This window comes from Salmo trutta, chromosome 13 (assembly GCF_901001165.1).
Source record: "Salmo trutta chromosome 13, fSalTru1.1, whole genome shotgun sequence".
NCBI classification, from domain to species: domain Eukaryota; kingdom Metazoa; phylum Chordata; class Actinopteri; order Salmoniformes; family Salmonidae; genus Salmo; species Salmo trutta.
This window is the reverse complement of record NC_042969.1, coordinates 4974489-5026117: the sequence shown is the minus strand read 5'-3', so window position 1 is coordinate 5026117 and position 51629 is coordinate 4974489. Positions and strand designations below refer to the sequence as shown.

The 51629-nt window shown below is 40.1% G+C and overlaps 1 protein-coding gene across 1 annotated transcript; it reads left to right on the top strand.

The window, feature by feature from the left end:
• The first annotated feature begins 15386 nt into the window (after positions 1–15386).
• Positions 15387–25448, top strand: LOC115205098 (dihydropteridine reductase). Its single transcript, XM_029770729.1, has 7 exons — positions 15387–15594; positions 15917–16009; positions 16398–16494; positions 16692–16832; positions 20344–20452; positions 21316–21399; positions 25107–25448. Exons 1-7 carry the CDS (start codon positions 15511–15513, stop codon positions 25207–25209), a joined length of 711 nt encoding a protein of 236 aa, XP_029626589.1. The 5' UTR covers positions 15387–15510; the 3' UTR covers positions 25210–25448.
• The last annotated feature ends 26181 nt before the right edge of the window (positions 25449–51629 follow it).

Below are 51629 nucleotides of genomic sequence, written 5' to 3'. Positions count from 1 at the left end.
ACACGTCAGCTACTACAGTGAGTAAAATCAGTCAGTTTCAGAATGAGTGGCAAGAAATAAGTTAAAACTGAAAGCATTGTATTTGGAAAGAATCCTTCACCAAACCCTAAACCTCAACTAAATCTTGTAATGAATAATGTGGAAATTGAGCAAGTTGAGGAGACTAAATTGCTTGGAGTAACCCTGGATAGTAAGGGTAAGACTGTCATAGTCAAAACATGTTGATGCAATAGTAGCTAAGATGGGGAGAAGTCTGTCCATAATAAAGCTCTGCTCTGTCTTCTTAACAACACTATCAACAAGGCAGGTCCTACAGGCCATAGTTTAGTCGCACCTGGACTATTGTCCAGTTGTGAGGTCAGGTGCCACAAAGAGGGACTTTACAATTGACTCAGAACAGGGCAGCACAGCTGGCCCTTAAATGTACATAGAGAGCTAACATGAATCATATGCATTTCAATCTCTCATGGCTAAAAGTAGAGGAGAGATTGACTTCATCAGTACTTGTTTTTGTAAGAAGTATTGACAGGCTGAATGCACAGAGCTGTCTGTTTAAATGACTAGCACACAGCTCTGACATCCATGCATACCCCACAAGACATGCCACTAGAGGTCTCTTCACAATCCCAAAGTCCAAAACAGACTATGGGAGGTGCACAGTACTACTATGGCTACATGGAACTCTATTCCTCATCAGGTAACTGATGCAAGCAGTACAATCAGATTTAAACAACAGATAAAAATACATCAGTGGGGACTGAAGAGACACAAACATAGGCACAGACACATGCTTACACATACACATGATAAGACACACACTCTACACACATGTATACATGGATTTTGTATTGCAGATAAAGTATGTGGTAGTAGAGTAGTGGCCTGAGGGCACACACTTAATGTTGTGAAATGTGTTATGAAATGTCATGATTTGAATTGTATATAACTGCCTTAATGTTGCTGAACCCCTGTAAGAATAGCTGCTGACTTGGAAGCAGCTAATGGGGGTCCTTAATAAATACAAATCATGGTTGGTGTCTTGAAGATTTGTCCAAAATTGTGTGACATAAAACATTACTTTTCTGTCCTTGCAGTTATGGCAGTGTAAGTTGTATTCATATCATAGATTAAGCATTAATCAGTTAAATTAGACATTGAACTTGAACCCTCGAAGAATCCTGGATCTAGCTGTCAGACAGTTTTTGTATAGTGATCTCAGAAATGCAGTGTAACCACTTAACATTTTGTGCCTCCTTATGTTGGTGAAAACAGTTTTCATGGGCACACAAATCTATAATAATAAATGAGATTGAACAATCAAATGTTTGTAACCAAAAGAGTCCCCTTACATTGATACTTAAAACCTAAATCGAATACTGTCATTAACGTGATAGTTGAATTATTATGCATAATACTTGTTGGATGCGCATTTGGTGTCGAGCTGTTTAATTATGCCATGATATTTTCACACATCATCATCTGATCCAGGAATGAATTAGCGCATGCAATCCAACAACAGCCCAAGTGCTGGAAAAAAAGGTGTTGCAAGGAATGTCCAGAATATGTTGGTGTCTCATTCGTTACGATGGTGAAGACTTAGATTGTGCCTGGATCCACGTTGGGTCTAATAGCTCTAGCGAATTGAGGTTGATCATCTGTTAATGTCTGCTTAATTTACAGAAGGGTCTCATTAGATTTAACAGAGAAAGCATCAAGGTAATGAGTTCATGTTTTCATATGTTTTTGTGCCTTGGACACTTGCGCTCAATTGTGAAGGATATATTATTGCGCAACACCCAACGCTCTTCCTGTTAATTATTCTTGATAAAATGACAACAAATCACATGGCCTAGTGGGTTTATTCACCTATGATCTGGTAATAAAATAAGAAATACATTTTGAGTTTATTTTATTTTTATGTTTGAGTTTATTTTATTTTTACAGGGACAGTGCACATTAATCAACGTTTCAGTAAAAGTGGCGGTTTTAGCCAGCCGGCTAATTTTCAACCGCAGTCCCTGTTACACCTGCCAAATACAATACAAAGTGGCCATATAGGCTACAGAAGAATCGGCATCCATGCATCCAATCTATTTAGTCAAGCAATGTCCACATTATTCTCACATATTTCAGAATTTAACAATAATTGTCATATCAAAGCCTAAAAAAAATTATGATTCTTAAAGTGGTAATGGCCTACTTTTTCTTCTACACTTTTTGCATGCTTTTTTTGGGGTGGGGGGGGTGTTTGGGCCTATATGTACAATTACTTAAATTCTACATTTGTATAACATTGGTCCTTGAAAAGTACAGTAAAGTTATTGAAAAAGTCCCTAAAGTCTTTGAATTTGACTTGCCAGTCAGTATGAATCCTGCTTAAAGGATGTACAGCCCTAGGGCTATGTTGTTGTATAGGTGGTGCTATGAGCCAATTTGCATATGTTATTTTCATTTTCATTTAAACCATTTTGAAATGTTGATCCCAATGTCACACATTGGCCCCATTATTTTTAGAATGACCCTTGTTTATATGACCTTTGACTGTTGTAAACACGGTAGTAAATCTACTCAAGACAAATGCTAACGTTGACACCTAGTGGTGACATTACAAAGGGCATGTTACTGCATTTCAATGCTTATTTGTGAACAGTGCCGTTTCAGATTTACTTTGAGACAAAGTTTAATTCATTCAGCCAGCCACCCCTTGTGGTGGTTTAGCACAAACACTTTTGCATACTTCTTATCCACTGGCATAGATAGACACATCTTTAGACAACGTGTCAACGTTAGCACTCATGCTGCCAAACATACCCTCGTAAAACTGACTATCCTAACGATCCTCGAATTCGGCAATGTCATTTACAAAATAACTTCCAACACTCTACTCAGCAAATTGGATGTAGTCTATCACTACGCCATCCGTTTTGTCACCAAATCCCCATATACTACCCACCACTTCGACCTGTATGCTCTCGTTGGCTGGCCCTCGCTTTCGTCGCCTAACCCACTGGTTACAGGTCATCTATTAGTCTTTGCTCGGTAAAGCCCCGCCTTATCTCAGCTCACTGGCCACCATAGCAGCACCCACCCGTAGCACACGCTCCAGCAGGTATATTTCACTGGTCATCCCCAAAGCCAACTCCTCTTTTGGCCGCCTTTCGTTCCAGTACTCTGCTGCCAATGACTGGAACGAATTGCAAAAATCACTGAAGCTGGAGTCTTATATCTCCCTCACTAACTCTATGCATCAGCTGTCAGAACAGCTTACCAATCATTGCACCTGTACAGTACACAGCCCATCTGTAAATAGCCCACCCAACTACCTCATCCCCATATTGTTATTTATTTTTTTGCACCTTTGCACCCCAGTATCTCTACTTGCACATTCATTTTCTGCACATCTATAACTCCAGTGTTAATGCTAAATTATAATTATTTTGCCACTATGGCCTATTTATTGCCTTACCTCCCTAATCTTACTACATTTGCACACACTGTATATAGATTTTTTTATAGTGTTATTGACTGTACGTTTGTTTATCCCATGTGTAACTGTGTTTGTGTCGTACTGCTTTGCTTTATCTTGGCCAGGTCGCAGTTGTTAATGAGAACTTGTTCTCAACTGGCCTACCTGGTTAAATCAAGGTGAAATATATATATATATTAAGTTGTACCTAACGAGGTAAGTTCTATTGTCATATTTATTGAGGATAAAGTTTATTTTTGGTGGATATCCTGTACACCACAAATAAAATGTTCTTAAATAATGTCAGTTTTAAGATTTTTTAAAGAAATCACAATTTAGAATATATGTTAATCCTTTGGAGCTGAATTTGTGGAGATTTTTTTTTTTTTTAAATGTATATCGGCAGATATAGGTAATCGGTGACTTTTGCCTCGCTAAAATTGGTATTGGTATCAGACCCAAAAATCCCATATTGGTGTGACTCTAGTTTTATAGGGCTGGCTGAAAATAAAAACTAGCTAGCTAGTTAGCATAAGCTAACCCAGGGTTTGACAGACAAAGTTTAATCTCCAGTTTTTAGCTCCCTATATGTGTACTAACTTTCCAGTTTTATGTACAGCATGCAATATATAGTGTTGTGTTTGTATTTGCATGCTGACGTCACAGAATGAATTTCCATGGCGTATGATCTCTGCTTATTGACTAACTAGTTACCTTGTCATTGGCATAAAGAGTGAACAAATGAATCAGATGTGTGTGTGGCAATAGCTAACTATCTATCACATTAGTGTGCCACTAGATAAGCTGGCGAAGCTAGCTACCTGCAGTGTCAACCATGCTAGATCAACCGGTCTGCTGAGCGCACTATCCTCCCACTCCATTGCTCTCTCTCACTGTGTGTTGGTGTGTGTGTGCGCATGTGTAAATTTAATTATGTTTTTATGACAAGGCCTAAAAGCACATTATTCACACATTGCATCATCTAAGTGAGCTTTTTGTGCCATATACTAGAAATCAAAAAAAAATTTAAGCTCCAATCTGGAAAGGAGAGGTTCGGAAGAGAAGGAGGATGGAGGGTACATCCTACATTGGCAGGAAAAAAAATATTTAGTTGACTATGGCAATTGATATCGGCACTGTTTGATTATGTATTACTTACATGCTGTGGCGACTCATCGTTTTGGGCAGAGCCCCACCTGTTTAGCTAAAATATATACATAGTACCAGTCAAAAGTTTGGACACTGTAACGGTTGTCGTCGGGGATAGAGGACCAAAACATAGCAGGAATGTGGATGCTCATCTTGTATTTTATTTTAAATCAAGAAAACACCAAAATAACAAAATGAAGACCGAACAACAAAACAGTCTTGTCATGCTCACACAGGCAAAACAAGAAACAATATCCCACAAACACTAAACCAAACACATACCCATATATAGGACTCTCAATCAGAGGCAACAAGAAAACACCTGCCTCCAATTGAGAGTCCAACCCCAATAAACTAGACATAGAAATACAAAAGACTAGAGACCACATAGAAATACAAACATAGAACATTACCAAAAAACCCGGAAATAATAAATCAAACGCCCTACTAAATAAACCACCACCCCGAACCACATAAAACAAATACCCTCTGCCACGTCCTGACCAAACTACAATAACAAATCACCCTTATACTGGTCAGGACGTGACAGACACGCCTACTCATTCCAGGGTTTTTGTTTATTTTTACTATTTTCTACATTGTAGAATAATAGTGAAGACAACAAAGCTATGAAATAACACATATGGAATCATGTAGTAACCAAAAAAGAGTATATTTTATATTTGAGATTCTTCAAAGTAGCTACCCGTTGACTTGATGGCAGCTTTGCAGACTCTTGACATTCTCTCAACCAGCTTTATGAGGTAGTCACCTGGAATGCATTTCAATTAACAGGTGTGCCTTGTTAAAAGTGAACTTGTGGAATTTCTTTCCTTCTTATTGTGTTTGAGCCAATCAGTTGTGTTGTGACAAGGTAGGGTTGTATACAGAAGATAGCCCTATTTGGTAAAAGACCAAGCCCATATTATGGCAAGAATAGCTCAAATAAGCAAAGAGAAATGACAGTCCATCATTACTTTAAGACATGGAGGTCAGTCAATACGGAATATTTCAAGAACTTAGAGATGTTTCTTCAAGTGCAGTCGCAAAAACCATCAAGCGCTATGATGAAACTGGCTCTCATGAGGACTGCCACAGGAAAGGAAGACCCAGAGTTACCTCTGCTGCAGAGAATAAGTTAATTAGCATTACCAGCCTCAGAAATTGCAGCCCAAATAAATGCTTCACAGAGTTAAAATAACAGAAACATCTCAACATCAACTGTTTAGAGGAGACTGCGTGAATCAGGCCTTCATGGTCAAATTGCTGCAAAGAAACCACTATTAAAGGACACCAACAAGAAGAAGAGACTTGCTTGGGCCAAGGAACACAAGCAATGGACATAAGACCATTTGAGATTTTTGGTTCCAACCGCCATGTCTTTGTGAGACACAGAGTAGGTGAATGGATGATGTCCACATGTGTGGTTCCCACCGTGAAGCATGGAAGAGGAGGTGTGATGGTGTGGGGAGCTTTGCTTGTGACACTGTCAATGATTTATTTAGAATCCAATGCACACTTAACCAGCATGGCTACAACAGCATTCTGCAGCGATACGCCATCCCATCTGGTTTGCACTTAATGGGACTATCATTTGTTTTTCAACAGGACAATGACCCAACACACCTCCAGGCTGTGTAAGGGCTATTTGATCAAGAAGGAAAACCCTCGCTTCATACTTATCGCCAAACCCACTGGCTACAGGTCATCTACAAGTCTTTGCTAGGTAAAGCCCCGCCTTATCTCAGCTCACTAGTCACCATAGTAGCACCCACCCGTAGCATGCGCTCCAGCAGGTATATTTCACTGGTCACCCCCAATGCCAATTCCTCCTTTGGCCGCCTTTCCTTCCAGTTTTCTGCTGCCAATGACTGGAACGAACTGCAATAATCACTGAAGCTCGAGACTCATATCTCCCTCACTAACTTTAAGCACCAGCTGTCAGAGCAGCTCACAGATCACTGCACCTGTACATAGCCCATCTGTAAATAGCCCATCCAACTACCTCATCCCCATATTGTATTTATTTATTTATTTTGCTCCTTTGCACCCCATTATCTCTACTTGCACATTCATCTTCTGCGCATCTATCACTCCAGTGTTCAATTGCTATATTGTTATTACTTCGCCACTATGGCCTGATTATTGCCTTACCTCCCTTATCCTACCTCATTTCAACACACTGTATATAGACTTTTTCTACTGTATTATTGACTGTATGTTTGTTTATTCCATGTGTAACTAACTCTGTGTTGTTGTATGTGTCGAACTGCTTTGCTTTATCTTGGCCAGATCGCAGTTGTAAATGAGAATTTGTTCTCAACTAGCCTACTTGGTTAAATAAAGGTGAAATAAAATAAAAATAAAACATTATGCAACACACGGTTTGAAAAACCTTATGATCAAACGAAGATTAGGACATGATAATGTTACATTGAAACGAGCATCGGTACATTAAGTCGGATCAGTAGTGCTTTGAAAAAAGCATTGGAGAACTCTTGCCTGATAAAGAACCTTTAAAGTTAGGTGGGGGGTTAATTATCATATTCCCCAGCATGCTCTATTGCAGGTTGATTGTTTGTTTCAATATTTATGTTTTTGCATTAATTAATCTCATGCCACTCAACTATAAATAACATGATTTTTTCAAAACTATTCTAATCTGTAACTTGGACTTACTGCACACGTTGCTGAAATGGTTTTTCCAATTTAGATGCTTTAGTTCGTCTCATATCATTGTCTTCCTGGTTGTCATTCTGAATTTTGGATATCTCCACTTTGGCTGGATTCCAATAGGAATTACTCATCACTTTGCAAACCAGCATAATGTGACTTGCATGCCTGATGTGGCCTGTAAACTATGATTTTCAGGGCTGTGTGTTAGGGCAGGGGTTCCCAAACTTTTTCACTTGGGGCCCCATTCCAGCATTACGGAACACTGTTCAGCACTGTTCATGACACAAACTGATCACACCCATCTTGTTGGTGGACAGAATTTTGCATGTTTAAAGCTTATTTCCTGCAATTCTACACATTTTGTCATGGGGTGGAAAGAAAATGATGCAGTTTTAAAGACAATTTTCTTGCAATTCTATACATTTTGCCATGTCTAATTTGTATTCATGTGATATTTAAGTGACAAAAAAATGACAACATAATCTATGGGCTAAAAAAACGAAATAAAAAAAACGTTAGCTGACGTGGGCTAGTTGATCTGGGCATTTCTGACAAGTCATAAATAGCTCTCTAAGGTCTGCAATGACTAACATGTTGTGCATTCTACTATTACAACTTTCAAGAGTATGTTTAAAGCCGGACTTAGTTCCTTAAAAAAATATATATTTTCGTTTTTTGGGGAAATATTGAAAATAATGTATTATTTAATTCATGTCAGCTGGTTATTGTTTCAACATCCTGTTTGTTATTTTTGTTGTATATACCTTACACAGTCGCCGCTGTCTCGTCAGCTCATTCCCCTCCTTAGCTGTTCATCGTGGGGATTTGCACCGGCTTTCCTTGTCTGCCTCCTTACTGCGATGGCCTACCTCACAATATGAAAGGTCAATTCACCTGTGGGCCATTGGGCTGTAGGCCTAACTAGCTTGACAGATTTCTATATATTAGTAAGTCATCTCTATAAAACTGGTAGGGCCTAATGCTTGGTAAATATATTAGTATGCCAGCATAAGACAAAAGCTCCTTTGATCCCTGAGGCCATTTTTTTTTATCTCTTCTTAACTTGAGAGTTAACACTTTTTTTTGCCTTTGTTGATCATGAAATCCATATCGTGCTTACATTCTGAATAATTGTATCAATGTCTTTTAATGACATCTAGTGGTCAAACTGAAGAAGTGGCGGGTCTTCATAATACACAATTTCATATCTAATTATTGTCCATTTAATTTACCCTTTAACGGTGTGTCCAGACTTAAGCCTACTGACAACCAAATAATGCTATTTAACTTGGATTAATGATAGCCTGGGTGGAAGTCTGTTTGTGATGACGCAGGACTTGGCTAAAGCAGAAATAGATTGGAATATTAAGAAGAATAAGAATAAGAAGAGAGAATAAGAAGAGAAGAATAAGAAGAGAGAATATTTCCACAGCTCCACGAGCTCTCTTCACGATTGGCGAAAGCGTCATATTTGAAGTAAGTTTTAAGGTTAAGCATCGGGTTTAGGTTTCCTGAACAACTTTTACGAAAGTTGAGTCGCTGTGGAAGTTAACGTCGGACCTTTGGCTCCGTTAACAGACAGTTTAATGAGATAACAGAGATCGGTTCCCAATTTAGCACAACATTATGTTTAAATCTGTGCTAGTAATATACGCATATACAGTGCAGTGTCATAATATACATGTACTATATAATATACAGTGTTAATAATATACAATGTTTAGCTAATGTGGGGGTAACTATTAGGCTACCGCTCTCACTGTTCAGAAAGTTAACCTTCATCAATTAGAAATCCATTAACTCAAGTTAGATTTTCGTACTTGGGACTCAAAACGAACAATTGTTAATATCAATCTGTTAACGTTACTCAAAAGATTAGCACAATTTTCAGATAGCCTGTTTGCTATCGTAAAGGTGTAAGAAAGTATAGCTAGCTAACTTACTGCAGAGTAGGGCTAGCCATGATCTAACTAGTCATTGAGGTTGGTAGTTGTTTTTAAAGGTACAGTTATGATAATGGAGATTTGTAATTAAGATTGAGATTGGACTAAAATGTGGGTAATTGGATGCTTAGATGTAACCATAGACTGTCTTATTTTTGCATAGGGTCAATTAAACATGAAAAGAAAGGGTGAGATATCAGACGTATTTTTAAAGAAGCACAAACAGGCAGATCAGGTGCAAACAGACCCCAGCCCTTGCATCACCACCGGACCCAGAGCAGCTCCCTACCTGAGGCTAGTTAGAGTCAGTGTGGTCAGACTTCACAAGGACCCAGTCTACCACCACCAGGTCAGTTCAGAATTTAAATTAAGCTTCAGCTTGTTATAGATGATTTTGTCAAATTAAGCCTCACTTTAAAATGTTGGTTGTTGATTCATGTGTGTTCTTGTTTTGATGGCTGTGGCATTTGTATTGTGATTATACACTAATGGTCTTTGTGGTTTGTTAATGTAATAGATGTATCAAGGGACGACACAGAGACCTCTGGCTCTGAGCAAGACAGTGAGCCAGAGCTGCCAGGAGATGTCATCCAGCCCCTCCCAACCGCATCAAGCATCATATATGCTGTTCCAAAAGGACCCAATGGTAGGCCAGGCCATATACTTTAAACTACACATTTTAGTTACAGTAGTAGCCGTTAGTATCTAATCTTGTGGATCCCTTAATTCTACATGTCCATAGAGATGTGACACGTTATTTAACGTGTATTTCAGACATTTCAAGATCCAGAGAAGAGGGTCCTGTACAGCCGTGTTTGAAAACATTTCCCAGAACTCAGCATGGTACTAGGAAAAGGGCTTTCAAACAGAAGTACTTACATTAAAACAATTGCAGATGTGCTCCTATTAACTGCCACTCAAAATATAGCGCAGAGAGGTCATCGAGAGTTTGATGACTCTCACAACAAGGGTCATTTTTTGACAATCCTAGAAGAAATAGCAAAGCATGACGCTCTCGTAGAGAAAAGGATGAATGCATGTGGCAATGCTATGTACACAAGCCACCAAATCCATAACGAAGTTCTTGAGGGCTGAGCTGAGATGGTACAGAGTGAAATAATAAGAGAAGTAAAAGAAAGTGACGTTTTTAGTGTAATTGCAGATGAAACTAAAGATTTAAAGAAAAAAGAACAAATGTCTTTAGTTGTGAGGTACTGTTACAACGAGGCCACCCACAAAAGCTTGTTACACTTTCAGTCAGCTGAAAGCTTTGTTGCTGCAGGTCTCACTAAAATGATAATTGATTGCCTTGAAAAACATGGTCTGGACTACAGAAATAATCTTGTGGTGCAAGGCTATGACGGTGCAGCCGTCATGAGCGGAAAGCATTCTGGTGTGTCTGCACGGATTAAAATGTGCACTGTGTGCACTGTAATGCTCATTGTTTGAATTTGGTTCTTGTCGATGCTATAAAATCAGTGCCTGAGGCAGTTAACTTTTTTGCTCTCCTGCTGAAGCTTTATAACTTTGTATCTGGCTCGTATGTTCATCTCAAGTGGCTTGCAGTTCAGAAAGAGCTGTATCCACACCAGCAGCTCAGGGAACTACAGAGACTTACGGATGTAAGGTGGGCATGTAGATACATGGCATGCCGTAATCTGAGGGACAGGCTTCCAGCAGTTCTGAGAGTGCTACAGGATATCACACTTGAAAGTAGTGGTGATGGATCAGTGGAGGCAAGGGGCCTTGGTGATGCCAAATGCTTGGTGATGCCAAATGTCTTTCTGACATGCTCCAATCAACCTCTCTTGGCCTAGCAAGGATTGTGGATCTAGTAGGTGCTTTTACAGACACATTACAGGACTACAGAAGTGAGGGTTACTTTGGAGAACTATGGAAAGAGGTTGAAGAGATTGCGGAGCACTGCAAAATACATTTACATTTTTACAGACACTCTTATCCAGAGTGACTTACAGTAGTGAATGCATACATTTCATACATTTTTTATTTTTTTTTCTGTGCTGGCCCCCCGTGGGAATCGAACCCACAACCCTGGTGTTGCAAACACCATGCTCTACCAACTGAGCTACAGGGAAGGCTGTATCAATAAGTGTACAAACAGTGTGTAAAAGACAGCCTAAAACAAGCTTAAGATTTCACGACTCATTGATGATGAGCAATGTAGGACAAAAACATAGTGACCCAAGTCATGGTGAGAGCTTCCAAAGAGCTATCTTTTATCAGGTGCTTGACAGTCACACAGCTGAGCTGCAGAGGCGTTTTTCAAAGAAGAATTGCGAGATAATGCAAGGGGTCCAGTCTCTCAACCCAAAGAGTACAACATTCTTGAATGAGGAGCCTCTGTTTGCCTTCGCTCAGACCTTTGAGTCAGATTTAGAGGACCTTAAACACGAGGTTCATCAAACCAAGCAGCTTCTTGATAGGAGAGAGAAAAGTGGAAGGAACAGACCGTCTACTCTCCTTGACTTTGTTGTGTTTCTAGAACCTCATAAAGAGGTCTTCCATGTGCTATTTCGACTTTGTAAGATTTCTGTTGTTACACCAGTCACCCGTGCTTCTTGCGAGAGTGTTGCAGTGCTTCAGAGCACTGCTTCAGCTTTAAAACGGATTTAAAACCCACCTTAGGACAACAATGGCTGATGACAGGTTAAGTCACCTCAGGAATTCTCAGTGTTGAGTCAAGGAGGGCACGCTCCCTCAACATGGGTGAGTTTGTGAAACATTTTGCCAGTTCTCACCAGAACCACAGAATTCTGCTGTTTTAAATCTACCAGGGATAATTTGACACTTAGGCGGTCCCTCTGGTCATGATTAAAACCTGCACTGTGTACTAGCTAGTACACTGACATTCTAAAATGATCAATCCAAAGGGTATCATGTCACACAGATTTAATTTGGTCTTGATTAGGCCAATTCCAAAACTTTTCTTTGCTATCAGCTAACATAATATATATGAGCATAAATATGATACAAGTTTGTAATATTGATGGACACCAAAATGTATTTTTATTTTTCAAGTCCATTTCTGCTTGATACCTGATATGTCAAATTGCAGTGTGTTTTTGTGTAAATGTACTTTTTTGTAAATAAACTATGAAATTTATGTAACACACAAATGCTATGTTATCTCTTTGGTGCTTGAGCTTTATTTTCTGAACATATTTTGGATGTTCAACACTTATAGACCGAGATTATATATTCATGAAAACAGAGTGACCCAAGTCTTTCCAGTATGTGTGTACAGTGTGTGTGTGTGTATGTGTATGTGTATGTGTGTGTGTGTGTGTGTGTGTGTGTGTGTGTGTGTGTGTGTGTGTGTGTGTGTGTGTGTGTGTGTGTGTGTGTGTGAGAGAGAGAGAGAGTGAGATCGAGAGACAAAGAAATTTAGCTGCAGTTTCGAGGTAGAGACACTGACTATTCATAGTATGTTAAAGAATTCTAGTGAAGTAACCCTTTTGGACCACACTATCTGCCACATTGAAGAACTCCGGATTAAGTGAATTATCACTTCTACCTCTAATCAGCAATCATAGGATTCATTCATGCTCCTTAGATGCCAGGTCAGGGTTGCACACTAATTTTCTGTCATGGTCTATGGACCCCCTGAAGTAGCCTTGACCCACCATGTATAACATTCTAGTTCCGCCACTGCTCCTAACAACAGCTGAAGTCAAGAAGTGCAACTACAATGATCAACTCCCTTTGAGCAGTGTGTTCAACATCATAATCATCACTTTACGTAATAGTGCATCCTACAAAAACCACATGCTATTTAATAACTGCACAAATCATAGAAAAATACATGGGAAAATGCTTTCATACCACCATTGGATGTGTCGTAACAGACATTACCTGGTCAAAGCGGCGTGAGATCAAGTATTAGTCTATGCGAATAAACATTTGGAATTTTGCGGTCTCATTTTCTGGTGTTGATTCAAATGTGTATTCCTTGGATGTGCAATTTACTGCAGAAGCTAGGCCATACGCCATCAGCGTGCAATGATACATCTAGTATGTTTGACTGTGAGTGAAATCCCAGAGCATGAAAATCCTTTGATGACATTACGATGAGCTGTGTCGCAGTGACAGATTCCGACACGCTGTACTCGGGATGACAAGGACGTGTTCCCACACAGGCCAGGCTGGTGTCATAAGATGTTGCCGTCTCACTGTTACTGTGTCCAAATAATGTATGTTGATTTTGATCTGAATACATAAGTACACACATAATCGTGTGTGTATGTGTGTGTGCAGGGGCGGAAATCCCGGGGGGAACGGGGGGGACACGACCCACCCATCCTTGGAAAAATATGATTTGTCCCCCCCAATATATCACTGAAACATAACTATGTAATTTAAATAATATTAATAATACGCAATGAAAGCAATTGTGCTGATTATAGACACTTAATAGCGCGTTTTTAAGTTTCAAAAGATTGCGACCCCCCCCACCCTTTGCCTCACAATGTTTTGATCCACTGCCAGTTCCTTAGTTGGCAAGGTAACAGAGGGGTCGTATCTACTGTCTGAAAGGCACTCAATGAACGTAACTGACGTGAGGTTAATCCAGTCAATCGCGCACACACACTAGCTGAATATGCAGAGCTAGCGCGCAAATATTAACTATTAAGCTAGCTTGTACCTATTCCATTTATGTGGCCTTGTCAAAGATGGAATCTTTGCTATCGTCAATTTATTCCAAGATCAGCATGCAGATGATGTAAATTAGTGCTTCAAAGTCCCTGCGATAAGGTTAGCGATAAACTGAAGTCCAAACTGAACAGAACTACACTCTCTTCTACCATTGTCTTAAATATATTTAATGGTCTCGTTGCAAAAGCTAAATTGTCGCAAGGGAACTTTTATTTATTTATTTTATTTCACCTTTATTTAACCCGGGTAGTAAAGATTATAGCAAACACCACTGAAACGGAATTGGTGCTCGCTAGCTTTGCAAATTCAGCTATTGTTGGAAGCCAGCGAATATGAAACAAACTATTAAAATTACAAAAGGTTGCAGCATATGTTGTGTAAATGGTGAACTCATACAGCTGTCAACTCTTGTCATTTTAATCCGTTTCACATTTGCTAGCTACCTTTTAGATCGAAGCCCAAATAGAATGATAAAAGATAAGATGATAGAAGCCCATCTCCTACTGTAAATAACTTACACACTGTGTGTGTGTGTGTAGCCAGCCAGCCAGCCAGGTAGAAAAATGGCAGAAAAATAAAAGACAGACATCAGAGTATTTTTCAGTACACCAAAACGCAAAGTAAGAACCCTAGTAGCCTAATATCTCAAAGACTAGTTAATAAAATGTTCATAAGAAAGAAATGAAATTCTAATGGGAATGTTTCACAATGATGTCATTAGGCAGAGCAGGCAACAGATGGCACACAGACAGCAGAGTTGGGGACAGATATGCAGGGACAGACTGGCAGAGACAGGGAGTCTCAGGTAAGTTTGTTGAGTCTTTGTTTGGCAACATTATGAAAGGTTCTCCATTTTTTTTAACTTGTAAAATAGGAACATAATTGGAAAATGCCATGGATACCCCCACTCTCAACTTAAACTGGTGACTGAACTACGATTTGTTAAAGGCAATGGTATTGCTGTTGTGATTAATTGTGTAGTTTTGGGTACCGGTAGTTAGGAGTACGGCAAACACCTTATTTCTTTGGTTCCTCAATATACATTTACCATATTACAATGTAAGCTATGTGTTACAGCACCACTTTTGGTGTCCCCCTCAGGAATTGCTCTTGAGAAAATTTTATGTAATTATCCCCTCCAAAGTTGATATCAGATTTTCGCCCCTGTGTGTGTGTGTTTACCACTGGATTAAATGCATGATCAATTTCACAGTTTGTCACGGTGTGGTGGCTTTCTTTGTGCATGTTGGAGCCTGGTATCAATTAACCCATACTCATGATTAGTATTGATTACATTAAATCATGTTAATCATGTATAATTGTAAAGGCGCTTATTAGTGTCAACCCCTCCACTGAGTTTCATTATGGTGTAACCTATGCACTCAGAATTGTCTGACAATGTAGAACACTTCTGAACTAGAGGATCCGCCTCTTGATGTGCTGAGTGTGTCTCTTTAAATCTTGTGGGTGGGTGTAACTCTTTCTTTCCTTCCTTCTCTCTCCCTATATATATATATATACTGTATATATATCTTTCTGTCGGCGGTAGCTATCGCGTTTTGTGAAATAATCATCATTGCTAAAGCTTATAGTAAAGAACGCATGGCTGCCAATCGGGTACTCGTTTACGGAGGAAGAGGCGCACTAGGTAGCAAAATTGTTCAGCACTTCAAATCTAAAGGATGGGTGAGTAGCGTGCTATAGTTTATTTGTTTAAAAAAATAAAGAATACATATAGTATACAAATACGAAATAGTGTGCGCTGTTGCTTGCCACGGTGTCTATTTGCAGTAACCACATGTTAAGTAGACGCTATGGTAAGAAGCAAGGAAAAGGAAATGAATCCATATGAAAGTGTCATCATCGAGACGTTTAAACGTTGAACGATGCCAGCCCAGAACTTTCAGAAAACATATCATCACTTGCATTTTGAGTAAATATCCTACTTTGCAGGATAGCTCGACACCATCATCCTATTTTCAATTGCTTCTTTCTTTTCCAACAATAGTGGGTCGCCAGCATCGATATCGTCGCCAATGAGGAGGCAAACGCGAACGTGCTGGTGAAGTTATCCGAGTCATTTACCGAGCAAGCTGGGCAGGTAGGAGGAGCGCGCTTTCACCTGCTCCCTCTCTGATGTTGACAGTTTTGGCGTAGTGAATGATCCGGTGTCAAGGGAAACGAGCATTGACTTTCCATTTGCAAAACGCTGGATAATTACCGTCATTTCTATGCCACGGTCGAAAACTCTTACTCAATGGTTATGGCCTATAAGGGTCTATTCTATTCATTGCCATATTGAATGTGTCTTTTTTTAAATGCAAGATTAAATTGATTTATTCGTTCTGGCAGCTAGATGTCAACAAATTGTAAACACAGGACGTGGTGACATTCCAAATGATAAAATATGTATTCAAATAAAATGTTATATTAGCAAAACAGACAGAGTCTTGCCCTTTCTAGTAACAGACTGTTTTCTCTTGCTGCAGGTGACAGCAGATGTGGCACAGTTGCTAGGGGACCAGAAAGTAGATGCCATCTTGTGCGTGGCAGGCGGATGGGCAGGAGGAAATTGCAGCTCAAAAGGTCAGAGTTCAACAGCATTTTCCTGAGATATCATCAGTTCAGTTTGAACACACACTGATATGAATGCTTTAAAACCAATTTCCCCTTAGGCTCTTTGTTCGTTCCATTGTATAATGTTCTATTTTAGTTATGTGTTCATTCATTATTACTATGTTGCTCCTCAAACAAAATGTTCTCTTTCTGTATGTATGTTTTAGACTTGTACAAAAACACAGATATGATGTGGAAGCAGAGTGTGTGGACCTCTACCATCTCTAGCCATCTGGCAGCTGTGCACCTGAAGCAAGGGGGACTGCTGACTCTGGCTGGGGCTAAAGCATCACTGGGTGGCACTAGTGGTAAGACCTCTACTCTCTACTGGTGTTCTATTTTTCTGGTGTTCTAAAATATTCTACTGGCATTGTAATTTATTCTATTATGCATTCTATTTTCTCATGTAATGTTGTCATGCTGACCCTGTTAGATTCGTGCCTCTGTTCTGACCACCCTTTCATTCCGACTTTGATGTTCGAGGGACTTTGGCATACTGTCTACTGTCGTCGCGATTTAAGCAGCCAAAACAAATGGCAGCTTATGTCATCAAACAGTTTGTAAAACATGTAACCCATGGGTACAAATAAGCCTATGACATAGGAACTAAAATATGAGTAACATGTTTAATATGATATACATAGTGATATTTCATAATGTCGGACAATTATGAGGAGAGAAATTGTTCCTATTATGTTTTTTCACAGAATGCTGTCTGATATTTTAGACCCTGTATGCATGTGAAGGTGCCTATAGGACCAAGCACCCATGCCATTCCCTGTGTGGTGTGTTACCCATATGATGGCCCTGACAACAATACAACTCCTGACACCAGGGCACCTAAAATCCCTGATAAGCAGTCGCTACAAAGCTCCCGCTCTCATTGGCTGTCTGATTGGGGAGGAGAATGAGTCAGCAGAATTTGGGTCCTGCACATGTGGACATGGTTAGAGTGTGCTGTGCTGTTCTCCTATTGCAATGTAGCTTACTGTAGCATCTAGTGCTAATCTAGACAAAGGCCAGGAAATTGCAGAGATTTCCCTGAGGGGGGTTGGTTTATTTTGACAGTGGTATGTCTAATATTATTTGGGGATGTTTCCTATAGTTTAACTCATCTGTAAGCCAATATTTATTTTTCTTAAAAAGGTTCTACAGTATTTCCCCTCAGGTAATGCTCAGAGCTGCCTTTAGGTGAAGTGTGTGAGTTTTAGAAATACATCTTTAAAACTACTTTGCATTTTATAATGTAGGTAAAGCATTTCCCCCATGCCTTATCAAACATTGACTGCCTTAGGCCTATTCAAAATACAAATGCTCTGTACTATTGACAAAAAAACAAGACAGTGGAAGACAATAGTAGTGCTTAAAGATTGTATGTGTTTAGGGGTTATCTGTGCTTTATTCTAGCTTTAATACTTTACCAGCTACTTGTGCGTCTGATTTACTGAGTTCTCAATATTGATATACTGCCTTTGGGCAGTTTGGGTTCCAGTGGTGTCTTAGTCTTACAAAGCCAGACGCCGACGAAGAGTAAGCTACATTGTAAACATTCCATTGTGGACTAAAAGCTTATGGGTTGATTTGGGGTTAAAGACTGACGTTAGTTAACCATGTGAGCACCCTATGACCCTTATCCTTCACCCTAGATTTAAAAGAGAGGTTGAACTGTCAAATAACATTGATTTAACTTTGGGTGATTCAGCACGCAAGTCTGTTAATCCTCTTTGGGGAAATAGATTCTAAGCACACTTCCTATGAACCATCCTAACGCCAATTGGTAGCACATCTACGCAATCAAATACGACAGTCTCTCCCCAACGAAAGACTATGTGTTCCATTTCATTTCAAATATGTTCCAGTTCAGTTTAGTAGTACAGTATCTTGGAGAGAGAACAACAATTTAAGGAAGAGCTAACTCTCCACCCCTTTCTCTCATTGGTCCATTCTTCAAATGTAGCTGTGGCATGCCTCCGCTGTTTTATATGAGGGTGGGGAGAGCATATTACATTCTTCAAAGAAGTGTTTCTACGTGGAAAATGCTGCGTATTGTTTCCAGATGCTACAAACACAAATATTGAAGGGAAATCAAAAGCATGCTTGTGGAACAAGTAGTCATCTCTCAATAGAACTGTAATGGGCAAATTCTGTGATCCAAAAGCACCTGGAATATTTGTCCATAGTATATGAAGAGGAAATGTGTTGTGAATGTATGTTACATCATAGTTTCCTCAGCTGGTGACTTCAAAATATACTATGTTTGTAATATCACAGATAGTACCAGTTAAAAGTTTGGACACACCTACTCATTCCAGGGTTTTTCTTTATTTTTATTTTTTTTTACATGGTAGAATAATAGTGAAGACATCAAAACTATGAAATAAAACACATGGAATAATGTACTAACCTAAAAAGTGTTAAACAAATCAAAATATATTTTCGATTTTAGATTCTTCAAATTAGCCGCATTCATGACAGCTTTGCACACTTGGCATTCTCTCAACCAGCTTCACCAGGAATGCTTTTCCAAGGAGTTCCCACATCCTGAGCACTTGCTGGCTGCTTTCCCTTCACTCTGCGGTCTAACTCATCCTAAACCATCTCAACTGGGTTGAGGTCGGGTGATTGTGGAGGCCAGGTCATCTAATGCAGCATTCCATCACTCTCTTTCTTGGTCAAATAGCCCTTATACAGCTTGTAGGTGTGTTGGGTTATTGTCCTGTTGAAAAACAAATGATAGTTCCACTAAGCGCAAACCAGATGGGATGGCGTTTCGCTGCAGAATGCTGTTGTAGCCATGCTGGTTAAGAGTGCCTTGGATTTTAAATAAATCACTGACTGTGTCACCAGCAAAGCACCATCACACCACCTCCTCCATTCTTCACGGTGGGAACCACACAGGCAGAGGTCATCCGTTCACCTATACTGCGTCTCACAAATACACAGCGGTTAGAACTAAAAATCTCCAATTTGGACTCATCAGACCAAAGGACAGATTTCCACCGGTCTAATGTCCATTGCTCGTGTTTCTTGGCCCAAGTAAGTCTCTTCTGTTATTTGTCCTTTAGTAGTGGTTTCTTTGCATTTGACCACAAAGGCCTGGTTCACCCAGTCTCCTCTGAACAGTTGATGTTGAGATGTGTCTGTTACTTGAACTCTGTGAAGCATTTATTTGGGCTGCAAATTCTGAGGCTGGTAACTCTAATGAACTTATCCTCTGCAGCAGAGGTAACTCTGGGTCTTTCTTTCCTGTGGAGGTTCTCATGAGAGCCAGTTTCAAAATAGTGCTTAATGGTTTTTGCGACTGCACTTGAAGAAAGTTCTTGACATTTTCCGGATTGACTTACATTCATGTCTTAAAGTAATGATAGAATGTTGTTTCTCTTTGCTTATTTGAGCTGTTCTTGTCATAATATGGACTTGGTCTTTTACCAAATAGGGCTATCTTCTGTATATGTATGTCACAACACAACTGATTGTCTCAAGATTTGTTTACACTTTTTTGCTTGCTACATGATTCTATATGTGTTATTTCATAGTTCTGATGTCTTCACTATTATTCTACACTGTAGAAAATAGTAAAAATAAAGAAAAACCCTGTAATGAGTAGGTGTGTCCAAACGTTTGACTGGTACTGTGTATTACTTTTTAACACTTATTGTGTATATTTCATGTCCCTTGTTATAAGGATGAGATTTATTGGTGTTTTTCTCTCTGCTTATCTGATTTGGCTGTTTGTATAAATGACAACTCACCTATCCAACCATCTCTTCTAGATCACCCTCCCTCTCTTCATCCCTCTGTCTTTCTCTCTCTCCTCAGGCATGGTGGGCTATGGCATGGCCAAGGCAGCAGTCCACCAGCTCTGTCAGAGTCTAGCCGGAGAAGACAGTGGGATGCCCCCTGGAGGTGTGGCCGTAGCCATACTACCGTGAGTCTTCTGATCGCCTGCCAAGTTTATTTCCTAATTAGGAATAGGAAAACCCTGCACTCATTAGAAAGTTGTTGGGAGTTAAATTTTTTGGCAGAAACAGGGGTCAAAGGGTAAATAATGAAAAGAAGGAAATTGTTTATTTTGTGAGGGATGTCACAGTTGTGGGTGTAGTTGACCTCAAATGTCTGGGAGGATCGAAAAGGGTTGCCTGTGCTAAAGGAAGAAGACTCCCTCAGTCGCTCTCGTATTCACCTCATGAGCAGCGATCTGTTTACACTGTTTCATTGATTAACTGATGCATGTAAAGCACTTTTTTGCAATGTCACTATGAGAAGCCTGTATCTGAGTTTTATTGTCAATATTCTCAGGGCTCTGTTATAGTACATTCCAATTACATGAGGTTGGGCTGAGGCCACCTGCCAGGCTACTAATAGCTGTCACATATGGTTAGCATTACCCCCATGACTTGCAGTTCTTCTGCACTACCAATACGTATAGGATGAGGGGTGCTTTGTTCACTGCAACTGTGCACATTGAATAGACTGCAGACTGCAACTGTGCACATTCAACTAATACAACAGATATCTAAAATCATATTTCAATATATGTACGTGTTTATGTAGCAATTATCTTGCTCATCTCAAAATATAACTGTGAAATCAAAGAGGTTGTCGGATGCTCGCTGGCAGAAAATAAGACAATAGAGATATCATCTCTACGCTTCAGCTTTGCTTTTGTGTTTTAATATGTAGACAAGGGGCTTCGCATGGGGCTGTTACAATCAGTCCAGAGCCAGATCCTCAGGCTTCAGGTCAGTTCCTACGACTGCCAGATCACTATCATGTGACTTGATTACACAGGGTAACCTTGGATACGCCGATGAACAGGAAGTTCATGCCTGATGCAGACTTTGGTTCCTGGACACCGCTGGAGTACATTTCAGAGTGAGTGTGATATGGTGGATGATGGGTTGTTTGCATTACTGTTTGTTTTATCTGATATTTAGTTGATCTCAATCTTAAAAATGAAATGTACAGTATATTTATGCTTTAAGACCATCATTAGGTGTATTCCGGGGTTAAGAACATGCATCTCTTGATCAATGTATGACTATAATTATAGACAATCTTTTTATTTGTAAGAGAATTGCTGTATACCAATATTTCGCCAGAAGATGGCAATGCTGGAAAATAGCCTACTCAATTGTATTGTTAAAATCAACACCTTGTCAAAAGATATGTAGAGCCAAATGTCTGGTTTGAATAATACTGTAATGTGATAAAAATATGAATTTGATGGACATATCAATCAACTAATTATCTCCAATCTTAAATTACTTGGATACTCTTGGCTTTTATTACTTACAAATCCTCTTTTCAGGATTTGCCCAAATGTGTTGTAAATGCAATGTTAACTATATAAATATAATTAACATACACTAACATAAATGAGCTATAAATTTTTTTTGTGGGTCTATTCTAAGCTGGCGTATGGAGCCCCTAAAGTTTGTGTTCCTCTATTCATGTCATCTTAGACACAGACCGCTGAGTCTCCAGTCTCTCCTCTGTACCATCGTAGAGATTAGATGGGATTTTATCCAGTTTTATAATCCCAGAATAGTTGGATGTCATTAACCCTGCAGATTAACAGTAGAAACAGATGAGGGTCAGGAAGTATAAATAGAACCAATGGGAGAGGGCAATTCAATTAACACTTTGATACAGTCTCTGCTGCTTCTCAAATGTCCGCTTGATGGACTGGAGTATGAATGTTGACTGACGTGCGAGCAGGCCAGTGTTGTAGTACTCGAGTTCAGGACTCAGGCTTGACTCGGACTCAAGTCACGATTTTTGTGACTCATGACTCGACTCTGACTCAACCAGTGATGACTCGGACTGTACTCCCTGTTCACTCATGACTGCATGGCCAGGCACGACTTGGACTCAGACTTGACTATTGGTGACTTTGTTGTCAGAAATAGCTGGTACTCGCTGTTTATTATCTATACATAGTCACTTTACCCCTACCTACATGGACATATTACCTCAATTACCTCGACTAACCTGTATCCCTGCACATTGACTCGGTACCGGTACCCCCTGTATACAGTACCTTCGGAAAGTATTCAGACCCCTTGACTTTTTCCACATTTTGTTACATTACAGCCTTATTCGAAAATGGATTCAAAAATATATATTCTCAGTAATCTGCACACAATAGCCCATAACAACAACGCGAAAACTGTTTTTTTTTTTTAAATGTTTGCAAATGTATAAAAAAAACACCTTATTTACATAAGTATTCAGACCCTTTGCTATGACACTCGAAATTGAGCTCAGGTGCATCCTGTTTCCATTGATCATCCTGGAGATGTTTCGACAACTTGATTGGAGTCCAGCTGTGGTCAGTTCAATTGATTGGACATGATTTGGAAAGGCACACACCTGTCCTATATGATGTCCCACAGTTGACAGTTCATGTCAGAGCAAAAACCAAGCCATGAGGTCGACGGAATTGTCCGGTATTGTGTGTTGATTGATGAGGTGGGAAAAAACGATTTAATCAATTTCAGAATACGGTTGTAACGTAACAAAATGTGGAAAAAGTCAAGGGGTCTGAATACTTTCCGAATGCACTGTATAGCCTCGTTATTGTTATTTTATTGTATAACTTTTTTTCATACTTTAATTTATAAAAAGTTGTATTAAAAATATATATATATATATTTTAAGGGTTTGTAAGTAAGCATTTCACCTGTTGTATTCAGGGCATGTGACAAATGAAATGTCATTTTATTTGAAAGTCTCTCTCCACTGCATAATTCAACATGCTAGCTACAACAGCACATGTCAGATAGCTACTGTGGCTCCTAGCCTTACCAATGTGCAAGACAGTAGGTCTCGCTTTTAGCACTAACAAGGGACTCGTGACTCGAGTATAAAGACTCTGACTAGGACTCTTCCTCGAACACAAGGGACTTGGGACTCAACTCAGACTCAAGGTTTAGTGACTTGACTACGTCACTGGAATAGGCTAGCTCATGAAAATTTGTTGTTGAAATAGGTAATTGGCTAACAAGATAACTCAAATCACACTAAGAGGCGCAGAGATACTGTATCTACAGTACCAGTCAAAAGTTTGGACACACCTACTCATTCAAGGGTTTTTCTTTATTTTTACTATTTTCCACATTGTAGAATAATAGTGAAGACATCAAAACTATGAAATTACACATATGGAATCCTGTAGTAACCAAAAAAGTGTTAAACAAATCAAAAAATATTTTATATTTGCGATTCTTCAAATTAGCCACTCTTTGCCTTCATGACAGCTTTGCACACTCTTGGCATTCTCTCAACCAGCTTCACCTGGAATGCTTTTCCAACAGTCTTGAAGAAGTTCCCACATATGCTGAGCACTTGTTGGCTGCTTTTCCATCACTCTGCGGTCCAACTCATCCCAAACTATCTCAATTGGGTTAAGGTTGGGTGATTGTGGAGGCCAGGTCATCTGATACAGCACTTCATTACTCTCCTTCTTGGTCAAATAGCCCTTACACAGCCTGTAGGTGTGTTGGGTCATTGTCCTGTTGAAAAACAAATGATTGTCCCATTAACCGCAAACCAGATGGGATGGTGTATTGCTGCAAAATGCTGTGGTAGCCATGCTGGTTAAGTGTGCTTTGAATTCTAAATAAATCACTGATTAGTGTCACCAGCAAAGCACCATCACACCTCCTCCTCCATGCTTCACGGTGGGAACCACACATGCAGAGATCATCCGTTCACCTACTCTGCGTCTCACAAAGACACGGCGGTTGGAATGAAAAATCTCAAATTTGGACTCATCAGACCAAATTACAGATATCCACAAGTCTAATGTCCATTGCTCGTGTTTCTTGCCCAAGCAAGTCTCTTCTAATTATTGGTGTCCTTTAGTAGTGATTTCTTTGCAGCAATTTGACCACGAAGGCCTGATTCATGCAGTCTCCTCTCAACAGTTGATGGTGAGCTGTGTCTGTTACTTGAACTCGGTAAAGCATTTATTTGGGCTGCAATTTCTGAGGCTGGTAACTCTAATGAACTTATCCTCTGCAGCAGAGGTAACTCTGGGTCTTCCTTTTCTGTGGAGGTCCTCATGACAGCCAGTTTCATCAAAGCACATTGTTTTTTGCGGCTGCACTTGAAGTAACTTTCAAAGTTCTTGAAATGGTCCTCATTGACTGACCATGTCTTAAAAGTAATGATGGACTGTCATTTCACTTTGCTTATTTGAGCTATTCTTTCCATAATATGGACTTGGTCTTTTACCAAATCTTCTGTATACCAACCCTACCTTATCACAACACGACTAATTGGCTCAAATGCATTAAGAAGGATAGAAATTCGACAAATTAACTTTTAACAAGGCACACCTGTTAATTGAAATGCATTCTAGGTGACTACCTCATGAAGCTGGTTGAGAGAACGCCAAGCGTGTGCAAAGCTGTCATCAAGGCAAAGGGTGGCCACTTTAAAGAATCTCAAGTATAAAATAGATTTTGTTTTGTTTAACACTTTTTTTTATAGTTAAACATTAGACAACGCTATCGCCATAGTCTCATCCTCTTATTTTTCTTATTTTCTCAAAGTCTTATTTTTCTGTCTTCCAGAACTTTCTTCAATTGGGCCACTGGTGCAGATCGTCCAGCATCAGGCAGTCTGATGCAGCTCACCACCGTGGGAGGCAAGACACAGACCCTACCCACGCAATAGAGGAGAGGGAGGTGGAGAGGGAGGGAGGGAGCGGGATGGTTGGGAGAGACGGTGATAGGGTGGGTCGGGAGGGTTAAAATGAGTCAAAGGGAGAAAGAGGGGATGAACGCTTGGTTGAAGATGTTCCCTCTAAGAACTATTATCAGTATCTCATAACAAATTGTTTGTATTTTTGTGTCTTTTGATGTGGTTTTAATACCTCTGTCTCAATTTGAATAAAACTCCCACATGAATCGTAATCTGATTTAATAATATGTGAGAGACAATCAAAATACTACAACATCACCATAAGCTTGGTACTTTAAACAGTGGAAAATGTAATACACATCTGCTGAAAACAATCATTGAAAAGCAACACATTTTGAGGATTATGGATTTGTAGCAGTTTCACCACCGCCATTGAATTTAACTGGTTATAATTAGACTTATTCGCCTTCCATTAAATATATACCATTTTGAATGGGGTTGGAGACCAGTTACAGTAAATTCTTTATCTGCCTTGTTTGATTTGTTCTAGTGCATGGTCATTTCCAGTGAAATGCTGTAGCCTTCACCACCAGGTGGTGCCCCTGGATAACAACTCACCTCACCAGTCAAATGATCCATTGTGTGCCTAAGGGAATATGAGTGCGTTTAGACAGGCAGCCCAATTCTGATCTTTTTCCCAATTATGCGCAAAAGAGCTGATCTGATTGGTCAAAATACCAAGTAATAGAAAAAGATCAGAAGTGGGCTGCCTGTGTAAATGTGTTGGTCACAAAACTAACTATAAAGTAATGTTAACACATACAACATATGAGTGGATTTGGCCAAAAACAACAGTCAATAAAGAAAAGGCAACATACAATAAATGGGCTCCACTGAAAATCTGAGATTTATTGATTGATTTTATATGCCAGTTGAAAGAAATACATAGTAGAAAAATGTGACCGGAAAATCACAGTCAGACTTATATCTATTATTGTTCCTTAAAAAAGAAAAAATGTTGATTATAGATTAAAGTTTATTGGATTCATTTTATATTATAACCCCAGGCTGCTGATAAAACGACTGATCAGTGAATATCCTTCTTAAGAACAACTGCGTGTACAAAACATTAGGAACACCTTCCCAATATTGAGTTGCACCCACTTTTGCCCTCAGAACAGCCTCAATTCATCAGGGCATGGATTCTACAAGGTGTCGAAAGAGTTCCACAGGGATGCTAGCCAATGTTGACTCCAATGCTTCCCACAGTTGTGTCAAGTTGGCTGGATGTCCTTTTAGGTGGTGAACCATTATTGATACACACAGGAACCTGTTGCGCGTGAAAAACCCAGCAGCGTTGCAGTTCTTGACACACTCAAACCGTTGCGCCGTGCACCTACTACCATACCCCGTTCAAATGACTTTTGTCTTGCCCATTCGCCCTCTGAATGGCCCACATACACATTCCATGTCTCAAGGCTTAAAATCCTTCTTTAACCTGTCTCCTCTCCATCTCCTCCTTCACACAGATTGAAGTGGATTAAACAAGAGACATCAATAATGGATCATATCTTTCACCTGGATTCACCTGGTCAATCTATGGAAAGAGCAGGTGTTTCTAATGTTTTGTACACAACGGCTGATCCCCGTAGGCCTACCACATATTACACAGAACAACAGCATCGGTAGCATTATGAGAAGATAGCTCCTTGAAAATGAGAGCAACACGGACTATCACCGGCAGGTATCTTCGATCAGCTGAAATGCTTTCTGTGATAAACAATGGCTATATGTATTACCATGGGCAATCGCTCTATAGCACTACAACATCATGGGAGCTAATGTATGCAGGCGGGACGTGTTGAATGTGCCTGGGGCCCTCACACAATACACCTAGATGAATTGCCCCGCCACCCTGCGTAAGTCCATATCAGAGGGACTGAACACCACCTCCTTGTTCTCTTCAGCGTTGTGATTTATTATAGTGTGTGTCATCACCGGGGCCCAAGCCTTATAACTGTTGCTCCTGCAGCTCACTGTGAGAAACAGCAGCGTTTTAGCCTAAGGCCTAGTAAATGTCCTAGGGTAAATTTGAATTCGCACATATCCGCTAAACCAATAGGGCGATTTATAGGTTGACGGAATAAGAGTAATATATATGGGTTATTGTTTGGTTTATTTATTTCGAGTGGAAGGGCTAGAAAAGTCCACCTATCATAATAGAATGGTTGAAATTGATGGTTTCCCGTTTGTCGTTGCGGGAACGGGAAATTTGCATTTGCCTCGATGAAACTCCTGGGTGTTTTCTTCATGACTTTTGTGAGACCTTAGTTTTGTTTTCGCGAGGAAGCTGGAGATCGAGGTTAAGGTGTCGCTCGCAAGACTAAAGTGGACTTAAAGACAAGTTGTGTGACCACTCAGTTTAAAAACTTGGCATTGTGAATAAATTATTATGGCCAGTTTAGCTAATATCATATGTGACACATTATTGCAGTTTTGACCACCTTGTTGTTTTATGGCCTCTCCACAAGATAGACATGGAGAATATGAAGATACACCATTTTAGCACGGCTCTCCAACCATGTCCTGGAGAGCTACCCTCCTGTAGGTTTTCACTTCAACCCCAGTTGTAACTAACTAGATTCATCTTATAAACCAGCTATTTATTTGAATGATGTGTGCTAGATTAGGGTTGGAATGAACAACTACAGGATGGTAGCTCTCCAGGAACAGGGTTGGAGAGCCCTGGTAGTGACACCAGCCATAGAACAGAATTTGAAAATTCCCCTTGGGCGATTCACTACTGTCTCATCTGAGGCTCTTCCACCAGCACAGGCCTGAAACAAACCCCTGGAAATAAATGTCCTGATTAAACTGACCCCCTTTCCACCTTCCAGCCCCCATTTTCCCATCCCCTTCTAAATGTTGCTGTTATTGGGGGGTGGGGACAGGGTTAGAGAGGGGAGGGTATGTCTGAAATGGCAAGGCGCCGTGTGGAAGCCATTGAGCCCTGAGAGAGCGCGGTGGGGTGTGCATGTGTGTAATGTGAGGACAGATGGTAGTGGTTAGCCTGCTACACAGTTATATGACCTGCATGGGACTAGACCCCTCCACTACCTCTGAGAACCTAAAACCTAAGCACACATGTGTCACGTGTGAGGGGGGGGGGGGGGGGGGGGCTGATGCCTCTGATGTTCACGTCTGCCTACTCCCAGGCACTTAGAGGGAGTGCTATTTTTTTCTACAGGGTACTACGAAAACAAGATCTTGGGTAAAATAAACAAATTGAAGACTATATATGTTTAACCTGAAATTACGCATAACAATTATCCTTGTACATGAATATTTGTAATGTTGATAATAGGATCAAATAATCGCTGAAGCTTGAACATAGAGAATTACTATATCCTTACTCCTGCAAAAGCAATTCTGAATGGTCACTCACTTTTAAATCAGATTACCCCAGTGTTCTAATGTTTAAGAGCAGGGGTGTCAAACTCATTTTGCTCCAGGGGCCGCATTTGGTCTTCAACGAGGTCCGGAGGGCTGCACTGAAAATGGGTTATATTTCCCTGCTTTCAAAATTAGCATAAAAATAGTCCTATCCATCGTTTTGGGATTTTTTTACGCTCCCTTTCTCTCTAGTGATTGATTATTAGCAAGCTGGACAGTCCAGACTGTGCACAGTTCATCAAGAAACTATGAATATATGTCCATCACATCTCTACACAGTTTCGATGTGGCTTTAGTCATTTTAAAGTATATTGAGTTAGTTTCCCTAAATATGAGATGTATGCCTTCATTGTTTATATCCCCGTAGTCCAACGCTAGATGGTGCTACGTCCTAGCTGGACTGTTTAAGGTAAGGTAACGTAATTAAAATGTGCATGATAAGTATTTCCCTGTAATTAAATGGACCTTATGTCAATAAATAATGGCACAGGGTGAGAATTGATCGACTTTATTTTCTTGAATACCTTGAATACTTCCTCCAGTTTCTTATAATTACACTCAGTACATAAGCAGCATATATTCCCTTATAGAAAGGTTTTGCAGAGTTGAATCAAAATAGGATTTCTGTCTGATTAAAATTCACAATTTTGCTAATATTTGGTTGTCTTCTATTTGGTTAGTTGTGATATGTTTGCAAGGAGAATACCATCTCAAAACCAATTGTACCAATGTTGTATTCACCTCTTATCCTTAGGATGCAACCATAGAATATACGCTATACCCATTGAAGAAAGAAGTACACAGCGCTGATACCCAAGGCAAATATTTGATGTATGAGTACCACTTGTATGTACACACAGTCTATGACATATAGCACATAAATGGAATGACATGACAGCTAACAACACGATCACAATGACAGTATTGTTTCATGCTTGGTGTGCACTCCTCGTCGTGTTGGCTTATTTGTCAAAGATACATTTATTACCTGTCTTATCAACAGATTGCACTTCACTTAGGGTTGAAAGGATTTATCATAAGCTGTTACATATATCCCACACGTCATGTTACCAGATGTTGTCATATTTAGGTCAAATGTAAGGTCTGCTTTTATTACAATAACAGAGCGTGTCATCATGCAACAGATAGCATAGAATTATGACTCAATGCTATGGAAAGCCTTAAAGGAAATCTTTACCCAAAAACAATCTTTTGGTATTTCATTAGTCCATTGTTGACATAGTCCCAAAAATGATTTGCATGTCAGCAATCAAGTTTTCAAGATATGTAACTTTCAAAATACAGAAATCTGTCCCGAATTATGCATTTTGCTTCATATGACGCTGTGTTTTGCAATGGACTAATAAAATAAATGCCAAAAGATAGTTTTTGGGTTGAGTTACCATTAAAAAAATAGGATTGACATATAATGCATTGTATCAGAAGATATATATCAAATCAAATGTTATTGGTCACATACACGTGTTTAGCAGATGTTATTGCGGGTGTAGCGAAATGCTTGTGCTTCTAGTTCCGACAGTGCAGCAATATCTAACAAGTAATATCTAACAATTTCACAACAAATACCCAATACACACAAATCTGAGTTATTAATATAGCTAGACAGTATGCAATAAAAAAAAGCACTGAATCACACCTCATATTGAGGTTTTCCTAAGTTAAATTAGAAATTGGATTATAATAGCCGTCACTGCAGTCAGTTCTCCTACTGCAGTTTTTCAGAGGTTCTACACGACTCTAGACGCAGTTAAGACAATTAAGGATATTAGTTCTCCGCACCCCTCTTGGCCCAGCTAAATGTGGAGGGCACTTGGCTGACATAACAGTGCCATTTGGAGAGAATATGCCTGAGGCAGTAAGTTAATACTTACACCCCTGTCAAAAAAGACCACCAAAACCGCCACTTGATTCCCGAACATTGACAGGTCCCATTACTGGAGGGGTGAAGAGGATGAAGACATTAGAGACAATAGGAGTTGTTATTAATATGGTGATGGTAAGGAGAAGGTGGGGGACGCCTGTCATAACAAGCTCAGCTGGGGGAGGTTGAGGGAGCGGTGGGAGAGGGCCACTTTCACCTGACAGTTCAGCAGTCTGCAATTAACAAGATGCCAGTTTTTAAGAGCCATATTTACAGATGCACCGTCGTCAGAGGAAAATGTATTGACAATAAATAAAACATTAGCAATCTTTATTATAGATTTTTTTTCTACTTTTTACATTCTATTCGTACTTAAAACAATCAAGAGCAAACTCTGTGCAAGTGGAAATGCTCAGTAATTCAGTCCTCTTGAGTTGAAGTCATCCACCAATACGACATGTATAATGACACCTCAATAGGCTTTGAAAATGGAAACACCATTACAGAATCTACCCAGCACTACAACAACCATTGTACAGCCATTGCGCAATGTACACAACCCTTTTAATGTAGCTAGTAGTAACAATGTGGTCTCAAAATGAAGAAAAAAAACTATAAACCATGAACCAATAATGATTTTATTTTAAATTCTTTACAACCATACAACTGAAATAGGAGTCTGATGTAGCCATTTTGTTTTCAGAGCTTGAACTCTGCGTTGCATCCCTAATTACACTCTATTCCCTATGTAGTGCCCTAGTTTTGACCAGGGCCCATAGCGCTCTGGTCAAAAGTAGTGCACTATATCGAAAATAGGGTGCCATTTGGGACGCTATCCGGCCCGTCTATCCAACAGCACAGCAACAAGCCAGTGGAATCCAGGTCATGTGTGGGGGGGTGATTTGATGCTGCTGTGACCGGATTGAGACTAGCTAGTAGCTACAGTATGGGACCCAAGATAAGCCTCTTGGGAGTTGTGTGCATGGTCCTCTCTGGTCTGCTAAAAGGCTTAGCTATAGCATCCATCTTTCTCCCACCATGACCCCTACTATGGAATGGGAGTGGAGTGTCCAGAATGTTTTGGAGGTCCAAGAGACTCCCTTGTTCCCTAAGAGGTCATTTTGAAAGAGGTTAGTTTGGAAGCACAGACTTCCCTGTAATGTCCGCCCCGTCACGCAAGCATGCGCGGATGCAAACACACACACAAGCATGGATGCACACACAGACACACACACACACACACCAACACACACAGATACGCATGCTCATGTGCACAAACACACACCTACACCCTAACATATGTTTCTCATTTAGATCTTCTCCAAAGCACACAGGTCCTGTGTATAAGGTCTGAGAAAGGGGGTGCTAGTTGGGGAATGGGATAATAGTTTTGCTCTTTTTTCAAACACAGGTCATTTTTTGATACAGATGGTTCATTTTATTTTACAAGACATGCATAGTACAACCCATTTGAAATAGAATAGAATATTAAATGTAGCTTTCCTATGTCACCAGTGGACTGAAAACCATAAATCTGAATTTCGGATTTTTTTTGTTTAAGCTTTAGCCCTTTATGTAGTTGTTTTAAAATAAATTTTGTCTTTAATTAATGGGCATTAATATCATTTTCAAAGACATGTAGCCTCGTGTTCATACATGAATTCTACAACAAGAGCACTTCTTCAAATCTTGACTTCAGGGGCCATCATCCTTCATTATTCATGTAAATGTATGCAACAGAATACCAGAATAATGATAGTTTTGAATATGTAGCTTAAGTGTGTCTTGGACAGGAGTAGTGAGATATGCCAATAATAATATATACATTTGGTGAATTATTAAAAAGGCATGACTGAAGATTGTATATTTGTTTCCATCTTTATTTCAAAGGAGCATACATTTTCAAAATACTCCTCGCGCGCTATGGCCTATTTGATAACTGAATCTAATCAAATGTCTAAATTAATAATTTAAGTGTGTGTGCGCACGTCTGTGTACAGTAAGTATTACTTTCCACATTGTGTAAGTGAGAAGAAACTGCAGTACTTTGCGAACTTACAAACTTTGTGTCCTACAGCTTGAGGCACAACTAATATTAAACAAATTGCATGTTTCACCTAGTCATCATCAAGCTAAATTAATAATGTATACAGTGCCTAGTGGAAGTCTACACACCCCTTGCACAGTCTTTACATTTTGGTGCCATAAAATCTCATCTAAAAGGGATTACATTAGATGTTATTCCTACAGGTCTACACAACCTAGTCCACATTTTCAAATATTATACAATATTTTTGAATAAAACATTTCAAAAACAAAGATGTCTTGATTGCATATGTCTTCACACCCCGGAGTTAATACTTGGTGGAAGCACCTTCGGCAGCCATTACAGCTGTGAATCATTTTGAATAAGATTCTACCAACTATGCACAACTTTTAGAGCACCATGCAGTGCCTTCGGAAAGTATTCAGACCCCTTGACTTTTTCCACATTTTGTTACGTTACAGCCTTATTGTAAAATGAATTAAATAAAAACATTTCCTCAGCAATCTACACACAATACCCCATAATGACCAAGCGAAAACAGGTTTTTAGAAATGTTTGCAAATGTATTACAAATGAAAAACATAAATACCTTATTTACATAAGTATTCAGACCCTTTGCCATGAGACTCGAAATTGAGCTCAGATGCATCCTGTTTCCATTGATCATCCTTGAGATGTTTCTACAATTTGTTTGGAGACCACGTGTGGTAAATTCAATTGATTGGACATGATTTGGAAAGGCACACACCTGTCTATATATATAAGGTCCCACAGTTGACAGTGCATGTCAGAGTGAAAACCAAGCCATGAGGTCGTAGGAATTGTCCGTAGAGCTCCGAGACAGGATTGTGTCGAGGCACAGATCTGGGGAAGGGTACCAAAACATTTCTGCAGCATTGAAGTCCTCAAGAACCAGCAGCATATCCCACTGCTGACTTACCTCTGAAGCTAAGCAGGGTTGGTCCTGGTCAGTCCCTAGATGGAGCTGCTGCTGGAAGTGGTGTTGGAGGGTCAGGAGGAGGCACTCTTTCCTCTGGTCAAAACAAATACATCCCAATATCCCAGGGCAGTGATTGGGGACATTACCCTGTGTGAGGATATTACCCTGTGTAGTCACTACCAAAGGCGCTTTAACAAAGTGCTGAGTAAAGGCTCTGAATACTTATGTGATATTTCAGGTTTTTTTTTGCTGTTTTTGCTTTGTCATTATGGGGTATTGTGGGTAGATTGATGAGTAAAAAAAACTATTTAATACATTTTAGAATAAGACTGTAACGTAACAAAATGTGGAAAAAGTCAAGGGGTCTGAATACTTTCCGAATGCACTGTATTTCCATTGTTTTTGTAAAAATTGCTCAAGCTCAGTAAATTTGGTTGGGAATCATTGATGGACAGCAATATTTCGACTTTGTCTAAAGATTTTCAAGCAAAGTTAAATCAGAACTGAGACTGGACCATTCAAGAACACTCAACACTTCTTGGAAAGCCATTCTGGTCTGTCTTTGCCATTCAAATTTGTGTAATTGTCCCAGTGAAAAATAAAACTCTATCCCACACTCTTACAAATAAAGGTGCAAGTTGGAACCATAAGGTTATTGAGAACGATGCCATAGGCGAACCATTTTAGGGTCTCTGAAGAACCATAAATGTGATGGTTCTTTGAAGAACCTTACAAAAATCCAAAACTGGCTTTCAAGCCTTATTTGCATATATCCCAGGATGCCTTATGAGTGAATTTTAGAGTTACCAATACCACCCATGACTGTGTTTGCTAGTGAAAGAGACATGGTTGTTGTATTCATTCATTTTTAGCCCTGTGGCCTTCACCAAGTGAGATCCTAAGAGAAAATGTTGTTATTAAAATTGGATTATTTAAGACAATACAATACATATTTAAGAAAGCCTTCTTTGAGGGCTTCATTTGATCCTAATACAGTGTCTTGAAACACATAGTTTACAGGCCTCATCAGGCCTGCAAGTCACATTATGCTGGCTTGCAAAATTCCTATGAGAATGGGGATGCTAAGATATGAGATTACCTTAAACATCTAAACTGGAACAACCATTTCAGTAACGGGTTCAATAAGGTCAAGTAACAGATTGCAATAATTTTGAAAAATGTATGTTATTTATGTTTGAGTAGTATAAGATAAATTAATCAGTCAATATAAATGCAAAAACATGATATTGAAACAAACGATGTTGAAAATCAACCTGCAATAGAGCATTCTGGGAAATATGATAATGATGGATGTGGTTTTGCTTCAACTCTGCTCATTAACACCAATACAGTTTTTTTTACACCACTGAGAGTTCATTTAACTCTTTGCAGTGTTAATGAACTATTGAATCAACACTCAAAATGTTCAACACTAGCTAATACTGGACAATTTGCTGTGTGCTATGAAAGGGACACATCTGCAGAATATTTTAACTCTGAATAACCATAGATGCCATGTCCAGACCTCCACACTTAAGTCTTTATCAGGCAAGAGTTCTCCAAGGAACCTTAAGATCTGAGGAAGAACCATTTAAAAACCGTTTGACAAAGAATTATAGATATATGATGCAATATGAGTTGTGCAAGGTTGCTTGAATCTTTTGAAAAGGGTTCCCAGTTGTAATTGCTGTCACTGATGCTTCCACCAAGTCATAATTCTGGGGTGGGAAGACATACAAGAACAATACATTATTGTTATATTTTTATTCATTTGGAATATTTTCTAGAATTTTGCTTTCACTTTGAAAATGTGGAGTAGGTTTTGTAGATCCATAGGAAAAACAATCAAATTGAATCCCTTTTTAAATAACATTTAAAGACAGCTAAATGTGAAGACTGTGCAAGGGGTGTTTAGACTTCCACTAGCAATTGATTTATTTTGATCACAACAATAAGCAAAACCCATGCATCATACAGTACCACACAACCTACAATTATAACTAGCTACAAAGGTTTTTTTGGAGAATTATGAGCTTGAATGCTGTTAATATGTGGCGTCTCTGTAGTCTATGATATTGCATGATATAGCTCTGTCAATGCTGGGCCAAATGTTTTGCTGCATTTTCTTTTCTTTTTTTCTCCTCCCCTGCCTCATTTGCAATGATTATGTTATCAAGTCAGCCAGGCAAAAGGGTGGGGCAACCATAATTTCAGCGCTGGATTAGGCAGAAATAACGAGGTCACCAAGTTACAGTTGCCATGGCAACAACACATCCAAGAACACAGGATGCCATCGCGAAAACCCAGGGCCCGGGAATCTTGTCTTTTTTTTCTCTCTCTTTCTCTCTCTTGCTTTTTTTCTGCGAGAGGAGTGGAGCGTCGTTTCACTTTTTTTTCCCTCTCTCTCTCTCCGTTTTCCAAAGCCTTTTGTTTCCGAGCATATGCAGAATAATAAATTCTGTTGAGCTCATTTGCATTTTTGCTGGTATTCATATTCTGTGGGAGGTCTTTTTATAAATAGGCAAATTCGGGCTGATACAGCAGCTCGTTGCGAACTAGGAAAGCAGAAAGAAACCCCCAAGTTTGTTGCACTTTTCACTCATCTCAGTTTGGGAGAAAAGCCAGTCAAAGTGAAATGGAAATCAGTCCAGAGAGGCTAGAGAAGAAGCATATGTCCCAAATGACACCCTATTCCATTTATAATGCACTATTTTTGACAAGAGCCCTGGTCAAAACTAATGCACTATATAGGGAATTAGGTGCCTTTTGGGACGCACACAAAATCACTCCAACTTCACATATGTACATGATGGAACCCACTGAGAATCGAGATCTGGCTGGAGAACAATTTGTCTAATGCTACGGCTCATGCTTTGATTTGGATGTGGATTGCTGGAAGCTGTTGGCTCCCATTCAAGCATCTATCCATTCCCATGTCACACCTGGGTACTGTTAGGAATAGACCTCAGCAGTAACTGGTCTACTGGCAGCTCAATGATGTCAGAGGCACAAAAGTGTATTTTTTTTTTGAAGAGGGACAACGTTGTCATGCCCTACCTTGGTTGATGGTCTTTGGGCTGTCAAGTACAGAATGTTGTGATTATTTGATGGTTAATAAATCCTATGTGAGAATCTGTGTTGTATGTATGGATATGTGTGGTATGTGAATGTGGTATGTGTATCTATCCAAGTGTCAAAGAGGTGAGAGTTGTTGTTTTTTGTGCGTGTGCATGTATGCATCTGTGTCCGCATCTGCAGAAAGTTGTTGTATGCTTGTGAGATGGAGGATGGGAGCAAATTATTTTTTTTTTCTGTGAATGTGATGTTTGGTTTGATTTCAACCTTGTCCAACTTAATATTCCCATCTCCCTACATCTCTGAATTCCAAAGGCATCCCTCCAAAACTAAATATTGACTAAACATAAAGACAGTTTCAGTCAGTTACAGTCTATAAAATGGGCTGTTCCTCATTTACTTCATAATTCAACCCGTATCTCTTCTATTCGTCCCTAGGTTGTTGTTGTAAATGAGAATGTGTTTTCAATCAACTTAGCTTGTCAAATAAAGGTCAATGAAATAAACAGATGGCGTATCGTAGCCCCCTTAGTACATCACCTAGCAACCTCGTCAAGAGGATGGAGACTCTTGGTTTAATGGCGATGGAGGTGGGCAGACGCTCTCACAGACCTGGGTTTGAATCCCAGTTGAACTAGTCGAACTACCCCTGAATCTCCTTCAGTTTGGCGCCTAATGGAATTTGAATTCACAAACAATTGGGGGTAGGAGCTTCCTTCTGCAGAGGGTGGTCCACATCACCAGGTAGCTCTGCCCTAATCACACCATTTCACACTACTGGCAACCCCTACGTCAGTGGTCACCAACCAGTGAGGCATTCCTAGTCAATCACCAAACATTTCTGTAAAAAAAAAACACGATAAAGCCTTTTTTCCCCCTTTTTTTCATTTTGCGCTGTTGGCAGTAGGTGCGCTTGATTCAGCAGCCCTAACACCAGGAAGGCAGTGTTTTAATTATTATTAATGATTTTTTTTTGTGGGTAGATCAGCTTTAATATTGCAGATAGATTGTAGCTTCTATCAATGTAATTGTCTGCATCACTTCCAATCCCCCATATATTTTTTTGCAAATATATGTGTTAAAAAATACATATATTTCATTTGTTATTGTTATTAGTTGTTATTAGTCCCAACTTTCAGCTCCATTCAACCCCTCCCATCTATCTCTTAACACCATTCATATTGGATTTCTATTTGCCATGTATTTTTCAACTGTGCTGTGATGTTTAACAAGTTCTGAACCTTTCTATTCTCATTGTTTCTGCAGAATGTAAATATATATTTTTTCTAAAAGTATTATTATATTATTGATTATTGATCGATTGACTATGACTTTTCAGATCGCCCAGTAGTGCTATCTGCAGGATTAGCTCCAGGTAAATATTGCAAATCTTCAGCCATTCCTGGACCTGTGACCAAAAAACAAGCTACATATGGACAGTACCAAAACAAATTATCTAATGATTCTGCCTATTTGCAGCAAAATCTGCAGAGCTGGGAAGGTTGTATCCCCCATATAAATAAAATTCTGTTGGTTGCAAGAATTCTGTATAATAATTTAAATTGAAAAATTCAAAGTTTTGAATCCAGCGTTGTTTTGCGTATCAGTTCATAAACCATGTGCCATGGAATCGGTACGTCAAAAATATTTTCCCAACTATTTTGCAGTCTATATGGAACGACTGTCAATGTTTTGGTCCTTAAATGTAATTGGAATACATTTTTATATATCACAATTTTCTTTAACCAATTATGGTCTTTAATGCAGGGCCGACAGACAAGTTCCTTACTTTTTACCCCTTCTACTTTCCTCTTCCATTTTTTGCGTTAATGCTGCAATTAGTTGGTTGTAATTTTGGGTAGAGCAGACATTTCCATATGTTTTAGTTAGCTGCATGTATGACAACTCCACAAGTCGTATTTATGATATAATTTACAAAGATTATACTTTTTTATTTTATTCAAAAGATGTTTTTTTTATCAAATCAAATCAATAAAAAATGGCACATGCGCCGAAAACAACAGGTGTAGACCTTACAGTGAAATGCTTACTTAAAAGCCCTTAAACAACAATGCAGTTGTAAGAAAAATACAAAAAATATATAAAATAAATAAAAGTAACAAATAATTAAAGAGCAGCAGTAAAATAACAATAGCGAGGCTATATACAGGGGGTACTACTACAGAGTCAATGTGAGGGGGCACCGGTTAGACGAGGTAATTGAGGTAATATTTACATGTAGGTAGAGTTATTGAAGTGACAATGCATAGATAATCAACAGAGAGTAGCAGCGTAAAAGAGGGGGCAATGCAAATAGTCTGGGTAGCCATTTGATTAGATGTTTAGGAGACTTATGGCTTGGAGGTAGAACCTGTTAAGAAGCCTCTAGTACCTAGACTTGGCGCTCTGGTACCGCTTGCCATACAGTAGCAGAGAGAACAGTCTATGACTCGGGTGGCTGGAGTCTTTGGCAATTTTTAGGGCCTTCCTCTGACACCGCCTGGTATAGAGGTCTTAGATGGCAGGAAGCTTAGCCCCAGTGATGTATTGGGCCGTATGCACTACCCTCTGTAGTGCCTTGCGGTCGGAAGCCGAGCAGTTGCCATACCAGGCAATGATGCAACCAGTCAGGATGCTCAATGAGTACATTTGAGTTTAACCACAATATTTGTTGTATTATTTGTTCTGTCTTTTCTGGTGGATTAAATTGAAATTGCAAACAACTTTATATGGCTTGTTTTAAAACTAACAATATTTGGGATATGATTTCCTTTTCAAATAACTGAAAGTGGGAGGTTGTAATCTGAATAAAGGGAAAAAGGCCTTTCTTGAACATAGGGTGAGACATTCTTACTAATTTGCTAGAGAACCAGTTTGGATTTAAGTATAATTTCTGTATGACTGAAGCCTTTAGTGAGAAGTCTAATGCTTTAATATTTCATCATTTCTGCCCTCTGAATTCATATTCATTATATAAATAGGCCCGTTTAATTTTGTCTGGTTTGCCGTTCAAAGTAAAATTGAATATTTTATTCTCATGTAATTTTTTTAAAAACTGTTCACTAGGTGTAGGCAAGACAATAAGCAAATAGGTAAACTGGGATATGACTAAAGAGTTCCTCAGGGTGATTTTTCCACAAATTGAAAGGTATTTACCTTTCTATGGTAGCAAGATCTTATCTATTTTTGCTAACTTTCTATAAAAATGTATTGGAATGAGATCATTTATTTATTTTGGGATATTGTCTACTGAGTATATCCACATCACCATCAGACCATTTTATTGGTAAACTACACGGTAATGTAAAAGTTAAATTTTTTTGTGATCCAATATGTAATATAGTACACTCATCATAATTTGGTTGTAATCCAGAGAGGTTAGAAAAATTATCTAGATCCTCTATGAGGCTGTGGAGGGTATCCAAGTTGTGGATTTAAAAGAAAACATGAATCATCAGCGTACAATGACACCTTTGTTTTTAAGCCCTGCATTTCTAATCCCTTGATATTATTGTTGGATCTGATTTTAATAGCTAACAAATAGATATGCCAATAGTGGACAACCTTGTTTTACTCCTCTTTACATTTGAAAACTTTCTGAGAAGTAGCCATTATTTACAATTTTGCACATATACATGATTTTAACCCATTTTATAACAGATTCTCCCAAATTAAAATGTTACAGGCATTTATATATAAACTCCAGTCATACTTTATCAAAAGCCTTTTCAAAGTCCATTATGAATACCAGGCCTGGTTTCCCTGATTTTTCATAGTTTTCTATTGTTTCCAGTACTTGCCTTATATTATCTCCAATGTATCGTCCATGTAAAAAAACTGTCTGATTAAAATGAATAATGTCCAACAATACCTTTTCAATTCTATGCACTATACATTTTGCTAGAATGTTCGCATCACAACACTGAAGTGTAAGGGGCCTCCAATTTTTTAAATGGACTGGATCTTTATATTTCCACTTGTATGCTGTTTCAGTAATAATGAAATCAGACCTTGTTGTTGATAATCTACCATTTACATAGGAGTGGTTAAAACATGCTAATAACGGTCCTCTGAGTATATCAAAAAGGTTTGGTATACCTCAACTGGTATGCCATCCTGCCCTGGAGTTTTCCCGGACTTAAAGGCTTTAATTTTTTTTAATTTTTTTTTTAACTTTATTTAACCAGGTAGTCAAGTTGAGAACAAGTTCTCATTTACAATTGCGACCTGGCCAAGATAAAGCAAAGCAGTTCGACACATACAACAACACAGAGTTACACATGGAGTAAAACAAACATACAGTCAATAATACAGTAGAAAAATAAGTCTATATACAATGTGAGCAAATGAGGTGAGATAATGGTGGTAAATGCAAAAAAGGCCATGGTGGCAAAGTAAATATAATATAGCAAGTAAAACACTGGAATGGTAGATTTGTAGTGGAAGAAAGTGCAAAGTAGAAATAGAAATAATGGGGTGCAAAGGAGCAAAATACATAAATAAATACAGTAGGGGAAGAGGTAGCTGTTTGGGCTAAATTATAGATGGGCTATGTACAGGTGCAGTGATCTGTGAGCTGCTCTCACAGCTGGTGCTTAAAGCTAGTGAGGGAGATAAGTGTTTCCAGTTTCAGAGATTTTTGTAGTTCGTTCCAGTCATTGGCAGCAGAGAACTGGAAGGAGATACGGCCAAAGGAGGAATTGGCTTTGGGGGTGACCAGAGAGATATGCCTGCAGGAGCGCGTGCTACAGGTGGGTGCTGCTATGGTGACCAGTGAGCTGAGATAAGGGGGGACTTTACCTAGCAGGGTCTTGTAGATGACCTGGAGCCAGTGGGTTTGGCGACTAGTATGAAGCAAGGGCCAGCCAACGAGAGCGTACAGGTCGCAGTGGTGGGTAGTATATGGGGCTTTGGTGACAAAACGGATGGCACTGTGATAGACTGCATCCAGTTTATTGAGTAGGGTATTGGAGGCTATTTTGTAAATGACATCGCCGAAGTCAAGGATCGGTAGGATGGTCAGTTTTGCAGCATGAGTGAAGGATGCTTTGTTGCGAAATAGGAAGCCAATTCTAGATTTAACTTTGGATTGGAGATGTTTGATGTGAGTCTGGAAGGAGAGCTTACAGTCTAACCAGACACCTAAGTATTTGTAGTTGTCCACATATTCTAAGTAAGAACTGTCCAGAGTAGTGATGCTGGACGGGCGGGCAGGTACGGGCAGCGATCAGTTGAAGAGCATGCATTTAGTTTTACTTGTATTTAAGAGCAGTTGGAGCAGTTGGAGGCCACGGAAGGAGAGTTGTATGGCATTGAAGCTTGTCTGGAGGGTTGTTAACACAGTGTCCAAAGAAGGGCCAGAAGTATACAGAATGGTGTCGTCTGCGTAGAGGTGGATCAGAGACTCACCAGCAGCAAGAACGACATCATTGATGTATACAGAGAAAAGAGTTGGCCCAAGAATTGAACCCTGTGGCACCCCCCATTGAACCCTGTGGCACCAGAGGCCCGGACAACAGGCCATCCGATTTCACACATTGAACTCTATCAGAGAAGTAGTTGGTGAACCAGGCGAGGCAATCATTTGAGAAACCAAGGCTATTGAGTCTGCCGATGAGGATGTGGTGATTGACAGAGTCGAAAGCCTTGGCCAGGTCAATGAATACGGCAGCACAGTATTGTTTCTTATCGATGGCGGTTACGATATCGTTTAGGACCTTGAGCATGGCTGAGGTGCACCCATGACCAGTTCTGAAACCAGATTGCATAGCGGAGAAGGTGCGGTGGGATTCGAAATGGTCGGTAATCTGTTTGTTGACTTGGCTTTCGAAGACCTTAGAAAGGCAGGGAAGGATAGATATAGGTCTGTAGCAGTTTGGGTCAAGAGTGTCCCCTCCTTTGAAGAGGGGGATGACAGCAGCTGCTTTACAATCTTTTGGAATCTCAGACGACACGAAAGAGAGGTTGAACAAGCTAGTAATAGGGGTTGCAACAATTTCGGCAGATAATTTTAGAAAGAAAGGGTCCAGATTGTCTAGCCCGGCTGATTTGTAGGGGTCCTGATGATTTTGCAGCTCTTTCAGAACATCAGCTGACTGGATTTGGGAGAAGGAGAAATGGGGAAGGCTTGGGCGAGTAGCTGTGGGGGGTGCTGTGCTGTTGACCAGCGGTAGGGGTAGCCAGGTGGAATGCATGGCCAGCCGTAGAAAAATGCTTATTGAAATTCTCAATTATAGTGGATTTATCGGAGGTGACAGAGTTTCCTGTCCTCAGTGCAATGGGTAGCTGGGAGGAGGTGTTCTTATTCTCCATGGATTTTACAGTGTCCCAGAACTTTTTTGAGTTTGTGTTGCAGGAAGCAAATTTCTGCTTGAAAAAGCTAACCTTTGCTTTTCTAACTGCCTGTGTATATTGGTTTCTAACTTCCCTGAAAAGTTGCATATCACGGGGGCTGTTCGATGCTAATGCAGAACGCCACAGGATGTTTTGTGTTGGTTAAGGGCAGTCAGGTCTGGGGAGAAGCAAGGGCTATATCTGTTCCTGGTTCTAAATTTCTTGAAAGGGGCATGCTTATTTAAGATGGTGAGGAAGGCATTTTTTAAAAAATAACCAGGCATCCTCTACTGACGGGAGGAGGTCAATATCCTTCCAGGATACCCGGGCCAGGTCGATGAGAAAGGCTTGCTCGCTGAAATGTTTCAGGGAGCGTTTGACAGTGATGAGTGGAGGTCGTTTGACCGCTGACCCATTACAGATGCAGGCAATGAGGCAGTGATCGCTGAGATCTTGGTTGAAAATAGCAGAGGTGTATTTAGAGGGCAAGTTGGTTAGGATGATATCTATGAGGGTGCCCGTGTTTATGGCTTTGGGGTGGTACCTGGTAGGTTCATTGATAATTTGTGTGAGATTGAGGGCATCAAGCTTAGATTGTAGGATGCCTGGGGTGTTAAGCATGTCCCAGTTTAGGTCACCTAGCAGCACGAGATCTGAAGATAGATGGGGGGCAATCAGTTCACATATGGTGTCCAGAGCACAGCTGGGGGCAGAGGGTGGTCTATAGCAGGCAGCAACGGTGAGAGACTTATTTTCAGAGAGATGGATTTTTAAAAGTAGAAGTTCAAATTGTTTGGGTACAGACCTGGATAGTAGGGCAGAACTCTGCAGGCTATCTCTGCAGTAGATTGCAACACCGCCCCCTTTGGCCGTTCTAACTTGTCTGAAAATGTTGTAGTTAGGGATGAAGATTTCAGAGTTTTTGGTGGACTTCCTAAGCCAGGATTCAGACACGGCTAGGACATCCGGGTTGGCAGAGTGTGCTAAAGCAGTGAATAAAACAAACTTAGGGAGAAGGCTTCTAATGTTAACATGCATGAAACCAAGGCTATTACGGTTACAGAAGTCATCAAAAGAGAGCACCTGGTGAATAGGAGTGGAGCTAGGCACTGCAGGGCCTGGATTCACCTCTACATCACCAGAGGAACAGAGGAGGAGTAGGATAAGGGTACGGCTAAAAGCTATGAGAATTGGTCGTCTATGACGCCCAGAATAGAGAGTAAATGGAGCAGGTTTCTGGGAGCGATAAAATAGCTGCAAGGTATAATGTACAGACAAAGGTATGGTAGGATGTGAATACAGTGGAGGTAAACCTAGGCATTGAGTGATGATGAGAGAGATATTGTCTCTAGAAACATCATTGAAACCAGAAGATGTCATAACATGTGTGGGTGGTGGAACTGAAAGGTTGGATAAGGTATAATGAGCAGGGCTAGAGGCTCTACAGTGAAATAAGCCAATAAACACTAACCAGAACAGCAATGGACAAGGCATATTGACATTAAAGAGAGGCATGCTTAGCCGAGTGATCATAAGAGTCCCGTAGGATTCAGACAGCTAGCCGGGCCATAGGTAGCAAGCTGGGAGAAGATGGGGGGAGGTCTGTTTTTAGCCACCTCGTGCGTTTACATCTGTAGATTAGTGGGGTTCCGTGTGGTAGGGGGGACCAGTCCAATTGGCAAAATAGTTATAGTTATAGTGGCCCAAGAAAATTGTCCGATAGACCTATTCAGATAGCAGCCGATAAGACAGCTAACGATTAGCAGGCCGCAGATGGGTGTTCAGGTTACGTGGCGACGGAGGGGCCAGTTGGATAACTCCCTCGGGCAGATAACGTCAGTAGTCCAGTCGTGAAGGCCCGATGGGGCTCCGCATCGGCAGTAAAATGGGTCCGGATGTGATTGTAGCCCAGGAGTGGCTGATGGAACTCTTCAGCTGGCTAGCTCCGGAATAATTGATGTTAGCTCCGGGACCGACGTTAGCCAATAGTCACTCGGGTAGCAGCTAGCTAGCTGCAAGATCCAGGTGTAAATGTCCAGAGCCTGCAGTAGAAATCCGGGGATATGGAGAGAAAATAGGTCCGGTATGCTCTGGTCTGAGACGCGCTGTACAAAACTGGCGATAGCTTTTCGAGCTAAGGGATAGCTGATGACCGCCAACCGTGGCTAGCTGAACTCCAACATTAGCCAGTGAACTGGCCAACCTCTGGCTAACCTCTGGCCATCTTCTGTTGTGGATTTCAGATTTCAGATTTGAGGTAAATAATACTTTTTTTTTTAAATTGGTGAGGCGGGTTGCAGGAGGGTGTTTTGAGGTTGAGTTTTTAGAAGAAAAAAAATATATAAAAAGATATGCGAAGAAAAGATGTAAATATATATATACATGGGACACGACAAGACGAAGGACAAAGACGTCTGACTGCAACGCCATCTTGGATCTAAGTATTTTGCATCAAGAAGTTCCTCTGTAATTTTACCTTCACATTGTGAACCATTTCATGTATCTGAAGATAGAACTCTGCTTTTTTATGAGCAAGATCATGTTTAAGTTGTTATTCAGCACTATCAACACTTTGTTCAACACTTTTATTAACCATGAAACGTGCGTTCTCCCTACTTCCACTCATGCTACAACCAGCACTGCAGCTGCAATAAGTGAATATAGAAACATGTTTTGATAAGCTTGCGTTTTTATTATTAGCGGTTCGTGTCTTTTATATCAAGGAATATTTCACTTTCTCTGGTCATAGGAGTAACAACATGAATTGGTGCAAGAGGCAGAAATAATGCAGTGCGACTTGAGTCTCACCATCAGCTGGAAGATTGTATCCCCTTTTCTCAGCGGAGGGAGAGCGGAGGGACGGTGAGTCAGGTGAGAGGCAGCCTCACCACTGCTCCCTCCATCCCCTCAGACTGACCATCAGATTCCGGCCATCAGTCCAGTATAAAAAAGCTAATAATTATGCTCACAGCTGTGCCTCACAAGTAATACAACAAATGTTCTATTCCAGTGTGATCATATACCTAAACTTAAAAATAGAATTTCAAAACGGTCGGAGAAGAACAACATTGGCAGGGCAATTCAAGCATAACAAATATGTAGTGATCATTTATTGGACCTATGGCCTAAGTTTTTAGTTGGTTAATGTTGCATAGGCTTATGTTTTTAAGTCATGTTTAAAGTGATTTTGACTCAGAAGAGGTTGGTGACCACTGACCACTACATGAACTCTCTGTATGCTTGGTTTATGCGACATAGGCCAATGTTGCTCTAGTGTCACTCCAATGTTGTGGCAACATCTTTTCCCCCCTCTGTCACCAGTGGGCCATGGTGCTGCTGTAACACAGAGGAGCATTTTGGTTCTTGCCAACGGGCACCGTTCCCCTTCTGAGAAATATCCAAAACATCTGCAGAGTAGGGTGAGAGAGGAGAGGAGGAGAAGGAGGGGGTGGAGGAGGGGAGTGAGGAAAATGGATGGGGGGGGGGGGGGGTAGAGAGGGGGAGGGGGGTGTGGGGGCGGAAAGCAAAAGCTACGTCTGCGCTGCCTGCAAATCCAAAGAGGAATTTCAAAACAGGCTTAAATCCCAAGGAAAGCGGATGGAGCCTCTGCTTGTTTCAAACAGGAAGGATAGGAGCTGCTGGGAGAGGGTTGTCTGTGGGTAGAGGCAGTTCTAACAAACCAAACCAAACCTACCCCTGTGACTAAAATGTCTATATTCTTTACCTAAAAAATGGGTATTTATGATGCCATATGGAAAATAGTTGTACTTTCTTCCGTTGTATAAGATTAGCGCTCGTACTTAACATCTCAAGGTTTTAACATCTCAAGGCAACCTTTTTAATACGCAGAGCAGAATACCAAGACAATTACCCTTTAGAAGTCAAATCACTAAAAAGATTGAATGAAAAACCCTTCTCTTGTGCGCTACAAGCAATACAAGCAAAAAGACAAACATCCACAATGACAAATCGTTGAACAAACAACAGCACAGCTAATAATGAGATCCTCGTTCAGTGCTAAGCAGAACCCAACCGGTTCAGCATACTGCATGACAACCATAATTACCACAACCATGTGACAGGATGTGGTCTTGTCTGTGCACAATTCAATCGAGCGGCGACACAAGTTTACAATCTGCGTACATGGTAATCCCATTTGAACTGCAGGAATAATCTGCACATGAGGCTATGGCTGCTCTGTCATCTTATCCCATATCCCACCACTCCCACCGCAGGCTGAAGCACCATGCAGTAATATACCATGGATTGGGATGCTGCTAGTGAATTGGGATTGGAGCCGAAACAGTACTGGAACGGCTTGTCAATCATTCCTATTTGGACCACTGTGTATGAGTTCATATACCATACTGTAACAATGCATGTTTCTGTGGGAAAAGACAGTACAATCTTATAACTTACACTGAGTGTACAAAACATTAGAAACACCTTCCTAATATTGAGTTGCACCCCCCCCCCCCCCCCACACACACACACACGCGGGAAACTGTTGAGCGTGAAAAACCCAGCATTGTTGCAGTTCTTGACACTCTCAAACCGGTGCGCCTGGCACCTACTACCATACCCCGTTCAAATGCACTTGAAATACTTTGTCTTGCCCATTCACCCTCTGAATGACACACATACACAATCAATGTCTCAATTGTTTCAAGGCTTCCAAATCCTTTAACATGTCTCCTCCCCTTCATCTACATTGATTGAAGTAGATTTAACAAGTGACATCAATAAGGGATCATAGTTTATCACCTGGATTTACCTGGTCAATCTGTCTTGGAAATGTTTTGTACACTCAATGTATATCTTATGTTATCCCTACACAGTGAGGGATGTGTGTGTGTGTGTGTGTGTGTGTGTGTGTGTGTGTGTGTGTGTGTGTGTGTGTGTGTGTGTGTGTGTGTGTGTGTGTGTGTGTGTGTCCCTGCATCCGTGCATGCATGTCTGTGATTAACAACTTCACACACATCCAGACCAGAGCGGTCACTCCTCTCTTGCTCACATCCTTCCCCATCGCCTTTCACTTTAATACAAGACACCAATAGGTGGAGCTGTGGGTTTAAGGAGTAAAGTTAATTTCTTAACACTTAAACTTGATGCACACATGTGGAAAAGCACTGTTGTAGATGTATTCTTGCCTCTTGCACATGAACTGCTAGAATGGTAAAGACTGCTGTAGCTTTTGACTCTGGGAGCGTTTCGGGTTAGCAAAGCTGAAATGGATGCAGTTTGCAACACCATCACAAGTCCCCAAAGATCTAGCATCTTCATTAGTTTAACGAGGAAGTTTAATGACAAAGCTTTAATGTTTGTGAGGGGATATAATGGGTGTTCTAAGATGTTGGGCGCTCTACTTACGGGAAAGCAGGGATGTCTTCACAAATACACACATGGGAGGAAAACAGGAGGAGAACCTGTGTGTGTGTGTGTGTGTGTGTGTGTGTGTGTCAGGTTTCCTACTGAGCGGTAAGACTGGGAGTCTAGTGAGGGTAAAATTCCATTCTCTCAGCGGAGCAGCATTCTGCATGAGCCAATTCCCAGGAGACATTGCTCTGCATGTCCTCCAGACAGCCAGGCTCGGGCTCAGGCACAGGCTCGCTTATTAACTGACCTGAGGGGGGAGGGAGGGGAGAGTGCAGAGAGAGGAAGGAGAGGGAAGGGGAGAGAGGAGAGAGCAGTAAGAGTCTGGGGGTGGAGGGGTGGTGGTGAGTGGTCGGTGGTGGGTGAGCAAGGAGTTATGGGTTTGTGTGTGTGTGGGTGGGGGTGGGGGGGAGGTGTTGGGGTGTGTGTGTGTGTGTGTGTGTGTGTGTGTGTGTGTGTGTGTGTGTGTGTGTGTGTGTGTGTGTGTGTGTGTGTGTGTGTGTGTGTGTGTGTGTGGTGGAGGTTATGGTGGGTTGTGGGGGGTGTATGTGTGTATTTGTGTGCTTACATGCAGATGTGTGTAAGTGCTGGTTGAAAATATTAACTCTTTCCTATCTGAACCACTAGGGAGATACACCTCACTCTTTAGAAATACTAAATTAAAAGAAAACACACATAACTACAAAAATCTGACTGCAAATACCAATATATATATTTTTTTTAAGTAGTAGCCCTATATCTCTTTCTGTCAAAGTACCTTGAATACTTTACATGTTTGGTGAGACTTATGAATACAAGTGAGGTAATCAATGAATTGTAAATAAAAAAAATTGACCAGTCAGTTCTCTGTGTCCCTGGGGCCCAAAAGGTATATGACTGATTATAAGATCTACATAAACAATAATGCTCAAGAATAATCTCAGAATGGTAACGTTATGTATTTCCTTTTAATAAAAATGTTCTAACTGCTGTTGTTGACGTAATCTGATTCATGCACTATGTCATGCACTTCAGGCAGTGCCCATATCAAGTAGTCCATACGTTAAGTAGCAAAAGTTATTTTACCAATCCAGACTGCATTAACCTTATGTTTTGAAATATGAATAAAAGGCTAAACTTACTGAATTAATCTATTTGGAGATATTCATAATCAGGATGTGCAAATATTAGTTTGTAGTTTTGTGTGTCTTTCCGTAATTGCTCAAACATGTTCGCAATACTCATTTGTCTTCAAGTATGAGAAAAAAGCATAATTGAAAAGCGCTTTTCAATTACAATTTGTTTAACTTAAATAATGAAATAAAATATGGCGCTTCAAAGTTTTCTGGGTTTTTTTTCTTTATTATTCCATCCAGCGGCGAGGAATTGGGGAGAAATCATTCACGGCAAAATGCAAATTAAGCTGCAAGCTATTAGAATGGTAATGAGATTCTGCCATAGAACTTAGTGCTGCTCCGGCATCCGTGGTATACTTCATCCATATTTCGAAAAACATTTGTGGGCTCGGAATGGAGGCCACCATCGGCTTGTCTCAATGCTCTCCTAGTTCTCTAGTCCTCGTCCAGGCCTTTCATCCACTCTCCATCATTGCTCTCAACCACATCTCTGGTCCAGAAACTATCCCTAGCCCCTAGGCACATGTGTAGATCTTAGCAATTGGATCAAAATTCCCTTTCCTTAAAATCCTCTGTAGACTTATTCTTCCTAAAGGGCCTACTTTAGGGCTCTTTCACAAATGTTAGATCAGTGACTACCATCTTTCTAGGTACCCAAATGTTACCCTTAAAAAGTCAAATGGTGAATTTCATTCCAACTTCTGTTGCACTTATAACAAACATAATCAATGTACTATCATATACGTTTCAAAACACAACTGCTTCTGAAATTCAAACGGAAAACAGCACTTTACAAGATGCAAAAGACAAACTTGGTTACAAACTTGCCAAACATGCAACATCTGAAATGAAGATTATCCTGTATTCCATCATCCTCTGTTATATGATAGTGAATTAGTTAGTATAAGGTCCTGAAAAAGCTTTGTTCTTCTCAACAGGAACAGAACAGCAGTGGTGCGTTCAGGTGCGAACCTGTGGAGAGGCTGCTTTTGCTATACTTTGTGCAGTAGGGTATGTTACCATAGTAACGCTAAGAAGGGAACCCAGCAAAGGAGAGTGTCTATCTACAGTATATGTGTCCTGACCCATTTCGATTTTCATCCAGAAGTGTTTTGTCACGCTCACCTTGGCATTTTCCAACTGAGGCGCCTCGCTCTCTTGTCTCCTCTTCTTCGTCTCCTCCACCATTCGCAATTAAGAGGCTTAAAACCATGTAGATTCTCTCTCCTAGTCCCCCCCACATATACAGTTATCGCAATCTGTAAGAGCACATAGTAAATACTGGAATCTGTTAGTCGCTCAATTCAATATACTGTAACCACACTTCAATGGTTTGCGCTTTAGGCGATACCAAATCCTGTTAGATGAGAGATAAAAAATGTAGTTTATAATTGAGGGTATATTAATAGATTTGTATAACTTTTTTTAATTATTCAACTTGATGCCTGAGGCATTTGGATTACAACTTTTATCTGGATGGATTCAGACTGCTCGGACTTAGACGGACATCTTGGATTAAAAGTCTGACTTATAAATACAATTAATGAATTCATCCATCTTGGGCAATGGATGATGGTCGGTAGGTCTGCATGTCTGTCTATCTCCCTGCTGGCCTGTCAGCCTGCCAGCCTGTCAGTCTGTCTGTCTGTTTTTCTCTGTGTCTGTCTGTCCCTCTGTCTCTCTGTAGCTCTGCCTCTCTGTCCGTCTCTGTATTTGGTATGATGTTGCTGGGCATTTCCATGTAAAAGGACCCATGAGCACCAACATGTGAAGTTCAGAGGAGCATATCCAATTGGTTGTCAAATGAAAGCTAAGAGTCTATATTTTTTAGACATATATAAATCTTTCCATAATAAAAATTGTGAATAAGCAAAGGCTTTGATTTCCGGTCAAAAATATGGAAAAGGGGTCTTAGACAACATCTACCCGAAAAAGTCTTAAAAGGTATTAGAAATACTTAAAAACACAATACTGTTTAAATAAAGACCCCCTGCCAACCAATAAAAACACTTTTGTATTTAGTTTTGTGTCAATTATTTGCCTTCTGTAAGTTCTGTAGGAAACATTGCCTTGTACCTTGTAATTCCGTTACCAAAAACCCACATATCTTTCAGATATTTTCTAATGTCTCTTCCTCATGAGGAGGGAGGATAATGAAAGTTCACAGAAGTAATAAGTCAAGTTAGACCTACCAATTAGTTATAGTGTTTGTACTGATATCAAGTTTGTTTATGA

What these genes read in the sequence shown, in the direction of transcription:
- LOC115205098 (XM_029770729.1), top strand. Translation starts at nt 15,511, where the DNA reads ATGGCTGCCAATCGGGTACTCGTTTACGGAGGAAGAGGCGCACTAGGT. An exon ending in ACTTCAAATCTAAAGGATGG is followed by an intron (nt 15,595 to 15,916) that starts GTGAGTAGCGTG and finishes TTCCAACAATAG; the next exon opens with TGGGTCGCCAGCATCGATAT. An exon ending in AGGAAATTGCAGCTCAAAAG is followed by an intron (nt 16,495 to 16,691) that starts GTCAGAGTTCAA and finishes TGTATGTTTTAG; the next exon opens with ACTTGTACAAAAACACAGAT.